The sequence below is a fragment of the Tachysurus vachellii genome, chromosome 21, assembly GCF_030014155.1.
Source record: "Tachysurus vachellii isolate PV-2020 chromosome 21, HZAU_Pvac_v1, whole genome shotgun sequence".
NCBI classification, from domain to species: domain Eukaryota; kingdom Metazoa; phylum Chordata; class Actinopteri; order Siluriformes; family Bagridae; genus Tachysurus; species Tachysurus vachellii.
The window spans coordinates 9,026,507-9,098,595 of record NC_083480.1 but is presented as its reverse complement, the minus strand read 5'-3'; the positions used below and the strand labels follow the sequence as shown (position 1 = coordinate 9,098,595).

Genomic DNA, 72,089 nt, shown 5'->3' with positions numbered 1-72,089 from the left:
ACTATCAAGCCTTTTCACTCACTTCCATACCCTGTACACACTATCAAGCCCTTTCACTCACTTCCATACCCTGTACACACTATCAAGCCCTTTCACTCACTTCCATACCCTGTACACACTATCAAACCCTTTCACACTCTTCCATACCCTGTACACACTATCAAACCTGTTCACACACTAAAAATACCCCATCAAACATAATCTCAAACCTGTAACACACAATATTAAGTTTTTCACACACAAACATTTTATTTATGACATATTCATAACACATTATCAGCAGCAATTAAGAAGATACAAAGAAAATAAACTTTCTGATGAATGTGAGTGAAGTGGATTATGTATTCATGTCATCCTTTCCCCTCCTTTAGAGGAGGAGCTTAATGTAGATGGACTAAAAACACATTGTCCAGTCAAAGTACTAGTTACACCAAACAATGACAGAATGTTTTTTAGTTTTAATGAAAGATTTTATTATTCACAGACAACATGGCATGAACACTATAGACCATAACAGACTTGAAACTATTGAAAAGTAAATAAATACACCTGCATATCTAGTTTTATGCATGTGTGTTGCTTAGGGAAAGGCTGCCAGACTGATGCCTCTGCCAGAAGCAACAACTCCTTGCTTAGCTTTAGGCCTTAAAGCCAACACAAAGCAAGATATATAGAAAACAACCCATCCATAATGATCAAAATAAAATCAGTTTAAGTTTACTAGCATACCATCACAGTAGTAGCAATCTGTTCATTTAAATGACACTTTTTTAAATTTTAGTTTTGCGAACACTTACAAAATAATATTATTTAATACATTATGTTAATAAAATATTCAGTTTGGGTTTTAGTCGCATATTTAGGAATAATTTAGAGTAGAACTTAAATCAATTGTAATTCTAATTTTTTTTGTGTGTGTAAATATATATATTGAACCACTGAACTATTTTCTTTTCATTGTACAGGAAACCTCTCGGTGTAATTGCACAGCCCTGTCATTGTCATGCTATTGACAGAGGTCAGTTTTTGCACTATAAATATTAGAGTTCACCTTTGTCATTTGATATTACAGCTTTTACTAATTTATTGGGGTTGCAAACATCTAGAGGAAATGAACAATTTTTAGCATGTTTTGTAACTTTATTTACACAGAGTCATCTCTCCCACTCATGATGAACTTTTTATTTTTTTCATGTTTATCAAGCTTTAGCTTCTGAAGCCAGCCATGAGACTGATTTCAATATGTTCTTCTTTTGTCAAAGTCATTCTTCAAGGCTATCTATAACATATCAAGTTGTCATGTTCACTTTTTGGATCTTACATGAAAATCGAAATGATGCCCTGAAGCTAAAAATATTGTTTTCTGTACATGCAAATGTACAAATATTGTATAATGTGTAGAATATTGTACATTTGATATATTTAAATCATATTCAAATAACTGCTTCACACATGAAAATATTATGTTTTTGAGGCCAGTGTCAAATAAACTTGCATGCAGACTTTAGTCTGTTAAAGTTAAAAACATCTAAAAGGATGATCATAAGGTAGAGTAAAAACCAGGCATGGGTTAAGCAATTAACAAAAAAAACTTTCAAGGACAAAACTGGAAAATAAAAAAAATAAATAAATAAAAACAGAAGCAAGGGACTGCTGACATGATGGCATGAATGAATATTTGAATATACTCTCTCACTCACTCATTTTCTACCCCTTATCCGAACTACCTCGGGTCACTTGATTTGAATATACATGAATATATTTTTTCTTACCTTAAGTGAGGAACATTGCCCTGAAAGCCACAATATTTTTTTTTCTTATTTGGGTTGCAGGTATGAATCAAAACCTAAAAAAAAAATTTATCCAAGAGGTTGTTATTGGTTCTGCCAAGGACCAAAATTCTAGGATAAAAGACTTTTTACTGACAATTACTGTTATTGTTTTGCATAGCAAAGATTCAATAGCAGGACAAATAGCAAAAAAACTCAACCACCAGATCATGTTTTGTTGGTTTAAATTTCTTAGCTTTTGTTACTGTTTTGTTTCCATGCTCTGTTCTTTCTGCAGTGCCTATTATTGTAAAGTTGAATTTGTGCGTGCAGCTGCAAACAATTTCTGTCCTCTCCTAGCACACAGACTTGAGCATATAAATTTGTGCATTCATCTGTATTTGCAGACGTCTTTCGACACTTTCACTGGTCAATGGAATACCAGCTACACTTCAGGCCCTCTCCAGACTAGGTGTTATTTAGTGCACATATAGCCTTGATTCTTAACTAAATTCATATACAGCATATACATATACCATTAAAAGCCTGGAGTGTACGAGTTTTTCTTTTACCAGGGAAAGGATAGAAAGACGTTTGCACATACACATGAATGAGCAAATCTATATGCTCAGGTATACGAAATGCATGTAGAAGATCCTCGACAAAGATCCGGCTACGTCTATCCAAACACGTACGATTAATTGGATTCTCGAACAATGAAGGAAATAAAGAAAAACCCTCAACGCTGATCAATGTAAGTGGCAAATATCAATACTAATTTATGTGACTTTTTATCATTAGCTAGTACAAGAATTTTGCTTACTTTATTGAATATAAAACAGTTTTTATATATAAGACCTATCAAAATGTGTATCAGAAATATCAAATGAATATATCTATTAGCAGAATATGGAGTTAATGTTATAAATGTTATAGCATTATATGCTGCTTCTATGCCGGTTTTATTTGAAGAGTACATTAGGCTTTTATAACACATTCATAATCATGCATGAGCCCCAATGTTTCTTATTGAAGAAATAAGCATTACTTAGGGCTAATCAGAATTACCCTACTGGCAAACCTATGAGATAACAAACATTTTTATAACGTACACTGCTTTGTCATTAAATGAAACAGAAAGAGACTGTTGTATCTGTAAATATGCTTTAAATCTTATCTTGGAAATTACTGTTTCATTTTTACTGTTACTACAGTACATTCATGAAGTATTCATTTCTTAATGTTCTTTTGAAATGATTGCTCTTAGAATCCGTCCATTTTGACAAAAGGGTAAGACATGCTTCTATAGAATATGAGAGAAAGATTTTTTCTTCACATAAAAAATATTCAAAACTTTGCAGGTTCCAGTAATGTATCGTATGTTTATGTGTTTTGTTTCAGTAATGACAAGCTTTGAAAAGATGTATTTTGAATTAAAATTCAAAAGACTGTACCACTGTGATGGGTTGGCACTCCGTCCAGGGTGTATCCTGCCTTGATGCCCGATGACGCCTGAGATAGGCACAGGCTCCCCGTGACCCGAGGTAGTTCGGATAAGCGGTAGAAAATGAATGAATGAATGAAGACTGTACCAAATAGATCAACCTATATTCAAACGATTAAATCAACCTATATTCAAAAGATTTTGCTGGTGAAAAGGTATCCACATTACTGTAGTTTTCTTGGTTTTAAGGAATTGGCCATGTGCTTCTTAAGGCATGAGTAAGTGTTTTGTCTATGCATCAACTTAAATATATGGCTTAATCAATGACAGGGTTAGCAACAACTGATTTGTGGTCATTACATGTATGTCTTTTACACAGCGACTTTGATTTGGTCCTTCTCTAAAGCAGTCTTTGGCAGAGCAGAGTTGGGGCAATTGAATTAATCTCACTCTGTGAAAGTGAGTAACACCTTGGAGCTTTTCTATTCAATAAAAGCCCTTTCATTTACTCATCATGCTCTCTTTATCATTCATTCTTCAGTTAACCTTTTTTATTTTCTCACTTAAACTGAAGGAGGAGGAATGACTGAAGGAATGTTGAAGAGGGTAGCAAAAAACGTGCCTTCATCATGAATTAGTTTGAAAACATGTTGAATTTTCTTAATTATACCTGTATAGCAGTATTACTGAAATTCAAATAAATAATGCTGTGAATTTTAAGCATATATGTCCATATATTGTTGCACTGGCTTATACATTTAATAAGCCCAACATCTTAGGTTTCTGCAAAATGAAGATCTGAGACTTTGTTTTTCATGGGAAAAAAATTGTCCAGTTTTGTAACGAGTGGTGCCTAATTCTGGATAAGAAGAAAAGCTAAGGTCTTGCCAGATCAGGCTAAGAGACAGGCGGCTCTAGTCCTATGGAGGTAATGAAGATCAATAGTACCGAGGATGAGAGCAGGCTGTGATCCAGGAACTGTCTCACAGTCACGGGCCAAGGCACTATTGATTTTACCTGCACTTCCACCATCTGATAAAGAGGCTTTCAAGATTCCTGCGTAAAAAATGCACAAAACAGGACCAAAGCTGAATCTTTTTTCTTAATGCTGATCTCTGTTTATAAAAAGATAAATCAATTATTTAATATTCATCTTAAAACATTATGCCACATGTTTACATTTATCATCACTACTCATTAGCTCATGCATGTCACATGAGCTTGTCACATACATGCCTCACTAATCACATCACCTGAGACTTATTATGCTTTGTTAATCACCCTGTTAAGTTCTGTTGGTTGTGAGTTTCGTTGAGAGCATCTCAGTCAGCTCCTTAGTTGAGTAGTCAGGGTCAGGGAGTTGGCCAGTTGGCTTTCATAATCCCAATATCCTTCCAGTTCATGGAATGTTTGCTCAGCAAACACTGCAAAAAAAAATAAATAAATAAATAAAAAAAAAGTACCTTTTGTTTCATGTTATATATACAATTTGTTTGAGCACACACCATACAACTGACTTGAAACACAAAAAGAGGGTAAACCCAGGATAAGAGATCTTAAAGCTAATACAACACAAAAAATATAACCCAAACAGCTTATTCATAACCAATATGTTAAATTGTAACCCAGTAAAATAATAAAAAAAAATACTTATTTTTCTATTTTATCTGCATGTTTTCATGAATTATGTTCAGTAATGAATTAAATATATATCTTTTTTTTTGTACATTTTTCTTCTTCATATGTTTTGAACCACTGAGTCATTTGTTCCAGTGTGTACAGATTGGCCCAGAAAGAGGCCTGTGGCTTGCCTACTGTGAGGCGTCTTCTTCACGGTTGCAGGAACAGAGAAATAGAAGAGTGAAAGTGGCACATTTGCTGCACTGCTGGGATCAGAGTGTGAAAATTTTTGGTAATGATTTGCCTTTAAGCATGGGCTAGCAGCCATGAAACTCTTCATGCACTGTGCAAGGTGAGCAGGCTGGTGATGCAGTTACTGTAAATGGAAAGTGAAACTTTCCCTCTGTCTCACCTTTGAAGTCATTAAGAAGTCAAAGTGCCCCCAAAGTGCAGAACAATGTAAATGTAGAGAAAAGTAACATGGCACTACATGTGGACTGGGACTGGACATCTCCAGGGCCTGGGGTTTGATCCTGAACTTGGGTTACAGGTGTCTCCTCTGGAATTATTTCTGGTTTTATCCAAAAAAAATCTTGTATTTTGGTTTGTTCTCTCTTAGGCATGATTTAGAGTGTAGATATACTGTATGTGTGTGAGAAAGATGACATTCAGTGGATTGAGGTTAATTCAAAAGACATTTCAAAAATATGATTTGTTCAAAATACAACCATTACACTTGTATGTTACACCAGATCTGGTGTTCAGAATTGTATTAAACTTATCAAAAGTACAATTCATAGCAAAAATGTTTTTTTTACATTAGCCATACAGAAAACTACTGTAATCTCTGCCTAAAGTATTTTAAATCTTTTTGATTAATCACACTAATTAATGTACTCAGGATTGCTTTCAAGCTTCTTACTTTTTGGCTTTCTCGTAAAAAAAAAAAAAAAAAAATGGAGGGAGAACATTATTGCTGGGCAGAACAAGGGATATTATCCACTGTGCCAGAGCATCAGAGCCACATGGCACATTGCTCCCACTAATCCTCTTTAGAGGAGACGCAGAACAAGAGCTTATGGCAACAGTCACATTCTCTATTTCTCCTTTATCTCAGTCTCTGAATGACACCCTTGAGGGAAGTGATGTTGCCCCAATGAGGAAAGATAAAACATTTGACAGGACATGATGTCTGGCATCTCAAGTCTGTCTGACTCCCACAATAAGTACATGATTCATCTGCTCTGAAGTTCAGTCTTTATATCCTGGAGCAAGAGTCTGAGAATTAATTTCCAAATTGACTGTGATCAACAAAATACACCAAGATACAAAAATTCTAGAAGTTTTAACATTTTTACAACAGAACAAAAATTAGTACAGACTGATATGAAAGCAAACAAAATGTTTAACAGAGCAAATGTTGTATTTTAGTTAATATTAGTTAACGATAAGCACTGCTGTTTGATCAGAACATTTTTGATGAATTTTCTATAACACATCTTACCATTTTGACAGTTTTACATTTAAAACATAATCATTTCTACGGTACCTCATTCGCATGGGTTTGAATGGTAGATGCTCGATTTACATTAAAGCAGATACATTGAATAAAAAAAGGTGGCTTTTAAAAATTATTGATTTGGTTCAACTTTCTGGAAAGGGGAATTTATTTAGCATTTATTTAGCATTTATTTAGAGTTTTTTATGTCGTTCCTTCCATCCTTCTGTCATGGGAAGGTCTTCAGGGCTGAGATTGAAATTTTGAGCTTTCTTGTTTCTCAGTAACATGGTATAGTGGTGGTTTGCGTGTTTAGTTTTTTTTCTTTTCTTTTGCGTGTGTGTTGATAGAGAGAAACAGAGGCTTGTTAGAGAATGACAGCTTATAGCCAAATTTAACAAGAATAATTACATACAGTATAAAGAGCTAAAACACAATGTGTCATTTATTAATACATTAACATGTAACATATGGCAGTTAACTGTATATGAAAGTTACTGCACACAATCAGTTAGTAGCTGATACAAGTCAATACAATATTTTGTCTTAACCTCTAGAATATATATCTCTATTATCTCTATATATATCTGTATCTCGCTGTAAAATCTGAGCACATTTATTAAAAACGGTTTCTATCATACTGTTGAAGTTCTGATTCTTATTAACAAAGAATCCATGAGAGATTTATAGCTGTTTTGGGCTTTGAATTCATTCATTCATTCATCTTCTACCGCTTATCCGAACTACCTCAGGTCATGGGGAGCCTGTGCCTATCTCAGGCGTCATTGGGCATCAAGGCAGGATACACCCTGGATGGAGTGCCAACCCATCACAGGGCACACACACACACTCTCATTCACTCACGCAATCACACACTAGGGACAATTTTCCAGAAATGCCAATCAACCTACCATGCATGTCTTTGGACTGGGGGAGGAAACCGGGGGAGGAAACCCCCGAGGCATGGGGAGAACATGCAAACTCCACACACACAAGGTGGAGGCGGGAATCGAACCCCCAACCCTGGAGGTGTGAGGCGAACGTGCTAACCACTAAGCCACCGTGTCCCGCTTTGAATTCAATTAAATTTTATTTATATAGCATTTATACCAATGAATGTTGTCACAAAGCAGCTTTACAGAAATAAATAAATTCAGGATATACATTTTAAATGTATATTTTCATTATATAATGAGAAAACCTGAGGCTACAGTGTTAGCAAAAAACTCTGTAAGATAATATGAGGAAGAAACTTTGAGAAAAGTGTGATTATAAATAATTCTCTTATATAACTGTGTACTAGATGGTCAAAAAGTGAAATTGTGTATTGCACTCAAAAACACTGCATTTTCTATCAAAATATGTTTCTTTTTTGTTTTTTCTTCAGGATTAAAGGCAAGTGTTTGTGTTTAAAGGAACTCACCCCTAGACAAATCAGGCAGCCTTGAACCTTTTAACTTCTAACGTCTATGACTTCTATGACATCCTCTTAATGTAACCACAGAATTGATTGTTTATCCTAAGTGTTCAGTTATCACCTGACCAGACCAGATCTATTTTAAAAACTGATTTACTTATAGCAAAGAAATGGGCTTGTTTGTTATCTATTGCCAAACTATATGATTAATAAAATGACTATTTTAGATAGTCTCACTAACGTAGTTGTATCAGGTTATTATGACCTGTTACAGTATATGCTTACTTCCTTGTTTCTTTTCCTCACAATGAAATATACACTAATCTCAGAAAGGCAATGGGATGTACATTTCTTAAGACTCCACCTTAGCTTCACTCTAAATGGGGGTGCCATGGATGTTGGGCTCTGTAACCTCACACTATATTGTTCCAGTGCCTGAAAATGGCTTTTATTCTGGGCTGAAGATGAGATAAGCCAGTGTCAAGAATGCAGCAGTTCAGCTCTGACATTCACTCGGGGGTTGTTATAAAGGAATAGATTCACATTCCCTAGCTCTCCTATGTTCATTTCCTTGGTGCAAAATCTTAACCTTTCTTTTTCATCTTCTCTGCCTTGGTCTCTTTCTCGTTTTCATTATGTTTATCCCATATCTCTCTACCCTTTACAATTTTCATGTTTCACAAAATCTCATCACATCTTTTGCCATTCATTCTGTTCCCATTGCTCTCCTACTATCTCATCCCAAACGTTCCCATTCACTTTTCATTTTTTTTTGCCAGTCCTTCTGCTACTGTGCCAACTTTGTGAATGCTGCTGTCATTAGGATAAAGTATGACAACCTTTGGGAATCTCTTCTTCTTCTTCTTCTTCTCATTCTTCTTCTTCTTCTTCTGAAAAACAGCAGTGCTCAAAGACGGAGGTCTCCGAGCAGATCGGGTTATATAAAAAACATTCTGCAGTTTAATTCTTAACCTCACACACTCTATCCCAGCCTGTGTGCATATGTGTATCTGTTGTGTAGAAGCATAGGCAACAAAAATCCCAGTCAGTGACTCATCCTATGTACTATGAACTATGAGTCCTCTTGGTGTTTGCCCATTGTACAGTGTGTGGGACAACACTGACACCTCAGTGCTATCAGGCTCATTTCATCCCACAGCCTGTCACGTTCCCTCTGCATCTTACTTCTCTGGGGTCAGAAGCCCATAAATATAACTTGGATATATATGGTCACAGCTGTTAAGCAGCTCTGACACTTTACCTCCAAATGTCTCCAGCACTGTCCTGGATGCCTATAAATTCTAAAGGCTAAAGAACACTGGACATGTTCAATACAAGTCAGGAAGCAATAGCTATGTTTTACTGGGATTGCTTTTATCCAGTCTTTCTTTTCTTTTACTTTTCAATCATTTTTGCTTCCACCCAAATAAAAAATAAATATAAATAGACTACTCTCCAATTTTCCTAAAATCTTATACAGTATATCAAATAAATGCAGTATATATTATTGTGTGTTAAGAAATGTCTGAGGACATAAAAGTCATCTGAGGTGAACATTTGACAGGAAGGAATTTATGTTAAAACTATAACAAATTTGGAAAAATTATTAAAAAACAAAAAAATACTCCCGGTTACATAATTGCATTTGACTATATAGTGTAAATTAATACAAGGAATAAAAGGAATAAAAGGAAATTATTTAGACTCAAACTCTTCAGTGTCCAGATCCTGATGGTTTCTCTTTTAAGTCTGCATCCTCTCCAAGATTTCTAACTAATATTGTCTCAGGGAGTTTTTCTTCACCACCAATTCATCTGGCTTGTTCATTACAGAGCAAAACAAATTCATTCATTCATTCATTTTCTATCACTTATCCAAACTACCTCGGGTCACGGGGAACCTGTGCCTGGTCATTGGTCATCTCAGGCGTCATTGGGCATCAAGGCAGGATACACCCTGGACGGAGTGCCAACCCATCACAGGGCACACACACACACATTTACTCACGCAATCACATACTACAGACAATTTTCCAGCGATGCCAATCAACCTACCATGCATGTCTTCGGACCGGGGGAGGAAACCGGAGCACCCAGAGGAGACCCCCGAGGCACGGGGAGAACATGCAAACTCCACACACACAAGGCGGAGGCGGGAATCGAACCACAACCCTGGAGGTGTGAGGTGAACGTGCTAACCACTAAGCCTCCGTGCTCCCCATCAATACGAATTGAAATTGAAAACTTTTTTTCATTTCGAATATTTATATTCCTGGAAAGCTACTTTATGACAATGCAGAAATAGAATAGAATTAAATAATAATAAAAATAAATAAATAAATAAACTTTTTAACATATATAAATTGATGCAATGACCAATAATTTGAAACCAATCCCAGAGACATTCACATCTAGCCAACATACGATAACATTTCTAAACGACACGTACAAATGACATCTTAATGACACTTCACGCAGCTTGTTTGCTAGATTGTTTTTATATCTTTAGGGAAGAAGAAATATTTATTCAGCAGCTGACTGTAACCATTCATTCTGAAATCCAGCAAATTGGCAGTTTACATTTAATAATCATGGATAGTTATTGGACAGGATTGAAATCACACACTATGTGAGGTGTGTGAGGTGATGATGTGCTAATGTGTGCAAACAGTGGTGCTGATGATAGGTAGCTTATTTTGACCTCAATTTATTTTGTTTAGGTCTTAATCAGTGACATAATCAGTGATTTTTTTTCTTTTACAAAAGCTGGTAAGAATAACTTTTCCCCCTTTGTTAATTTGAGATAATTGTACCTATGGTAATAAAGCTTGTGTGTTAAGTTATTGGACCGCTTATCCATGCCGAACATTTATTTTATATTCATGGAATTATGAATGTGAACAATTCAGACAAATGGTTTTCAGTAGGGTTCAGAGGCAGCCAGGTTTGGATCAAATATCCTCATACTTATAAGAATTCATGGTTTTATGATCTTTACAAGAGCTTCTGGACCACCAGCCACAGTACAGTCCAAAATCATAAATATTTTAAATATTTTTCATACATATTTTATTCATACAGACTCTCAATCTATTTCATGGGGACTCTAAGCAGCAAACCAGGAAAAGCCCATTATTGTTGAGGCACCCTTCAAGAAAATGGAAAGCATTTTCTTAACATCAATTCTAATTCACAGTGAAAAGAAATACAGAGGATTTGAGATTAAATTTAGCAAATGAAGAACATAAATGGCCTTTGGCTTTTCTTTTTAGTTAGAAATGCTCATTTTAATATCCTGCTCCATAAATATTCTGCAGCTAAATTAAACATATGTTAGATCATAATGGAGGTAGAGAACAGGACTGTCTAGCTACACCTTCACTATTTCTCAGCAATGTCTGCCATCTTTTATCCAACATTCAGAAAAAAATTCTACAAGAGCACTGGGGCTGAAGTGTCATTGTCTTCATTAGCTTCAGAGCATTTCCCAAAATGAATGAATCTACCCTTTTAAAGAACAGCCCTGTTAATTATGTGGCAGGAAAATGGTTTCCATTATGATATAAATTATGTCCCATTTTCTAATTTATTCTGTGAAGCATGATCAAACTTTGAGAGAGGGATGAGGGCTACAAAAGGTTAGGCAAGGCTTAGACTGATCAAATAAAGCCATCTATTGTACAAATCAACTTTCTTTTGAGAGTCAGAAATTGAACTCTTCATTTGTAATTGCCCAGCAGGAAGGCAGTGTAGTTTAGCTACTTACTCATCCTGATCCACACATGGTGTCACGGTGGTTAAGTTCAGGGTTATTTTTTGACAATTTTGTACATATTAAATGTAACTTTTCTTGATGAATCATATTACCTGGATTTGATTTTTTACACTGTTTTAGAAAATAATACAAAGCTGAATGGAAGCTGAAGCTGAAATAATACTAATTTATTCAATACTACTTAAGTCCTCATAAAAGTATAATGTCTGACTTTACTAAAGGGAGGCTCAGTGGCTTAGTAGTTACAATGATTTCCTCGGATCTCAGAGGTTGAGGGTTTGGTTCCCGTCTCTGCCTTATCTGAAAACTGAGTTTGCATGTTCTCACTGTTCTTCAGGGGTTTCCTCTGGAAACTCAGGTTTAAATTGATTGCAGGATGTTCACTTGTGCCTTGTGATGGTTTGGCACCCTGTCCATTATGTCCTGTACCCTGAAACCACAGGAACAGGCTACAGAAAAAGGATGATGGGGTTTTACTAACTACATTTCTTTACAAAATGAATAAATTAAACAGTGAGGTGATAGTTTGATCAAATAGTATTGGATTATTTGACTCTTTATCTGCACTGCAGATGCTGTAGGCCAGACTACTTCTTCCTGTTCTTTCACAGAAAATTGGTGGACATGGTAATTTGCTTACATTTATTTAAGTCCTATTGACTTTCATGTCATTTGTTTAAGGCTATTATTATTATTATTATTATTATTATTATTATTATTATTGTTATTGTTGTTTATATGCTTTTTTTAATGTCTTCTTTATTTTCTTTATTGACTCCTCCAGGCCAGTAAGCTTCATATTATGAAGCATTTGGGATTAAAGTGGCTAATTTAATAAAGAATATATCATTAGAATTGGAAAGAAGACTATCTTCTTAGGATAATCACACATATAGTAAATGGTAGCACATCCAGATATAAAAAGAATCTGCATTCTACAAGAGAACAGTATAAATTCAGTGTGTGCACTAAGATCCAGTTCATCTTCAAAACTTCAGGATTTTCTAGCCTGTGGAAACATATCTGCTTCTTTCAGTGTTTGGTCTCCAGAACTGTGTCTTTTTTCTGTGTACGACCATGTCTGGAGAACAGAAAGCTGTCAAGAGTGCACCCTTGGGAAAATGCTTGGGTGTTAGCACAGAGCTGTTAGAGGGAGATGTCAAAGTGTCTTTTTAAATCTTGGATTGCTTGTGCATTCTTTTATCAAAATGGCTGGGGCAAATATACTGCTAATGAACTGAGATCTCTGAAGCCATTGTGCAGCTGAGAACATGCCTGAGAAGAAAGAAACTTTATTTTCTATATAGGGTCATTACATTTTAACATTGACTCACTATATGCGTTAACTCGGTATGATTAAGATTGTTAAAATACATACATATATGTATATATCACATATTTATGGATCTGATTTGTATATGGTTGTAGAAAGCTTGGCCTTTCTTTGACACCAAGAATCTTTTCTTTTTCTTTTCCAACTGCCTCTGTTGCCATGATACAATGTCACATGTCTAGAGCTCACTCTCCCTCCTGCAACACTCAGCCCCACCACTTCCTTTATCATTCCCATCTCAGAAATAAATCCCTCCTATTCTGTTTAGAAACTGTATACCTTATATAATCATTATATATCACATGGGCCCTGTTACCAACACAACACAACAGAGCATAACCAAACAGCTTAATTACCAACCATGGAACAGGTGATAACATTAGAATAATTAGCCAATATACTTATTCATGATCATATTGTACATTTTATGTGGCCACAACCCTCTGAATCATGACTATCCACACCTCTGTGTTTTGTACAATGCTGACACTGAAATAATCTTAATCAGATAATTGATCATTATAAATTATTACTTTTATCTTTAAACTTTTTTTCAGTCAAATGTATGAAAGAACAGGTAGAATTTCAGTGTTTGTTTTCTCTTAATGCACACATACACTTGTGATGTGTTGTAATTGTGTGTATATTGAAATAGTGTGTGTGAGAGAGAGAGAAAGAGAGAGAGAGAAAGAGAGAGAGAGAAAGAGAGAGAGAGAGAGAGAGAGAGAGAGAGAGAGAGAGAGAGAGAGAGAGACCTTGAGATTTTAATTCAGAAATGTTACAGTACTGGCCATGGGTGAATATTTCAGGGATGTTAACAGGTATTATCAATTATCTTAGAGGTGGGGATAGTCACTTAGATGAATCAGAGGGCTGTGCCTGAATAAATTTACAGTATTTTCAGTAAGACGAATAGAACATACTGTATATACAGCATCCTAAAATAATAACGAGATAAATAAAGAATTAATTAGAATTATTGTGGTTTCTGTGCTCTGTACACGCTCAGCTCTTGTTTCAGCTCTTGTCTGTAAATGTTACTTCTTTTTAGCAAGATTGTGAAAAAGCATTGTTGTCACCTGCTCTGCAACTGTAAATATTTGTACAGCATTCTTCTTCTGCCACGCAACTTTAGGAAATATGGTTGTTGTTATTATTATGACTAATATCTCAACCATCATTTTACCACAGTTACTGCAATATAATGGGGAAAAAGACACAGGTTGTGCATCACCAATCTATTACAATATATCTTATTGAGTACAAAATTAGCAGTGAATCTTATCTGTCTCAGTGTTTTTCACACAGTACATCATCCGATATGCCGCAGCAGTTATTGCCTTTCAATTGTTTTATACACGAAGTGCAAATATTCTCCATGTGCTTTTCTGCATGTGCATTATTGGTATCTAATGCTCTCTTGTAATGATTTGATATTATACAACCTACCCTTTTAGGTATATCACACAGTACTCGCTGAAGATATGTATAATCTTGCATTGATAAAGAAGTAAACTTTTACATGAAAAGTTTGAAATCTGTTATTTAAAATCATCCCTAAGTAACAAACTAGAAGATGGATGGATGGATGGATGGAAGTAACAAACTATTCCCACTCTCCATCTACATCACAAATTCTGAGTACATTTACTTAAGTAACACAAAAGCTGTTTCAAAATCATTCTACAGAAACGCCAACAAGATTGTAATACTCTGTTAATGTTCGTGTTTATTTATTTCCTCCGTGGTGTGTCTAGCTTTGCAGAGTCCTTGTCTTTTGTTTATCTGTGTTAGTTTGTAACCTGTTTGTTTAGCCGTGTCGTATTTCTTGTTTTTGTGTTTTGTTATTCCTGCAGTTGGGTCAGGTTTTTATCCTCGCCGTGGTCGCTGTGAGTGTTGACAAATACTGACTTTTAGTAAGGAGCACCAGGAGCACATAAATACCAAAATAAATTAACATCAAATGAAACAGGGGGGCACGGTGGCTTAGTAGTTAGCACATTGCCTCACACCTCCAGGGTTGGGGGTTCGATTCCCGCCTCTGCCTTGTGTGTATGGAGTTTGCATGTTCTTCCCGTGCCTCGGGGGTTTCCTTCGGGTACTCCGGTTTCCTCCCCTGGTCCAAAGACATGCATGGTAGGTTGATTGGCATCTCTGGAAAAATTGTCCGTAGTGTGTGATTGCGTGAGTGAATGAGAGTGTGTGTGTGCCCTGTGATGGGTTGGCACTCCGTCCAGGGTGTATCCTGCCTTGAGATGACGCCTGAGATAGGCACAGGCTCCCCGTGACCCGAGGTAGTTCGGATAAGCGGTAGAAAATGAGTGAGAGAGAGTGAAACTGCATAAGTAAGCAAGCCCAATAAAAGTGTGAGTGTAGCGCATCTAAGGTGTCTGTTACTACTACAGTTATTAAATATCGCTGTGTCCTTGACGTCATTCAACTGGAACACAAACAAAACAGCAATATTCCTATTAAAAGTGATTTAAGCCAAGAATCAGCCTCTGTTAATGTGCTGATGTGCAACCTCAACCATTAAATGACCGAAAAGCTATGGCTATCAGTGGAAGAGGAGGTCATTTCCCTCCGTAGGTCACAGGAGCCCTGAAATAACGAGTGGATGTTGCTCAACATGGCGTGAAATGACTTTATTGCATTTTCACATTAAAAGCATTGATAGAGTACATTTCTAATAAAGGTTTGTAGTGCCGGAGGGAGAATCATTCAGAGGCTGGTAGTCATGCGCAAGGGCAGAAAGAGAAATGCGTGGAAAAATATCAGCCACACCTGTCTAATTCAGTAATACACACATGGCTGCAGTAAATATGAGAAAGTCAAATAATCAAATGTGTTAACTGTACACATGTGGCAGCGTACCAAATGATGAATGGATTATGGGAGCAGCATTAGGAATTTAAAGATGGGGAAATAAACCTCGCGAATGGAAAAGCTGTAAAGATGGCCAGATTGATAGTCATCATATGTTTGTTATTTTCACAAAGAAACTCTGCTAGTACAATTTTCTTTGTATTTTTGGACATTTTATTTGGTAGAAAAGAGGTTTGTGTTCACAGTTGACTACATAATTTAACTGCACTGTTCTCCAAAAATCTATACTATTACTGGTATCTAGTTTTTCCTCATCCAGCGTCCTAATGGAGCAGAAAAATCATAAGCTTAGTTGACAGAAAAAGCACACGCATAGCTGACAGTTAATGACAGATAACAGCATGGATATTTTAACGAGTTAAACTGCAGAAAAACTGAGATAGAGGTGAACAGGAGATTTACTTGAATACACAGTGACAGCACAAATTCACTGGCCATTAATCATCTACAGTGGTCCAGCCAACATGCATAATTACCAGTGTTCAATTGTACTAATTTTCTTCTTTCCAGTCTTGTTGTCACTCTCAGGTCAGGCCAACAGCAGGGAAGGAGAAGTTTGAGGGTCATTTGAGCATAGGTGAGTGCTGTTCTCAGCATGCTATGATGAGCTTTCTTAGAACACAATGGTGCCTGTTTGTCTTTCTTTTACCCCTACTGGCCCTAATTAGCAGTGTTGAATTTTTTTTCCTCTCTCAATTGTTTTCTTATATCACAGTCAGCTTTCAAAGTCTAACATTCCTAGGGCTACTGGCATTGTTCTACATAAGAAAAGTCACAAAAAATCATGTTATGACTCTAAGTATAGCCTTCATGGCTTAAAATAGTCCATTACTAAGCAGATTTGAGGTCATATTTCATGTAACAGTCGCATTTATCATTCTTGCTGTCGTTTGAACTGGCCAACCTTGATTTTATAAAAGAAGTCATGTCACAAGCTTGTCGCAAAAATTTCAAATTGACAAAAGTGCCCCACTGTGATAATGACTGGATAATGAGCTGCACCACAGCTGTGCATTTGTGAGCAGGACCAGCGTTCTATAATATAAATGCAAGGACAGCTCGGAGATGTCCCTCTGTCTCACTGTAACACATGCCATTAATTGGGACATAAACCAGTTGAAACCACTGATGTAATTTCTTTAAACATTTTCTCTACTTTCTTACCCATTACCCCATAGAGTTTGACTGCCCCCTGGTGTATCACATTACACATGCAATTTTGCCATTTAATTAAACAAATGTGTAGTTGTTCTTACTTGCTTGTGCAGCTTTCCATCATGAAAGGTCTCATAAAAACTAAACTTTTACATGTTCTTGACCAGCAAACTTCCTAACACAGGATTATCAACTAAAGCAACTTAGACACTGTTGCCAGGCAACATGCAGTGTCATTTTATTCCTTAAATCTTGATAATCTAGTGGTAAGTTAACATCAAGACTGGAGTAAGCACTAAAGAAAAGAAAAAAAAAACACATCATTTCATATAATAGACCTTCTTGTGTTTCAGACGTATATGTAAGCACTCAGGAAAATAAAAGGAAATTCACAAAGGGAGTGTTTAAAAGCTGTAGTTACTCATCACATTAAATACGAGCTTATTGAAAGTATGAGAGGCTTTAAAACAATAGCAGGGGTGTAATGCCATGCCACTGCATCTGTATCTTTATCTTTATCTGTCTATTGCTTCGAATATCGGTATGTGCATTTGGATATAAATTTGAATGAGTATTTCCTAAACTCGAAGGTTTCATTTGTTTGTCATTGTTTTGTTTTGTTGTGTCTAATACATGTGAACCTTATCACTATGTCCATGAAAACACTGAAAAAAAGGCAGAAATCACATCACTCTCAACCTGAACTTCTGGCTCTGACAGTTCTTCAGTCTCTGCTAATGATGGGTGAAGGATATTTTAAAATCCTCCTCATACTGTTTATTTTTGTTTGTATCTCTTGTTATATATTCCAATAAATTTAGCTGGCTCAAAAAAAAAAAAAAAAAAAAAAAAACGGATTAATTTACACTACTGCAATCCTTACCAGGCTGTTACTAAAGGCCATTTTTTGAACTATAGCATGTTTTCTAAACTTGTGCCAAATACACACACTTCCAATATATATCCATCAATCTGTTTACATGCTGTTTAGCACACTTTTTGCTCTTTGCACATGCTGTCTCACATTTCAGTCTTTTGCTGTTTTGCACAATACTTTACAATATCTCAGTTGCTTCTATAACAGTTTTGTTGAACATAGAGTATTTACACTGGTCGGCGCTGTTTCTGTTTACTGTCTTTTGTGTATTGCCTTTTTTTGTATTGTCTTGTCATTTTTTGTAATCTATAATGGTTTACAGATAGCATTCTACTTGTTAGTCTTAGTTAACATTGGCAGAGATGGAGGTAGCAGAGATTAGGATGTTGAGGTTCTCTTTAGAAGCGACGAGGATGGACAGGATTAGGAACGAGCACATCAGAGGGACAGCTCAGGTTGGCTCAGAGAGGCTAAATTGAGATGGTTTGGACATGTACAGAGGAGGGAGATGGTTATATTGGTACAAGGATGTTGGAGATGGAGCTGCCAGGTAAGCGGAAGAGGAAGAGAAGATATATGTATGTGTTAAGAGAGGACATGAAGTTAATAGGTGCGAGAGTAGAGGATGCCAATGACAGAGTTAGGTGGAAACAGATGATTCACTGTGGTGACCCCTAACAGAAAAAGAAAGAAAGAAAGATATAAAGAAATATAGTGGCTTTTTTTCTAGCTGAATTAGGGACTTTTCTTGTTTAATAAACCACAAATGAGACACTTGTAAAGGGTTTACTCACTATGAATTAGACTTAATTCTTCAACAGTTCAACAGAAACTGGTTCATAGCAAGTCTAATCATTGCATCATTGTGATCATGTGCAATAAATACTTTCTTAAAGCTCTGTAATAGAAATTGTTGTGCTTGAATTAATCATTTAATTTCATCTATTAGTTTTCAAACTGGTACATAGTACCTGTAGATTCTAGGTAGCATCGAGTAACCTGCAGTTTGTTTTAATGTTTTGTATAAAAGTGAATAAATCACAAATACTATGTGTGATATGTGTTCTATAGCCTAAAGAAATGGTTTAGCTATCAGCAAGTAAAATCACTAAACAAGTTTTTTGTGACTATTTTTAGTCATTAAAAACAATATCCCCAAGTAAAGTTTTAACAAATAAAGTCGAACTCATATTGAATATACCAATTAAAAAGATCTAATAAAGGACAAGGCTTTAATTTACCCAAAATATGTGTTCCTTAAAATAAAGTGGTTCCATTTTTTTACTTATTTTATTTATCCAGGGAATTGTTCATTCATTTGTTCGTTCATTTGTTCGTTTATTCATTTATTCATTTTTAGTAACACTTTATCCCAGCAGATTTTTGTGAAATGAAGTCTCTTCAGAAACAGAAGACACGAGGTGCGAATACATTCTGGATGAGTGTAGGTATATTGCAATGCACACTCTCATTACCACAGACAATTTAGTGTAACCAGGCATTTTGAGAGGAGGTAAGAAACCGGAGAAGCTGGAGGACACCCACATGGATATAAGGGGAATATTTCCAGAAATTAGTCACAATCAAAATATCTGTTGCATGTCCATTTGTGAAAATCAATTGCTATAAAATGAGTTACAGCTGATCTTATTAGGAAGCTCTCTTTCCATTGCCTTTTAAGAAAATCTCAGTCCTAAAGTGGCAGTAATGTTTATATATTGTAGTAGGAGTGGTGTCTCCTTCAAATTGGATGTTGTATGCACAGGGATGCCAGTCAAGCATGGTCATTAAAATATTAGTCCATACTTGCATAGCTCTCTATTTGTTTTGATGAGTGCATTCAAATGGGTTTTTAGAATTTGATCATATCTCTGTCTTGTTTTATTTTAATTCAAACTGTTTCTAAAGAAACAATATCTGACAGTTGTTGCCTCACAGCACAGGATTCCTAAAAAAAATAACATATCATATTTGAATAGCAATAAGTATTTAAAGCAAGGGAAATAAGCTGTTGCATATTCAATCTGCCTGGCTCTGAATATCTTTTGGCTGTCCTGGGAGATCTCAGAATGTCTGATAAAAAATTCTGTATAATGGCTGCCAAGAGTAATTTAACACAAAAATACTATACAAGACATGGTGAATTGTTAGTATACACACAACATGTAAACATCTAACAGGTCGTGTGGTGTCAAACATTGCAAACAACACCGGTTAAACATAATGTTAGTATGTTTATAATATTAACATTATGACCTATAATAAAGTATTAAACCCATAATATTTCCACAATGCCAACCAACATAACATTATTAATGATATATGCTTACAATAAATTTAGGCTTAGTCACTCCATACCAATATAATTAACAAGAGAAAGAATATACAGAATGTCCAACCTTCTTCATTCTGTTCCATTCTCTTGGGTTGCTGTTTTCTTGTCATCTCCTTCCTTTCCTTCCTATCCTCCTCCTATAAACATGCTGTTGTGTGCATTATCTCTAGGTGTGAATGTGTGACATTTCATCCAGGGTATATTATCGCCTCACAGACTTATTTTACTTTCTGAATTATTCTGGGAATTGTTCGTTCATTCATTTATCTTCAGTAGTCCTTTATCCCAGTCAGTTTTTTTGTGAATCTGGAGTCTGGAATTTAGAAACAGAGTGCATGAGGTGGGAATATCGCATGGATGGGTGCCAGTACATTGCACAGCACTATGCACACACACCTTTACACTGTCACTGACACCTATGGACAAGTTAGTGTAGTCAGGCATTTTGGGAGATGGATGTTGACCCAAGAACCTCGAGTATCCTCACATTGACATGTGGAAAACAATTCCAGCAATTAGTCTCAATCCAAATATCCATACGTGCAAGTACGGAAAATCTCTTTGCATGAAGCTTTATTGCAACAATCTCTTTCAGTTAGCAAACACCTCACGTAAAAATGAATTCTTTTTCTAATGAAATGCTGAAGGTGTCCAAGTTATTCAGGAAGGGTGAAATAAAACCACAGTTCTATTTTGATTGATTGGTGTCAAATTTTTAGCATTAATGTGATGATAATAGCTTCACCATGATTCAGAGTTAATTAAATATTGAGTTTCTGTCAACAACCAATAACCAACGCAGATGAACATAAATCAATGTTGAAGCTTTCAAGGGGTGTCTGACAATTAAAAAAAAAATAGTGATTTCACCTTGAAACACAGTTTGAACCGTTTAAATACACTCAGTAAAAGTTGAATGCCAGTTGAAGGCATAATAAAATGATGAAATGATGTAGATATGACATTATGGATCAATTAAATGTATGAATAATCCTTGTGAAGGCCACAAATCCTTTAGTTTGCATTAGTGTCCAAACTATGTGGTGTGCGTGGAAAAGATCAGAGAAGACAGCATCTCAATAAGGATGGAATTTTATATGGCATTATACTTACAAATACTCTTAAATTGGGAATTTTACCTCAAAGTGAACTGTAACAACAGTGGATGACTGCTTGCGCAACTTAACCTGGTTATGGGTTTGTTAGTGTGGTTGTTTGTTTTTCAGGAGAGTACATAACCACCCACATTATGATTTCATCACCACAGCTTTGCCTTAGAATATAAAGGAGAAAGACATTTATTAGATTTCACTTCCTATAGTCTAATTTGTCGATGCAATGTATAATACATCTGCAGTTCCTTTCAATAACTAGGACCTATTTCTGTAAACAAATATCTAAATGTATCTGGATCAGAACTCTGAACATTATTTATTGTCTGTTGCAGACATCTGAAAAGCTTTAAACCGATAATACATGGCATGACTTGGTACGATTTATTTGTGTTTAAATACCCATAAAAGATTATATAGTATATGAATGTCTGTATCAAGACAGGCCCATAATCTCATTCTCTAGCTAAATGACTGAATCACTAAAAGAGAATCACACAACTTTTTTATATTGAGAATACATATTATTTGTGGCAGTTATTCAGTGAACATTCCATATTTTGTCATTTTAAATAAAAGAGATGTCTTGTGGAAAAATAGTGCAGAATGAAAGTAAAAACCATTTAATCTCTGTGGTGAATCTAAATATCAAGTGTACATTATAGTATGATCTGGCTAGCTAGTCATATTCCTTTGTTCCTTTGTGTTTATTTAGTATAGTGGATTTAGCAATGTAAAAAATTCTGCATAATCAGTCATCATGCTTCAGGAAATCTAACGTTTGTTTATTCACAGATTACAGCCAACTATTTTAAGGGTTCCCATGTTGAGAAAGAAAACTATAATCATATAATATTTGTTTTTGTTTACTCTTGCTTAGGCAGTAATTAAATGACTGGGATGGAGATGCAGATAGAGGCTGTAGTACGGTGCAACCATGCACCAGTGAGAAAGTAAAAGTAGAACTGAATGGCTTGTGATCATAAATGAAGATAGAGTGGGTGCTTCTTTTGTTGTATCTAAAAGCTTAATAAACTTCATTCATAATGTAAAATTCATTAAATCGGTCAGTTAAGAGCCAACATAATAATACCAGTCCATATTTTCTATCCCCATTTTTTTTCCTGTATTAAAGGAAAGTGCTTCTCTTCAAAGGCTGTCGTCTTGATACACGCAAAAAAAAAAAACTGTTGTTCTGAAAACTCTACATCAACAGAAATATTGTTTTGTTCATTATGATTTCTGTCACTTATTTGATGATCTTTGACATACTGAAAGTAGAATGCAAAAAACCCATGTGTTGTATATAATGTGAAGCCTGTAGTGATTATCACTGAGTTGACTCAGGAGCTGCAATTCTCACTCACTCACATCTTCTACCACTTATCCGAACTACCTCGGGTCACAGGGAGCCTGTGCCTATCTCAGGCGTCATCGGGCATCAAGGCAGGATACACCCTGGACGGAGTGCCAACCCATCACAGGGCACACACACTCTCATTCACTCACACACTCACACACTACGGACAATTTTCCAGAGATGCCAATCAACCTACCATGCATGTCTTTGGATCGGTGGAGGAAACCGGAGTACCCAGAGGAAACCCCCGAGGCACGGGGAGAACATGCAAACTCCACACACACAAGGCGGAGGCGGGAATCGAACCCCGAGCCTGGAGGTGTGAGGCAAACGTGCTAACCACTAACCACCGTGCCCCCCTGGAGCTGCAATTATTAAACCAAAAACAGTTGGAAAAAAAACAGAACAATACACCATTCCTTATTCCCAATGCTAAATTCTTTGCATCTTATTTGCATAAAGTTATGATTTTTTTTTACATTGTTTGCCCATTTCACAATGCTAATTATTACTCGGCGTATCAGAAGTCTCCAGCGATCATTAAATGACTTCTGGCTGCGTCTTCTTATTGCATCTGCAGTTTGTTTCAATACAGTACTTAACACAGCTTTTCAAATTAAGCAAAATATGGAATAAGACACAGTTATATTGAAGTTCTACACACCTAAACACAGCACATCAATGATGGAGTAAATAGAATTGAGTAGTAATTCTTACTATATTTTTTTATATATATATATATATATATTACTCGATTCTGTAGTACACAAAGCAAACAAAAAGTTCTTTTGATAAAGAGTACATATAAACACAGCATGCCATGCCATAGAAAGTTTTTTAAAAGAGATTTTGTCAGAAGAATTTAGCAGTGACCCTTCAAGCTGCTGCCATTTAGGTTGCCAGGTATGACAACTGGATCTCTGCCCCCTCCTTCTGTGTCATCCACCAAGCAGCACACATCTGCACTGCCAAGCAGCCAGGCATATCCGCTAGCTGACATCTCTCCTTTTATCTCTCCCTTGCTACAATCCAAACCTCCCACTGACATTGAGAAGTGCAAGTCTCGACTCTTAAATCTTCTCTCTTTTTGACTAAACCTCCCATGCCAGAGTAAAGTTTCTAGGGATTCTTCATCCCCATCACTCACTCACACTTACCACTGGGGTCCCAAGCTTTTCCTAGTATGGACTCTGTTTCATGCATTTTGCATGAGGTGTGTTTTTTTTCTCCTTCTCCCCACTTGGCACAGGCGGTTAATAGTGACCTTAGGGAATAAGGTTTTTCAAGGGAAAATCAATTTTGCCTTCTAAAAAGAGGCATTAAACAATGGACTATCTCCCCACAGGTTGCTTACAAAGGTGGTAAATGTAGACCTATTCAGCAGAGTTGGACTTTTAGCCCCTGAACAGTCCTTCTCCATCACAACTGCATCAAGAACAACTTCTTTGCAGTGACAACACCAATGGTTGTGACGTTCACCGATTAATTGAAATGTTCTTACTTTCTCACAGCAGATCATATCAAAAACAAGGTAAGGTTGAACGTAAGGTAAGTTTAATACTAATCAGTTTTTCAAAATCCTAATTCCAATGGAATGCTTTTTTTAGCAATGGGGATCAAAGAAAGACTAAAAGATTAATGAACAGTGTGGAAAAATGTATTTATTCATTCATCCATTCAGACAGTCAAACAGTCTGAAGACCTTCAGTATCCTAGTCACAGTAGATCAAGATCCTATCCCACAAACACTGCCCATGAGAGAATGAGGTAGAATTTTACCCTGGATGATATGTTCTATCACAGGGCACAATGCAGGTGCACATACACTCATTCATTCACTCCTTCCGCAATTTTGCATACCCAATCATATAAAACCTATCAAGATTTGAACTTATACATGCTCCACCAAGGGCTATTACATTTTTACAGCCAGAGATCTCCTCCTGTGTAAGAAAAAAATAAAAATAAAAAAATAAAAATCCCTGCCCTGTTCACACAACAGATTTATTTCATTAACACAATTTAATTATTCCAATATCATGCACACTAGTCAAATTGAGTATGTATAATCATATTAGTTGCAAAACATTTGAGCGAGAGAAACCAAATACAGTAGAATTATACAATAATGTTACAAATTAAAAAATTATGCTGTGATGTACTGTGTGTGTGTGTGTGTGTGTGTGTGTGTGTGTGTGTGTGTGTGTGTGTGTGTGTGTGTGTGTGTAAAGCTACAGAAGTCCAGAACATGCTGGAAATGCTTTATGTTTGCTTACAGATTCACGTGTGAGAGTGCCAAGTGGTATTATAAAAAAAGTAATAAAAGTTCAAAACCTGCTGTGTTTTTTGAGTAGCATCCTGGGTTTGAACCACAAGGAGTATTTGAGCATCATTTATCTAATTATTGTCCAAAAGTAGATAATCCCCAGGTTTTATAATTCATAATGTTTCATGCTGTAACCATGGCTCAACCAGACTAAAGTAAAGAACTAAAGGAGCAAAGGGCAGTGGTACACAGGCATGGTTTGTGCTAGGTTCTTCTTCTATAGTCTTATAGCAGAGGGCAAGTCATATTTAAGACTGAATGTCTCTCTCTCTATCTCTCTTACCATCCTTATGTTGTTGCTATTGCTGCTGTGGTTTGATAATTGACATGGTTTGGTTAGTCAATTATACTGGCAATAACAAACCGGTAAGGCTGCCTGCACATGAACATTTTGGTAAACATCACCTGTAGATTTTAACAAGGAGGAGAAAACCGTCCCCACTGATGTCACATTCAGAGCTACAAAAGCCAACACTCAATATCTAAATGTAATTTATTTCATGGAGGAAAATAAGAAGCACAGCCTTTTAACTTAGCTTTATATCGAGCTGGGCTAAAAATAATCATGCTTAAAGAAGCTAGTCAGTGTGCTAGCAAACATGATGAATGTTGCTGTTCTTTTTTATATAATGGAACAAAATGTTTTACAAACAAGAACAGTGTGTTCTGTTCATGTTTCACCTAAAAAAAAGTTTTTTATGTTTCAGCCAACAAAAAAGTTTTCTCCCCAAAAACACATAAAAAACTAGCAACAGATGTCATTTGTCTGACAGGTACCAAAATGTGCTTTTTTGAAAGACCCCCCAATGTTCTGCAAATGGAGGTGATTTGTGAACCATTTAAATGCTTTAAATGTCAACAGCAAAATATAATATTACAGTTTATTACTACAAATATGAAACTATATTGGATTTTAATGATACAATGGGCAACGTTTTTGCTTCTTTTTTTTTCAAAGAACATTTTTTACTGGAAGTTGCAACGAATCGAAAATATAATAAGGTTTTGATTACAGCCAATGAAGAGGGTGTGTCTTTTGGAAACCACAAGTATGGGCTGAACCCATTTCAGCAATGAACACAGTACATTACAATACAAGCCAGCAGGATTTTGGCAACTATTAAATTGACCTAAAATTACCTTTTACTCTATATATAATATATATTTCTGGCCACAAACTACACAGAAAGGAGTCCACAGTCACTAAACAGTGGAATACCAACAACCTAGTATTGGGACATGACACAGGGCCAGTTTATCCAGCATTCTCCAAAGCATTTATGACCTTTAAACATTGATTGCATGTGACTTTTTCCGTTCAAAACTGACCAGTGAAGTAATCAATAATATAGTATTATAATATAATATAATACAGTATAGCATTAAAATGACATTGGCTTATCTGAGAGCTACAATGTCTTTGGTTTCTGTGTTTCGCTTGGCTCAGAAACCTGTTTGACTAGGCCATAAACATGTAGCTGATGTAATATCACCTGTTCTTTTTATCTTTGAGAAAATATTTAAAATATAAATGATATATATATATATATATACAAATACAGCGGACCACATGGTCCGCATATTAGATTTTGGCACAAGTTTTATGCTGTATGCCCCCCTGACACAACCCTCCCATTTTTATCAGGGCTTGCGACTGGCACTGAGAGTTAACTCTTCAATGGCTAGGTTAGCTCTCTGCCTGTGCCGCGCTAATGAGAATGCAGGATCCTGCCGCTGGACCACCTGGGGGCTCGTCAGTGATATACGTTGTAAAATAAATAAATACTGCAATATTTATAAGAAGACTTAAACATCTTTAAGCACCGTTTGTGCTTCTGTCACTGTAGAACAGAAGAATGAATGCTTAATAGAAACAGACAGGCATTCCTGTGAAGGACTCCACACTCACTCACTTATCAGAATCAGGTTTATTGGCAAAGTGTGTTGACACACACATAAGGAATTTGGTTCCAGCTTTTTGTGACTCTCATAAGTACAGACATATATAACACTACACTATACAAGACAAGATAATACAGACTATACAAGACCATGCAGAAGATGTGATAGAGTATAGACAGTACTAGTATTAAATATGAATACAGAATATATGACTGGTCAGTTATGTACATAAAGTGTGAGAAGTGCATGGTAGTGCAAATAACAATATTGTGCAATATTATGCTTTTGTACAATATACAGCAGCAGTAGTGTGTGTAATATATACAGATGATGTATAGGTTATATTATTATTTGTCAGTTGAAATTTCAGTATCATTTTCCAACCGACATTCCAAATTGCATTAATCATCATAATGCTCAATTAGTCAGTCGAGAAGCAACAGTGAACCCAAGTTACCTGTTAATGTGTCATGACACCAGCGCTGTCTACATTTAATCTTTAAATTTAGTCTGGTTTACCTTTTGGAAATGAAATAATTCAGTTCTGAATTAAATATTGTCCATGGAAGAGTAGTTAGTTTCCATGGAAATGTAATGTATGAAGTGCAAAATAATCTGCCAAGAAAAAAGTCCATCACTTCCTGTAAACTAGAACTTACAGCATTTTGTTGTGTCACAAGAATGTCTGTGTTAAATAAACAGCGGTGACAGAATCTCCCCTGGGACGCTGTGTTAGGACTTGACTTATGTATTTTTTATTTTTTTATTTTGTATTTTTTTGGATTCCATTAGACTGGTGTGCTTTCCGATTGACCCATACGCAAGCCTAATGGTTTGAGACTGAAGTGAGTCTTGATGATACAGTAAGTAGTTTGACCACTGGCCTTTAGTCACCAAGTCATATTGATTCAAGAGAAATACAGAAAACACATCCGAGTAAAAGTAAGAGTAAGAGAACCTGTAATAAATGTTAAATAAATGCTTATCATCTGAGGGCGATCAGCATAGCAAACCTATGCCAGAATGAATTCTTGTCAGAATTGGCATAACTCTTTATAAAATCACTTCCATTTACAGTGCGCCATTTTGGTTTCTAGACAATATCTTATCTAGTAAACAATTCTACAGTATTACTATTTTCAGGTTGTCTAACAGGCTGCTCAAACATCCACCCACATGTACATAAGCAACAGGGTGTTACTACATCCAGGAAGCATTTACATGTATCATGTTAGTCTTCAAACATACAAAGAAGTGACTCAGCCACTTTCAGATTTCTGCCGTATGATATCTTTACAATATCAAACAGGTAGGAATTGGTCACCACAGATCAAGATAAGTAACTTGTATATTTTCAAACTAGGTGCTTTGCTTTTTGGATGGGGAAAATGTTTGCTAGCTTTTTTGGTGATTGTTATAGTTGTTGAGGTTTGTCCAGGCATTAAGACAGTGCTGTATCTAAGCAAACACTGAGGTAGTGTAAGAGGAGGAAATGGATTATTTACACCCCCTGGCTTGTTGAAGGAATCTTTGTGCTGTACTGTAGCAGGTTGAAAGAGTGAAAGAGAGTGTTGTGAAAGAAAATGGGTATTGTAAACATTTCAGCAATGCAGCAATGCCTTTATTTCTCTGTGTAAATTTTGTGGCCTTCATTACAGTTTTTATATAAAAATATATGTTTACTATGCTGGCGGATATGAATAATCTATTTTCTCCTCTCCTGTTAATATTGCCAGTAAATATGTGTCTGTGTGCGTATGTGTATGCTCATTAACTGGGTGTGTATCTGGTTCTATGACATCAAGTGACATCTGACATTCTTTTGACGATTAAATGCGATTTATTATTCAAGTCGTAGGTTTCAATTATCTAAGTTCCACCGAGAAAACTGTACTTGTGTAAGTCTCAGATCCCTGAAAATATTTTACCACAAAAGCTTTATGCCACAGTGTGTTAAATACATACATATGACAGAATAAGTCTTTAAATAATAATCCATGGTTTGTTTGTTATTTTATCACTGAAGACTGCTGGATAACTATGTCTCACAATGAACTAATAAGCACTCATCTAGACACAGACTCACTGTTGTGAATAACAAACCCGGACCTGTTGTTGAACAGATACAACGTATAAACAAGGAGAAACAGATCCTGCTTGCATCCAGGCTTTCTGGTAAAGATTTTGTGCCCTGCCCCAGCCTCTGGGAAATCATCAGGCGATACGAAGCAGAGACAGCAAAACAGAAACCGAGAACCTTCAGAACCTGACATGCATTTGCGTTTGAGAGGAAATTTTAATTGAATCGGGCAGCAGTGATTTGTGTAAAAGTAAATAAATAAATATATATATATATAAATAAAAATATTGCAATATTTAGCAGAAGACAGAGACGGAAAACTTTTAACCATCTTATGGCACAGCATGTAGTTCTGTGCAGTTCAGTTGGTGATTGTTTGGGAAAGTTAAAATTCCAAATTAAACAGCACAAGTCAATATCATCAAAATGTAGCTAAGTGGCGATCCATCCATCTATCCCTTGTCTGAATTGATTTTCCTACACAGGTCACAGGGAGACTCCCTGGACGGGAGTGCTAATCTATCATAGGTAGTTAGTGCTAGCTTAAATTAAATCAGAAAGCAAATGTTTAGCATTTAACTTATCCTGGTCCACTTTTGTAAAGTGCTTAACATTTTTAATAAATAAAAAAGATGAAAAAAGGAATATTCTTGTAAAGGATTCCACTCATGTCATTTGCAATGAACACATTACAAGAGTCGATCAAGACAAAAGTGCAGATATTTCAGCATTTATTTAATTACAGTCATTATCCTAATGTTCTAAAAAATAGGCCAAAGGGAATTCCAGGTGACCTAAATGTGGTGTGACACCAACTGTGTCTTCTACTTTGGGTGTATGCTTAAATACTAAATAATACTTTCTGCATGTTCTCTCATTGCCTAAATAGCAATGTGTTACATAGTGAATGATACACACTGTATGATTTACCTTTTGTGTTGCTCTCTGTTCAGGAGCTGTCTCTAGACCTCAGTGGTGATTAAGCTGCCAACCTCCAGCTGAAGAGATGAACTGGTTATCCCTGCAGGTCGTGCTCAGTGGTGTGAGCAAATACTCTACCGTCATTGGTCGTGTCTGGCTCTCCATGGTCTTTATCTTCCGTATGTTGGTGTTTGTGGTGGCCGTGCAGCCAGTTTGGGGAGACGATTTGAAAGACTTTGTGTGCAACACAGCTCAGCCTGGTTGCACACACGTGTGCTATGACCAAACTTTCCCCATCTCTCATATCCGTTTGTGGGCCCTTCAGCTCATCTTAATAACCTGCCCGTCTCTTTTAGTCCTGGGCCATGTCAAGCTCCGTGAAAAGAAGAATCAAGATAACAGCAACACTCAGCAAGGCAAAAAACTGTATGCCGTCCCAGGAAGGAGGCGTGGTGGCCTCTGGTGGACCTATTTGTTTAGTCTAATATTTAAAACGGTCATTGACGCTGGCTTCCTCTACATCCTGTACTACATCTACAAAGGATTTGGCTTGCCTTCTATGATTAAATGTAGTCTCTATCCTTGCCCTAATGTGGTGGACTGCTATTTGTCACGTCCAACAGAAAAGAAGATCTTCACTATTTTCATGGTTGTCTCCTCTGTTCTGTGTATCCTCATGTGTATCACTGAGATATGCTACCTGGTGTTTAAGCGCTGTAAAAAGACGTTTCATGAACACATGGAGCAAGAGCACAAGCGATATGTGGATCAGTGTGAACAGAGGGCTCTTTCTCAATCAAGGTACAAATGTGAAGTGGATCCTAGAGCATCCACATACAGCCTCAGCAAACTGAAAAAAGATGTGACTGTTAGTGAAATCAGTTAGTATCACTGCTGCGCCTGGGATTCTTTACACATAAGAGACAGTGATTTCAGGAGGTGTAAATATACCCTTGACTCCATGTGAAAAACATCAGAGGTGTTACTTGCTTTGAACTGCAAAATAATCCTGAACAATAACAAAGAAGGTGTTATACTGAAAAATACTGGCTTCTTAGTTTTGCCACAGTTTATAAACTGTGATTAAAAGGCCTAAGGATCATTAAGGCCACCATTTTAGCATGTCTTTGTTGAGACATCTTCTGTTGCCATATATGTAAATAAAAACAAGTATTTTATCATTTTTATGTTTTGGTGTTTATGAGCTGTGTTGGCGTTTGAAGAATGGTATTGTTTGATATTAAAGCCAAATACTGCCCCCTGGTGGAAAAACACAAATATTGCAGAATTTCAAAAAAATTCAGAAGTGTGCATTGATTCAACACTATGGCATTATAATGACTGCAATACAATACAACAATTATTTGCATTTTCCAGATTATTGATGTCTTGCAAGATAAAATATTAGAATAAACACAATCCCTCCTCTCTCCGCAGCTGTTTCATCTGTTTGCTCAATTCCCAAATTCATACACCATCTCTTATTCAACCAAAATGTGCTGGTGAAATTAAATAGAGATAGCAAAAAATATAGTGGAAAAGCCAAAACAAACAAACAAACAAACAAACAAATAAAATTATTGTAACAGACAGAAAGAAATCTAATCAAAAGCTTACTCAGCATCTGGCACAATCATCTGGCACTTGGAGAAGAAGGCTTATGCGAATGGTCTTGTAGCCATTTGTTTCAGCCAAAAAATCCTTTGTTTATTTACATTTCCAGAAAGGCAAATTAAAAGATATTTCAACACATGAAAAGTATAAGATGTGATTGAAAGTGACATAAAATCTTATGTCTTATGGAATTAAATATAACTTGATCCAGGCGGGAAAAAAGAATAACTTGTAGATGAACCCGATGCCTGATGGAAGATTTCTCTGAAGCCTTTTTTTGTAAATGCCTACATTATTTCTACGGTTTATTATAGACGGATATGACTCATTAAATTCCCTTTTGGCATGAAGACAGCACCAGAGGTCTTGCTGTATCTTTTTCAACCAGATGTTCTTCCACATAAGGTATTTAATGAGCCTATTCTAAAGACACTAGTAAACACTCATGTTGTGTTTTATGCTTGATGTTCACATTTTCACTGTCTTCTCTGTAAACCATATTGAATTAGTGAATTATGGTTATTTATAAGATAAGATAAGATAGATAAGATAAGATATACCTTTATTCGTCCCACAATGGGGAAATTTCTCTGTTACTGCAGCAAAGAGAAAGAATTGCATATATATATATATATATATATATATATATATATATATATATATATATATATATATATATATATATATATATATATATGTGTGTGTGTGTGTGTGTGTGTATAAATAAAATAGACATAATATAATATACAGTATATACACAACACAAAAAGAAGAAGAAAATAATAATAAAAATAAATTAATAAAAAACTGCTGCCTTCAGATATGACTTTCTAGTTTTATTTACTTTAAAAAAAATTTTTTTACTTTAAAAAACTTTTTAGTTTTGTTTACTTTAACTGTTCACATCATTAACATTGATTATGTTGATTTGTGAATTTGTTTTTCAATTGAAAATGAACTCAAATCTGAAACTACTCAAAATTATTAATATAGTGAAAATAAATGTCAAACTTGGGGGGAAAAATGTTCATAAAACTGCTCCAGAGTACAATTGCATTACCTATTCTGTATTTAAACTATATTAACCCTAATTGTTGGACCATGACAAGGATAAAGCTGTAACCCTAAAGAGAGAGAAAAATAATAATAATAATAATATGCTTGTCAACATGACAACTTTCCACTGAGGTGTGTCTACTGTATGAGTCATAGTTCCGGGCTTTTAGACCTTTTTCTCTGCTTTTAACCAATGAAAATATTACAAATAAGTTACGTTTAATGACAAACACTAAAATAGACCAATCAGCTTTCGGAGGCGGGACTAAGAAATCAAACGTTCGCACTCAACTCTAAGTTCTTTCACAGAGCGAAATGAGTTTTTACACACAGGTAATGTAGCTTCCGGGTTTTAAACTGTTTATTATTAGGATTCTTCTCTCGTCCGTGTAAATGTTAGTACTGCTTGTTGTCTCAGAGAGAGTTATATATGTGTTTAAAACAATCCCGGAAATAGACTAAAGCTAATGTTTAGTGTATTCACAGCTTTCTGTGTTTATGCTAATGTTCATGCTAATGTAGCATCAGATACTTAGCATCACAAACCATATAAAGTGGTCCTGTGTGTACACGAGTTATTTACAGCTAATATATATATATATATATATATATATATATATATATATATATATATATATATATATATATAATTAGTATGTTTTAATATTTTATTAAATGGTTCATAAATAACGACTTAATCAGTGACAATCAGGGAATGTTGCATAAATTCAGCTCCTCTATAGTATACATTGAAAGCAATGCTGCATAAGAGAGTGAATGAGATTTTATTTCCCTTTTATTCACCCAGGGCTACTCAGGAGCAGGGAGTAACATTCCCAGACAGAATCCTCCTCCAGGTAACCCGTATGGAGGTGGTGCACCCCCAGGTGGGCCTGTAAGAGGTCCATACGGTGGTTCTCAGTATGGTGGGGTTCCTGGAGGACAATACGGAGGACCTTACGGTGGTTACGGTGGAGGTGCCGGGGCTCCTGGAGCTCCTTATGGAGGACAACAAGCCCCAGGAGCCCCTTACGGAGGATATGGGCAGCCACAAGGTGGACCATATGGCCAGCAGATTCCTGGAGGTGAGAAAACTATATATGCTCAGTTTTTTATTGTATAATCACACTCATGGTGTTATGAAGAGTTCTCCGGTGATTAGGGATTTGTCAAGTCAAGTTAAGAAGCTTTTATTGTCATTTCAACCATATATAGCCCTACAAAGTGAAATGAGACAATGTTTCTCCAGGATCATGGTGCTATATAAAGCAAAGACAGAGCTAAGGACTTAGTAAGTTAGTCCTAGATACACAAAGTGCAACTGTGCCACCTGGTGCAAACAGTGCAAGGCAATACACAAAAGATAATGGTTAGAGAGTTTGACTCCTAACCCTAAGGTTGTGGGTTCGAGTCTCGAGCCGGCCACGAACGAGGTGCCCTTGAGCAAGGCACCGAACCCCCCAACTGCTCCCCGGGCGCCGCAGCATAAATGGCTGGCCACTACTCTGGGTGTTTGTTCCCGGTGTGTGTGTGTTCACTGCTGTGTGTCTGCACTTTGGCTGGGTTAAATGCAGAGAACAAATTCTGAGTATGGGTCACCAAACTTAGCCGTAAGTCACGCCACTTTCACAATACGCAAAGGACAATAAACAGAAACAGCGCAGATTTGCAGTGGATCTGCTTTGATTTGGCTGATGCTGACAATTGGTAAAAGTGCAAATTCATACAAAAACTGCTGCAGCCTCTTCACCAGGTAGGTGTGTGTTGCTTCAGGACTGTGAATAAAACACTAGAACATGAGGTTCTGTCAGCAAGTTGGTTTATTTTGCTTACTGAAGCTGTGTCTTATATCTCTCACTCCTGACTGACTGCAGTCAAAATACACAGACTGTGCAGTTTATAAAGATGAAGTACAGGTTGTACATGTGGGAGTTACAACACTGGATGTAATAAAGTCAAGTGATTGTGTGTGTGCATCATAGTGATTTTATTTAGTTGTGAAGTGCATAATAATGTTCCCCACAGGGCCAAAATCACTTTATGTCTCCAGTGGAGTAATTATTCCCAATGGGCTATGGGAAAATTAGGTTTCATCCCAGACTTATCTATTACATCAGGACATTGATAGAGGCTATTAATTTCCTCCCAGTATCTGCGTTTGTCATCGACACAATTACCTTCTACTTCACCAAAAGGCAAACCTGTTGTAGAGTTGTTATTTGTCTTTATTCTGTAATGTTTCTTCAGCTATGGAGCTGCTTCAGTTATGTCTGAGACTTTAATATACCACTAGAGAGCCTATTGATTTTCAGTGCTATGTGACAATGTTTCAAATAGTTTTTATTTCCTAGGTAACATCCCACCAGGGGTTAACCCCGAGGCATATCAGTGGTTTCAGACTGTTGACAACGATCGCAGCGGCTACATCAACCTGAAGGAGCTAAAACAGGCCCTGCTCAACTCCAACAACTCCGCATTCAGTGATGAAACCTGCATGATGATGATCAGTCAGTACCTTTAACACCGCTTCAGTCTTGATTTCTACTGATCAGGCATTTCTGTTGTTGAATGAATGACATTTATTAAGCACATTAATGGTGAATGTGGACGAATGAGCAAGTTAAGTGACAACATAGATTCCAGATATTGAAACACCATTAAGAGTCTGTATGTTTTACAGACATGTTCGACAAGACCAAAACTGGACGCATTGATGTATACGGATTCTCGGCTCTCTGGTTGTTTTTGCAGCAGTGGAGGGTGATATTCCAGCAGTTTGACCGTGACCGCTCAGGTTCCATCAACAGCAGCGAGTTGCATCAAGGTTATTCTATTCATGTTCTTGTATTTGCTGGGATGAAATATCCGACAGTACACGTTCTCCAAACTCAGTAAAACGTTCTTACTAAAACATATAAATGCAGTCCTTAGATCTGCCAAACTTTACACATTTTGTGTAGTAACTTTTCGGAGTATGCTGCTGTCACTCAAAAATACAACAAAGGTGTCTCCTTTCAAAGTCTTCCCAGAAAAGTGGAGGGAAATCTAACAGAAACGGGGGTAAACTCTTGAATGAGATTTTGAAGAATAGGTGTCCACATACATTTGGCTCTAAGGTGTATTATGTATATGAAGCTCAGACCAGTAACTGTAAGCTTCAGAATGGAGCACTGGGAATCTGCAGAAGCAGTGTAGAACCTTGGTGTGTGAGAGTGTAGAGGAAGACTCAAGAGACAGGCAGAATGTCTACTGAGCTCCGGAGCCCGCGTTTATTTGGTCTGTGTTTTAGGCACACTTTAAAAACCCTCAATTTAAATCCTTCAACAAAAAGACACTTGCAGCTTTCATTCCATCAAGTTCAAATTCTCTCTTTTTTCATGTGTGTGCACATTCATCTTTCTCTCTCTGCAGACTATGAAAGTACACACAGACACAACTAATTAAACTCACAATAATAAGACACAGGTGAGAACACTGTGCAAAATTTAGCATCCCGAACTCATGAATGAATTTCGGAGCTAGCCGAAGGATGCTTTTAGGCTTTATGAAAATTATCACGTTTTCTGACTCAAGTAAGTATATAGCTGGAATTATTATTATATGAATGCATTATTATCTGTTTGCTAATTTCCTACCACTAACGTAGCCTACCTTTCTAAAATAATCACTTTGATAAAGCCAGACCGCATTACCTTCCAGGCTGTAATAGTAAAAATGCATAATGGATGCCACTTATCTCTCTCGTCTTTCTCTTCATTTTGTGATCCTGACAGGTTGTTTCCGATTAATCAGCTACTTTATTTTACTTTAATACTTTTAAGATTGTGATCTTCCTGTCATAAAAAAGTGTATTAAGTCTCTTATAAAGTCATAGTAAAGCTTCTAACATGTCTTCTGAGTGCTGTTTGTTAAAGAGAAGACAATATGAGATCATCTGTATAGCATTAATAAATTTGGCTTTTTCATTTTACCACCTTTTATAGGATCCATAGTTTAAAGCCATCTTTCTTTATGCCTACTGCTTGTGATTGGTTTTGTAGTGCACTATTTATGCTTTCTTTCTTTCTTTCTTTCTTTCTTTGCTCACAGAAACATCTGGTGTCTCGTAGTGCTCTTTTGCATAGTGCCGGCTTTCAGTATGAATTTCTAATGTGTAGAACTGCTATAACTCTGAACAAACAATATACATTAAGGCTGCATAATAATGATAAAATGGCAGTAAAGATAATCTCTTTTTCTCTGTCAAAATGTTCCTTCTGTGCAATAATGATCATTTGACATTTGCAGAACTGAGTCTTTATGAACCTTACAGTGCTCTGTATTTTCAACTTCATTTATTATTCATTTTTATATGATGATCATCCTATGAATCTCATTTCTTCCCTCAGCACTCTCTCAGCTGGGTTATAACCTGAGTCCGCAGTTCATTCAAAACCTGGTGAGCCGTTACTGCGTGCGTGGCATGAGTAATGCCCTTCAGCTCGATTCCTTTATCCAGGTGTGCACTCAACTGCAAAGCATGACCCAGGCCTTCCGTGAGAAGGACAGCGGAATGACCGGCAATGTACGTATGAGCTATGAGGACTTTCTCTCCTGCACCATCACGAAGCTCATGTGAAGATTTACATTCCATCAGATGCCAGTTTGATCCTTTCACTGGTAAAGGATGACTGCTTTTCCATGCCAAAGTCCATGGGGCACTCCGTTCCCTCCTAACTGTGCCTTTCATTGCAAAGTACCTCCCCTTGCCCTAAATGCCCTGTACACATGCTCTTACTGCTTGCTTTACTTGTTATTTGTTTGTTTTAATGTGCAAGTTGAATGAACAACTTAACAAGTAGTGTTTAGTTATCAGTGCCATAACTGTGTGTGTAATGCCTAAAAACTAGATCACTCAGGGAGTGAAGTTGCATTATTAAATCTGATCCCTGAAATCTGAAATTATTTTATTAACTGTATCATTTTATATCGGAAGTCCATTCAGCTAAAACTATTTTGTTGCTATATTACTGATGTATATTAAATTATATCATTCAACCAAATTGATATGGTGCAGTGTAAGAATGATGTACTGAAATAGTTTCAAATCCAGATGTTTGCATTTAACCAACTGAAATAAATGCGTTTTAGTAGTAGAATCCTTTTCAAATTAATCTGAAAATGTACAATTTTAAGAAATCAGATGAAAAAGTCTATCTTTTTAAAAAAATATCTTTTTGAGCATTGTACCAGACGTTATGTAGATTAAACCTGTTTTTTTTTCTCCCAGATTAAAGCAAATGCTGTTTTATGTGCTGTTTTTTTTTTTTAAATTATTTTGTATTTTTTATAGATGAAAGGAAAATCATTTTTATTGTGATTATAAAGTTATCTGATAAATGAAAAGTAATTTTTTTTACACTGAGGTCTTTATAGCCCCTTTTGACTGGTCACTTTAATTGAATAGGTTTAACCCAAACATTGAAAACAAGCTTTTGCTGTGTCACCTGAAATAAAATGTCCTGGAATAGAAAGTAAGTTATTAAAGCATTAATGCTAATTAAGGAGATTAGATTTTATTTTTACACTAATAATTAAAAGTAGATTTGTAAAGTTCGTCACGACAAACTTTGATGTTGGATTTGACGAGGCAAGTATTCGCAAAGGCCGGTGCTTTTTGGAGGCGAGTGGACATAAGGGTCAGTGTTACTTTTGGACGCAAGTGGACAGAAAGATAGGGTGCCAAAACATTTGGAGGCAAGTGGAGACGAGCATGTGACATCATCCGAATTCTCCTGAGGAAGTTCCCCTCATTGGGCTGAGTGTTTTGATCTGTCACATGCCCATGTTGTGCAAAATTTTTTATTTTCACGTGATGTCACGTGACATCAGAATACACGTGAGGAAGTTCCCCTCATTGTTCTGAGTGTTTTGATATGTCACATGTCCATGTTGTAAAAAGTTTTTTGATTTTGCATATTTTGGGGCGGGGCTGCAGCACAACCGAAAGGCCAGTCAGTACACCAATATAAAAGTTTGTTCAGAGTATCACCCTAAAGGAGCTGGCCGAGTTTGGTGTAGATAGTTCGAAAGCTTGCAGAGTTATAAACCTCCAAAGTTTATAATGGGAGTCTATGGGAAAAAAGGCCACTTTGAGACCCGGTACCAGAAGTACCGGTACTCGGATCGCTTAGAAAAGTAATAGCGACAAACTTCAGACCAGCGTATACAACATATCCGAATTTGGTGCATGTGGCTCGAAAGCCCTAGGCCACATTAAATTTTATACATTTTTGTCTAAGCTGAAATAGGAAAACAGAATGTTGGCTTCTACAAAGTCAACATAATAACCGAACAAAGGCAATAAAAAGGTTAAATCTTGAAAGGTTGTTGTTGAATACGAACGCTAGGTGGCGCCCGTACACCGTGTACTGGCGTCATAGCAACGCGGTGAAACTGACGGTATTTTAAACCAATAACAATACGAAACGTCACAGAACGTCCACAAAGAGGAGGAGGCGGTACGTAGAAACAGGAAGTGGGCTTTCGACGTCACTACCTGAATGAATGGAAGAATTGCTGTGAAGTGCCACCAGAAGGTAAAATACTTCATGGTGTGTTTGTTTTTTTTTATAAATAAACCCTTAGTTATCGTGTTACTTGTGCTTGTGCCTTAACTGAACACAATGAAATCAGTTAGATGAGGTATATTTGCGCAGTCGTGCTGTTTTAAACGTTAAAGAACGTTAAAGAACGTTAAAGAGCAGAAGCTAATTGTAGTTAGCATTATTTTACTGACTCCAACCTTTGGACCTTTTAAACCAAGTAAGTTTCTGTATAAAGTGTATTAAACCTCAGTATAATGAGGAGCAGTATAATGTAAAGCTTTGCTTTATATGTTAGCAAGTCGTTAAGGATAATTAACATGAAATGAACCCATGAGTAAGTTTGTGTAACTGAATTGAATAACCTTCTCTTTTTGTTTGTTTATTTATTCAGACCATTTTGAATTCAGGTTGTTTGTGCCACCATGTGGCCGGTGGTGTGGGCAGCAATGCGCACTTACGCACCCTATGTGACCTTCCCTGTGGCCTTCGTAGTAGGAGCAGTGGGGTATCACCTGGAGTGGTACATCAGGGGACCTCCAAAAGCCACAGGAGAAGACAGAGGCATCTCAGAGCTTCGTGAGGACCGGAAACTCGAGGAGTTGGTGGGCCGAGACAGCACGGAAGTTGTCAGTCTGAAGGACAGATTAGAGTTTGCCCCCAGGGCAGTACTGGAAAAGAACCGTCCTGAGAAAAGCTAGCTAGAGTCCTGTCAGCTTTCCCAAAGAGATGATCGTTCTAGCTAATATGCCGTATGTAAGGACATTTCATTGTGTACAACGTTGTTGTTAATAATAATAATACAATCCATTACATTTGCAGATTTTTTTTTTCTGGTCTTGCACATGAGTTTTTCCACTGATCCAGTAATCAACTACATAACAACCCTTCCTGAATTAAAGTGGGTGTGTTAGAGCAGGAAAAACACTCCAGGACAAGGACTGAGAACCTGTGCATGGAGTGATTGTCTTGTTTGCTCCATGGAAAAGACTCAAGAATGTGTTTGGCTTTTGTTCATTTGTGGCTTAATGCACCTTTAACACCCCCAGGCACATGGACACATGGTTGTTTATAGCACATTGGAGAAAAACCTTCAGAAGCTTCTATATACATCTCTTTTCAGTGATTATCATAAGGCTGAGCAGGAAAGAAAGACTTCTAGTTTTATGTATGACTGGATGAAGGTGTGGAAGTGATGCAGAACTAAAACATAAGCAAACAATAAAACACCACTTTGCCACATTCATCACTTCTTTTCATGCAAGTATATAATCCATCAGCTCATTCTTGAAGTTGTGTGTGAAAGATTAATCTAATGTTCTTAAACTGTCAAAGTTATTCTAATGTTTACATATTGGACCAAAGGAAACACGTGTGTCCCCTTAGACATTATTAATGTGTTTAGTGGTTCTGGTGCTATTCTGCTGGTTTCTCCGACACTGTGAGTAATGTTATAAACCATTAAGCATAGACAAACATTGACGAAAGAACTAAAAAAAAAATTGCAAGCTAAACCTCAGTAGAAATTGAAGATCACATGCTAATAATCAGAATCAGCACCAGAAAGAGCTTTATTGCCAAGTATGTTTACGCATACAAGGAATTTGTTTGTGTCATATGCTCCCAGTACACAGACAACAAGATGAGATTACAGAGGGCAGAGGAACACCAATAATCCTTTCAGCAGTCCGAACCGTTCTCTGTATTCTTCTGATGTCTGATTTTGTTTCTGAGCCAAGACAGTTATTGATTGTGCACAGAACAGACTTGATGATAGCTGAGTAGAACTGTTTCAGCAGCTCCAGTGGCATGTTAAACTTCCTCAACTGGCTAAGGAAGTCCATCCTTTGTTGGGCTTTTTTTTAACAGTCGTGTCAATGTGAGGGTCCCACTTCAGGTCCTGGGAGAGGGTTGAGCCAGGGAACTTGAATTACCTTCATTGCAGATACATTGATGTCCATGATGGTGAGTGGGGAGAGTGCAGGGGGTTTCTCCTGAAGTCCACAATCATCTCCACTGTTTTGACTCCCAAGTTGCTGTGTATGTGCCAGATAGCGAGCTCTTTAATCTTCTGTCTCTAGGCAGACTCGTCCGCAAACTTCAGGAGCTGAATTTTCTGGTTCTGCGTGACGACCCGCTCTGAACAGCTGCAAGTTGATGGCAGTTATAGCACTCTGTCCTGCGTGGCCTAGTTAAGCCAGGTTTCCATAAAACACAGTGCGTCAGAGTGTGAAAAGTCCTTATTTTTTCAGGAGTGCAGAAGGAGTTTGTCCGTTTTGTTGGGAAGAGAGCTGAGGTTTGCCAGGTGGATGCTAGGCAGCGTCATTTTAAATCCTCCCCGGCTCGCTTCCCCCATCTGCGCGTCTTTAAGTGTTTGATCTGCGTCGCTGCTCCGCCAACTACAATGTTTAGCAGAACGACAACCGGAGAGCTAAGCACCGTGGCTGCCATGTGCGGCGCACATTTTTCCTAACATTATTCAAGCATCTTTGAAGTTCAGTTTGTTTGTTTTGGTCATGTTAGTATAAACATGTACTAGTCACACTTCAGACATTGCTCCTGAATATTACAGAAGTAAATAAACATCCACTTAAAAATGTATCCACAGTTCATAGTGTTTCTAAGATATATGGCACTGCTCATGGTTATAGTGCAGGACACAGGTTACGAGGGAAATACGTAATGGCCATGTGAGTCTCACTAGCCTTGTGTACACACAATAATGGGAAGCTTTACCTATTTACCAGTGAATGTTTCACTGTTACAAAGAAGTCAGTATAAGTATTGGCAATGATGCATCATTGTCCAAGTATTTATTCAGTGCTCCATAACAATGAAATCAGCCACAAAAACAGGCAACCTTTTCTTTCTGGAAACAATCCCGAACATGTTGCGTTTACAGCAAACTAATTACTGATCCTTTAAACAGTGTTGGAGCCCCAATCCAGCAGCATTACATAACAGCAGTCGTTTCTGGTTGTTACAGCTGACATAAATATTATCGCAAACAGGATTGTAGTTAAAAAAAAAATCTGAAAATCAATGTTGGGATGAAAAGAAAAACAAGTAAACACATCAAAGGTACCATGATTTATTTATATTTTATAGTGCCAACAGTCTTTTATTAGAGAGTTCATTGAGAAGCCAAAAAAAAAAAAGTAATGCCAAAAGCTCAAAATAGAGCCGAATCTTTTTTTTTTTTTTTAAAGTGTTCAGTGTTCAGTGATGTCCACACCCTCCATGGAGGCCCGTTTAGAGGTCGCAGTACAAAACAGTCGTTGAACTTTGAGCATGTTTATATATTTTTTCTTTTTTATAATTAGATAATTATTAATGATAGAAAAAACACTTCTGTGCTTGTTTTTAACCTCACAATTAAAAACATTCATAATAAACATCAATTTAAAAGACATGCTTTTGTTTAAAAAAGAAAATAAAACAGTCTTCGTTCCTATGAAACATGCACATTTTTGAGCATGTAACTGCTGAAATGAGTTATTTCAGAGGAGTGTATAGTAGCAGGAGATTGTGTGTGTGTGTGTGCGTGTGTACGGTGTGTATGTGTGGGGGGGAAAGTACAGGTAATTCTCGGTATCTTCTCAACAGGCACACGGCTCCATTGTTTCTTGAGAAATGGGAAGAGGGAGCGCCGCCACCAGCCTTCTCTGGCCGCTTTAACCAGGATGTGTACAGACCCACTGCACAATGCCGGCACTATTATTTAATTCCAAGATTCTCATCAGCCACACAGAAAAAAAAAACAAAAAACAATTGAGCAGCACTTTAAATCCTTCCCTTTCCCATGGGTCACATGGTTCAGTTCCCACAACTTTCTGCTCTGAACTAGCTGCAGGGAGGAATGACTTCCACTTCTCATGAATTCTTAAATCCCTGGGGTTCCATCACTGTCCCTTTGACCCTGTAATGTTGTCGATCTAGATTATGTAGACGTCCAATATGTCTGAACATGTGCATATAATGGAATAATTTTCAATTTATTCAACAGATGATGTTTACATTGATTCGTACTTTAAGGTTCAGGATATTCTTTTGATTGTAGACTAAAAATAATAGCTTCTAACAGATATTAGTGTGTCGTGAATTTGGACAATTTTGAAAAAATGTCACCTGTGCTTCTTTTCTTAAACTGAAGAAGAAGCCTTTATTTTTGTCACATGCAGTGCTCAGAATAAATGAGTACACCCCGACAGATGTCTCAGAAAATGCTCCATCTTGCTTTAAAATGAATAATTTCTGTGGGATTATTATTCCATGCAATGGAATTGGAATTATTATTCCATGCAATGAGCTATTTGTGCAAATCTGCAAATCTGGTTAATTTGTTTTAAATGAGATTAGGGGATACCAAAGTCAAAATTGGAACTGTTCTAACAAAATAGTTTAAGATAATGAGTACACCCCAATAAATGTTTTAGGAGAAAGCATTAAATTTATTTGTAATTAACAGGAATTCACCATGGCTTAGTGGTTAGCACGTTCCCCTCACACCTCTAGGGTTGGGGGCTCGATTCCCACCTCTGCCTTGTGTGTGTGGAGTTTGCATGTTCTCCCTGTGCCTTGGGGGTTTCCTCCGGGTACTCCGGTTTCCTCCCCCGGTCCAAAGACATGCATGGTAGGTTGATTGGCATCTCTGGAAAATTGTCCGTAGTGTGTGAGTGCGTGAGTGAATGAGAGTGTGTGTGTGCCCTGCGATGGGTTGGCACTCCGTCCAGGGTGTATTCTGCCTTGATGCCCGATGATGCCTGAGCACAGGCTCCCCGTGACCCGAGGTAGTTCGGATAAGCGGTAGAAAATGAGTGAGTGAGGAATTCACCATCAAATGAGTCTAATCCATCAACATACAGGAGGCAACAGAATAATTGACAATACAGTGGTATTTAAGAGAAAATCCACTCCCATATAATGCTGACAAAATGGCAGCACATGGAGAAGAACTGTCTCAAAAAAAAAAGTAAAGGCTATAATTATTAAAGCATTACTAATAAGCTTGAATCCTGTTGAAAAAGTAATCCACAAATTTAAAAAGGACGGACTTGTAGGAAGCTCCCTGAGACTTCCAGGCCGTCCCTGCAGGTTAACACCTCGTCAAGCGCATTTCATGATTAAAAAAAGTTGAAGAAAATCGCTGTGCAAGTTCAGCAGAGTTGGCTAAAGCATTAGAAAGTCAAACTGGGGTGAGTGTTTCCTGTGACACCATAGAACATACACTGCAGAGGAGTGGCATGCATGGCTGTGGGCCACAAAGGAAGCCACTGCTGAAGCCCATGCACAAAACAGGCCATCTAGAATTAGAAGGGGAAGACTACTGTGACTATATTTTGGAGTGATGACACAAAGGTAATTGTCTTTGGCTCTGATGGGTTCTAAACCGTATGGTGTCACAAGGTAATTAGTACAATGTAAAATGCATGGTACCAACAGTAAAGCATGGGGGTGGCAGTGTTCTCGTGTGGGGTTGCATGAGTGCTGCAGGTGTCGGGCCGTTGCATTTCATAGATGGCGTCATGAATTCACAGAAATACTGAGAAATACTGAAAGAGAAGATGCAAACATTATTCCATGTCCTAGGTCACTGGGCACTCTTTCAACATGATAATGACCCAAAACATACATCTAAGATCAGTGGTTCATTTCTGAGGAGGAACAGGGTAAAAAGTGAGTCAGTGACCAAACATGTCACCAGACCTCAACCCAATAGAATAGAAAATGATAGATGTAGCTGTATGTCGTCAACTTGTTCATTCAATGTCTAGGAGAATTATTTTTCTTCTTCTAAAGATGTTAGGTGACCACACTTATGTTAATAAAACTGTTTTTGTAAAAATGCAGCAAATTGCTCTCATATTCACTGAGAATTTGATAAAAATCTTAATTTTCAAAGGGTGTGCCGAGCATTTATGCCGAGCATTGTATGTATATATTACAGCAGAGTGGAATCCTTTGGAAGTTGAGGGCAGGGGCAGCTATGATACAGTGTCACTTAAGCAGCATGAGTTAAGGGCCTCGCTCAAGAGCCCGAAAGTTACAGCTCAGTGGTGCCAGTGCTTGAACTCCTCGGGCTGATCCTGATCAATAAGCCAGAGCCTTAGCCACTTGGGTCACCACTGTCCAGTTTTATTGACTGTCAGAGTCACTGAGCTCATTTTTTCTCCATTACTGAAGTTTGATGTGAAGGTTCAGTGAAGCTCTTGAATTGTATCCACCTGCTACCACCTAACTGGCTGACTGGATAGTTGCATGAATGAACAGGTATACAGGTGTAACAATTAAAGTGGCAAAACTATGATATTAAACGTTTCATAAAACATTGAACGATATCAGGGGTAGCATCAGACTACTACAATTATTGAAGAAAAAAAGAAATAAAACATTTGCTGGAAAAAAGTGTCATTTGCATTTTAATGGATTTCATATACAATGTTATTTATCCTCTTTCCTACAGCCTCATCCATTCAAACCTTTTGATGAGGTGGCTGTGACATCTGTATAGTGTTGGTGGGGCTTCATTATAAACAATGTAACAATGCCCACTGCTGCGCCATTGTCAGACTGAACAATCCTCTGTACCAATCCCTAGAGAGAGCCACGGTGGAATCAGGAAGCAGACACAAACTCATTTCCTTTTTGCTGTCTAAATTAAGGACCAAATAGTTATGTTAATCTCCGGCAAATGCACTAGAATCCTGTACATTTGATTACTTAGTTTAGGTGCTATGGGAGAAAACAATCTTTTTACTATGTTTCTGATTCAGGAAGTTTATTTTAGTTGGTTGATATTGTCTAAGTAAGCAAAGCTGATGTGATGTGAAAATGTCTGATTGGCCTTGCTAACATTTTTTTTTTTTTCAGGTAAAAGGTCCCTATTTTTTTTAGGCTTCTGCTTCTGCTCATTGATGGTATTGTGTTTTTGTTCTGTTATGGCTACAGCTGTGGAAAAGAAGTCCTTTCATCACTTGAGCTGGCAGGAAGTTTCAGTGTTCTGCCCCCGCTCCTTGGTGGTCCCAAATCATCCCGGGTTTTAGCATTTTTCAGTATTTTTACTCTAATGTGGAAAAGAATACAATATGCAGTATTAAACTAGCTGGATAAAATTTTTCAATAGAGAAAATTTTATAATGAAGATAGAGTTGATCTGACCAACCGTGTAAAACAAATAAAAAGTCATTTCAGAGCATTCATTCATTCATTCGTTCACTCATTTTCTACCGCTTATTCAAACTACCTCGGGTCACGGGGAGCCTGTGCCTATCTCAGGCGTCATTGGGCATCAAGGCAGGATACACCCTGGACGGAGTGCCAACCCATCGCAGGGCACACACACTCTCATTCACTCTTGCAATCACACACTACGGACAATTTTCCAGAGATGCCAATCAACCTACCATGCATGTCTTTGGACCGGGGGAGGAAACCGGAGTACCCAGAGGAAACCCCCGAGGCACAGGGAGAACATGCAAACTCCACACACACAAGGTGGAGGCGGGAATCGAACCCCCAACTCTGGAGGTGGGAGGCAAACGTGCTAACCACTAAGCCACCGTGTCCCCCATTTCAGAGCATTTGATTTAAAATGATATAAACATGGTATAGTCAATTGGAAAATAGGCACGTAATGCAGAAATGATTTGATAACAATATAAAATATCTTTATAGCAAGGTATAAAAAATAGAGTAAAAACCCAGTTATAGCACAAAAGTAATGTTTAGTAATAAATGTAATAAATATAAAGGCATAAATATAAAATCTAGTTTAAATGCTAAAGTAAAATATGTTTCAGTGATCGACAGAAACTGAAGAATGTACAGGATGTTTATGTGTGGACTCTGGAGAATACTAGCACTATATGATCCTATAACAGGTTATTTGGGACACAGTCTGTCAGGCATTTAGATTTTTTTTGTTGATTCAGTTCCATTAAGAGATTTAAAAACAATTCATACAATTTGCAGTCCATTCTAAATGTTCTAACTCCAGTCAGTGGAGTGATATAAAAACTGGTCCTATACTGTATAAGGCTCCATTCCCCCCCCAAAAAAAGTAACAGTCAAAGAAATATGGGTTGTTTATAGCACATTTTTAGAACATTTAAAACTCCTTACTCCTGAGTGCTTACTGTTGGCAAGTATATTCCCTCTACTGGTAGCTGTGGAAAGATCTGCAATTCTCTGTGGCTACGAGACCACCACATGAGTTACTGGTGCACAAATCCTCAGGGAAAGCACCAGTGAGAGCCACCTGATTAAGACCGAAACTCAACACGGGTTTGAAGGTTTCACTTTGTATGGTAGGTTAAGTCATTGCTTGTGTCTATTAGCTGTCTGTAAGTGTACAGGAGGAAATGAATCAGTAATCAGTACAACAAAGTCAGGACAGAGGAAACAACATGACACAAGGGTGACTCACTCATACTGATATGAGTATGCAAGTGACGAAAGAGCCAAGAATCATTGTGGTTTCTGGGTATAGGATGACCTCAAAACGACGATTTTTAAATCTGATTTAATTCACCCACTACACAGCCAAATGCAAATGGGTTTGGGTTCCTTAGAACAAACTAAATAAGACGAAGAAATGTATTACAATGATATGTTAGGTTTTAGATATTTTTGTTTGCTTTATCATTTAGATAAGACATGGTGAGAGGTTTACATCATCTTTGTTTAAAGAAAGATAATACCCTCACTCACTCACTCATTCATTTTCTACCGCTTATCCGAACTATGTCGGGTCACGGGGAGCCTGTGCCTATCTCAGGCGTCATCAGGCATCAAAGCAGGATACACCCTGGATGGAGTGCCAACCCATCGCAGGGCACACACACACACTCTCATACACACTCTCATACACTACGGACAATTTTCCAGAGATGCCAATCAACCTACCATGCATGTCTTTGGACTGGGGGAGGAAACCGGAGTACCCGGAGGAAACCCCCGAGGCACGGGGAGAACATGCAAGCTCCACACACACAAGGTGGAGGCGGGATTCGAACCCCCAACCCTGGAGGTGTGAGGCGAACTTGCTAACCACTAAGCCACCGTGCCCCCCAGAAAGATAATAGTTTTGTGTAAAGATAGGGAAAGACATTAGACTTATATGACTAGAGACAGAAAGAGAGAGATATAAAACTAGAGACAGAAAGAGAGAGAGAGAGAGAATCACATCAGGCAGCTCAAGACCCTTTGTTTGGCAGCAAAGGGAGCTAAAGGGTCACCATTTACCCGCTGTTTGCAGACCTGATCTTAAGAGACAATGTTTTGGCCAGAGATGACAAGATGAACTCTGCTCCAGGACAACTGCTGCAGTGTGCACTGGGCTAGCGGTGTGCACAAAGTCTGTGTTATGCTTGGCAGTATCACAGCACGTAGCTCATTAATTTCACAAAGGTTAAAGCAGCAATGTAGGCTACTCCCCTAAAAAAAAAAAAAAAAAAGAAAAAAAACATTCTTTCTGCCATCAAAACACATCTTGGGTGGTGGCACAGTGATGTTACCTCAGAGCTCCAAGGTCCATGGTTGAAGCCATGTCCTCTGTTTCCATGTAGGTTTCCTCTGGATTTATTAGTTTTATCCCAGCCCAAAAAAGCTGCAGCTGGTTCAACCGATTATCTAAATTGTGCCTAGTGGTGTGTGTGTGTCTGTGTTTGTGTGTGTGTGTGGTCCTCAAATGGACTGCCATCCCATCCATGATATTTTCCCACATCACACCCAATATTCTCGAGATTTACCACAAAATGTACCTCCAACTTTACCAGGGTAAATTTAAGACTACACGTTTGTGTGCACTCTCTGTACTTTTCCTATAATATCCCATAACGAGACTTGACTTAAATCATTGTTTTAGGTGAGAACATATGGTGCTTGGCTGTTTGCGTTTTACTGCTTCAGATCCCATTAAAACGATCTCATGCATTAAAAGGACTTATTAAATTGGCAGCTGGTGAATTGCCTACAGTTTTATAGAGAGGTGGCTGAACAAACACAGTTTCCTTCTGGGGATTAATGCAGATTTACATTTGTGCAATCTGCAGTATGAAGTCGTTGGAGAGATAACTTCCTACTGTAACTCAGTAGGAATGTAGAAATACTAAGTAATGTGGGATTTCATACAGTTTACACAGAAACAGGACAAATAGAAGTCCTACCATTTATCTTCAAGGAAAGTTCTTCTGTAGCAGCAGGGATGTAAATCTGTTTTTTTGTTTTTTTTTTACATAATTTTAAATAATTATGCAGTGTTTATTTCCACCAAAAAATATCAAAAACGTTGTCGTGATGTCTATCAGAAACGGCATGGTGGTGTGTCGGGTAGCATTGGTTCCTCACAGCTCCATGGTTTGATCCTGAGCTTGAGTTCTTGTGGAGTTTTGTTCTCTAAGGGCATGATTCCTCTGGGTTCTCCATTTCCTCTCAACTCCTTTAAGCATAGGTGGATTGTGACTCCTTTAAATTGCCATGGTGTGAATGAGTGTGTGCAGTGTAAACTATAAAATACTGCTCTCCCATATTCTAGAACATATTCTTGTGACTAATGGGATCCTGGGATGAGATCGTGATCCCTGTTTTTTTACTGAAGACGAATAAACGAAAGCACATAAAACTGAGTAACACTGTGTGGAAGTCTGCACAGAATGTAAGAATTCTACAAGCTTTTTTAAGTTAATTTAATCAATTTAGTGCAACATACTGAAGTTCTAGCTAAGAAACAGTAGTGGATGATAGAGCTTTGACTGTGGGCCTTTTTACACCTGGTCACTTCATGTGTTTTCTCGATAGCTACTGTATCTGATTTGTTAAAACTGTTCCATTTACATTAGGCCACATAACTGCATCTTGGCGAATCAGATATCAATCCGATCTTTCTACTCCTGCCCAAAATGCAAATATATTTTACCTCATTTCCGGGGTAATTGAAATGGAATACGTTTTGGTGTATGCGGTTTTCAGAATGCAATCAAAAAGAAGACAAAAAACTTGTTACGACAGTTATGCTACAAAAAACAGCATTTACAGTTTGCTGCATTTTCGCTGGCGGCAGCAGCGCATTTTAAGACCCAACGAGATGCCTGGGTGAAAGATCACCTGTGAGTGACGTACTTCCATTTGGGAGGAGTATAGCGCTGACGTATGTGGCTTGAACAACCACATTCATTTACACCTGTCCAGTTTCATCTGAAATGCATCTCAGACCACCTCCTGAAGTGGTTTGAACGAAAATGTTTCAGAGGGCATTTAGACCTGGTCTTTTTACGATCGAATAGCTATCCGATCAAGAAAACGTGACCAGGTGTAAAAAGCCCCTGTTACAAAAGGAACTGAAAACAGTTCTGCAGAAGCGACCTATGTTTAAGCCATAATCCCAGTTTTCTAATCCATCACAGCTGATTAAAAATCTACATATCACTTAAGCTCTAACCCCTACCAGGCACTGCCATGCCTATGCATTTATGAGATTAAGACTGACAACTCTTGATTTTAGCATATTGATCTCCAATAATGCTGTTTCACTCAAACTGGCTTGTTCTTGTCGAGCAAGCTAAACCGTTCACATATAAATAATACATATACATGTACACTAGTGTCTTGTAAATTAGAAAGTCTGGCTTAGAGAAGGTCTGAAATGTTTTTGCTCCCTTTGGCCTTCAATGCCTTCTTTGATTTCTTCACCCCTTATTCTTTTCATGTGGAATGCTGGAGATGTAATGAGGCGCACACAAGGATATTTGGACCTTCTAGCTTTCAGATGCCATAGCACAACCACGTAAGATAATATTCACACAGGGCGTTTTTAAAGCTGCTTCTTGTCTATGCTTGTGAAAAAGAAAGAGAAATAAATGTATTTATGCAGTGCTCTGTGCATGATCCCATTCTGTTCAACAAAGCGTTTAATGATTCTGAATGAACTATTCAGCAAGAGGTGATATCATAAGGAACGGGTAATATCATAAGGAAGCGGTTACATCAAAAGGAAGCAGTGACATCAAAAGGAAGCCATGACATCAGAAGGAAGCGGTGACATCAGAAGGAAGCGGTGACATCAGAAGGAAGCGGTGACATCAATAGGAAGCGGTGACATCAAAAGGAAGCAGTGACATCAGAAGGAAGCTGTGACATCAGAAGGAAGCTGTGACATCAAAAGGAAGTGTTGACATCAGAAGGAAGCGGTGATATCAGAAGGAAGCGGTGACATCAGAAGGAAGCGGTGATATCAGAAGGAAGAGGTGACATCAGAAGGAAGCGGTGACATCAGAAGGAAGCGGTGACATCAGAAGGAAGGTCCTTTGAACAGCATGTATCATGTTGCATTATAAAATATCCATCTACAAATCTAGCCATTTGTACAACGCAGTGGTCAGGATCACAAATTCATTCATTCATTCATCTTCTACCACTTATCCGAACTACCTCGGGTCACGGGGAGCCTGTGCCTATCTCAGGCGTCATTGGGCATCAAGGCAGGATACACCCTGGACGGCGTGCCAACCCATCGCAGGGCACACACACACTCTCATTCACTCACGCACTCACACACTACGGACAATTTTCCAGAGATGCCAATCAACCTACCATGCATGTCTTTGGACTGGGGGAGGAAACCGGAGTACCCGGAGGAAACCCCCGAGGCACGGGGAGAACATGCAAACTGCCACACCACAAACACCACAAGGTGGAGGCGGGAATCGAACCCCGACCCTGGAGGTGTGAGGCGAACGTGCTAACCACTAAGCCACCGTGCCCCCTAGGATCACACATTTGAAAATATAATTAAATAAAGACCAGAAATAGTGCAGAATCACACCACAGTGTTTCACATTATTACTCTGTTACTGTTACGCTACCTTAGAAATATATAGCCAGCACATAAACAAGGAAAACAAACAATTTTTATTAAAAGCAAATAGAATAGATGTAAAATATAATTAATATTCATATATTTGACTTGAATGTTTTTGTCTAATACAAGTAGAAATACACTTCTTTGTTAACAGTGTGGGTGACTCTAATATGCCTGTGACTGCCTGAGAGACTTGATTAGACTTTTTAAAGCCTGTTTAATTCCATAGATAGTTACATTGATTTGATGTGCTAATTTAAATCCTCCTTTTTCTAGAAAAATATAAAAATACAAAAAAAAAAAAAAGCAGAGACAAAAGGCAGTTGAAGTAAAGCATGCTAGCTGCTAAAGTCAGCTAGCTTCCTATTAGACATTTGGCACATAGTGTTAAGTTGTGCATGTATATGTGTGTATATGTATATGTGTACAAATTGTGCATGTATATGTGTGTGAAATATGCGTGACCATCCATCACACTAAGAATTTCTTTTTTTTGTACAGACAATTCTCACTGTTGGTTCACTCCGGTAACAATAATTAGCATGGACAGTTCATTCTAGCTACAAATGGCTATTCTGATTGATTCTGTTTTGACTCTGCTACAAAATAAATTGAAAATGGCTTTGCCGAAACAACATTATCTCAGTTTTCTAGCTACTAGCTAGGTTAGGTAACATTATCTCTATTGACTACATGTTGGAATTTTGTTATTACTTACAATACTGTGCTTATGAAAAGTATAAACATTAAATACATTTAAATATACACAGATACAGTAAGAGTTTAAGTAGGTTTTCAGGAATGAAGGTTTACTACTCCAATTCTCAGCAAAAAAAATTGGTCCTACAAACATGTTTACCCAGGAATACACTCCTCAAACATTCCTCTGCTCTCAGTCGCCCAGGCGCTGGTGTTCAATCAAACACACACATATACACACACACACACACACACACACACACACACACACACACACACACACAAACTGTTCAAAAGGACTTTCTTTCAGAATCATTTAATTAATTTAATTTTGTTGTAAAACATTACCAAGCCTTTGAAGCCTTTCTGATTTCACAATTTGACCCTTAAACCATTCTTACATTGCTGATTTTGCTTTGCTTTGCTAATCACCTGACCATAGCCTGCCTAATGTTTTTGATACTATGTGCTGATTTTGACGGTTTGCCTGAGTTTATTATTTAACTGAATTTTACCTGCAACTGCATCTGATTCTTTGGCGCCTGCTAGCTAGCTAGTACTAATTCGAAAATCAATTCACTTGTAAGCAAACATGCAATGCTGTTATCCAACATTATTTGCAGGTATCAGCTGTGGATTTATAGAAACAGAGTGAAAAAGGAAACAAAAACGTCTTAGTGATTAGGCCTAGAATGTAGCTACCTTATGCATCTTAAATGTTAAATACTATAATTAAAGAAACTGTGTTGTGGCTATTCAGTGCCCACTAATGTTAAAACCTAAATCCTGCATCTTTACTACACTGTTCATTAATATGTTATTTATATATGTAGCTACATATAGAAGACACATGTATACAGTATGAACATGTATAATCAAACACATTAACATATACAACATACACTTTGGCTCATTAGCAGGCATTAGGTTGAGCAAAAATTTTAACACTCTACAGTAGACTATTCCTTAAATTATGATGTTTCACTGTACCTTATTTACTGATGCTAATGCTAATAACTAATGCTTGACAATCAGTGTTACCCTTTCTCTCTTTCCCATCCTTAAATGTTCAGTCTACAAGAAAGTACATTCCACTTTATCCAAACAGGAAATGGAGGAAATGGCATCTGTCTCACAGAAGTGCTTTGGGAACAGAAAGTGGAATTTCATCCCACCCTCTGATTTTCCAAAACACACGAACATATACTGATCGTCTGAGCTCATACATAATGTTGATCATTGGAGTGTTTCTCTTTAGCAGCACTTTTATTGGGTTTGGTGCGAACATCCTCTTTGTAGTGACCTCTATTTGTGGTGCCACTGATACAGATTAAGTATGTTGGAAGCATATTCTCTGATGGGCGCGGAATACTCTCAGTCCAGTCCATGACAGACTCAGCATAGCTGCTGTTTTCTGCTGGAAGACAGAGATGGCCTTTTTCCTGGTAAGTTCGATCCCGATCTTTGGTTGACCTCAGTTTTGTTGGAGTTTTCTCTATTACTCGTGGCACTCCTATCTGCTGACATTGGTACTTCTTCTCCATGTAATGTGTAATGGACAGTTGAAGAAGGTGGAAAAGCTCTACAACATTGAGCAACACAGAGACCGATGCGATGGCCTGAATATATATAGTGAAAATGGTCTTCTCAGTGGGCCGAGAGACAAAACAGTCCACCGTGTGGGGGCAGGGACTTCTCTGACATTCATACTTGGGTTGAATTACAAATCCATAGAGGAACCACAACCCAACAATAAAGCCAACCTCAATTAGGACTTTGAGGATGATGCTGACAGTGTATGCACCCAGTAGCTTCCCCCTGAGCAAAGGAAGCTTCTTTTCCTTTAGTGGAGGTTTCCCATCTTCATTCTCTTCCTGTATCACATCTAGCTTGAATTCTTTGCCTTTTTGGTCCTTCTGTCTCCCATGCTGCTTCTCTTTCTCCTCTTCTAGCACCTTGTTTTTCTTTAGTGCCACGTAACCAAAATATAAAATGGTGGGTGTAGAGACAAAGATGACCTGCAGAATAAAGTAACGGAAATGAGAGACAGGAAAAGCCTTGTCGTAGCACACAGCCTCACAGCCGGGCTGTTTGGTGTTGCAAACAAAATCGGCCTGTTCGTCATCCCATGCAGACTCAGCTGCAGTACACAAGACGAGGATACGGAAGAGAAAAAGAACAGTGAGCCACACACGTCCAACACCAGTTGAGTACTCCTGACTTTCCTCTAACAGGTTTTCTAGAAAACCCCAGTCACCTCTGGACATCCTCTGCACCTGCAGACACACAAAGAATATGCAGTTTACATAAAAAGAAATGTTCAAAGACTTATTTACAACATTGTAGTGATAGCATGTACTGTAGGATTAGCACTGGGTTACGTTCAGAGTCCCAAGGTACACAGAGAATAATGTTTCTTTGAAACGTGTTTCTCAAGGTTTATATGAATTTAATTCTGTACATGAATTTCAGGAATTATTATTTTATTAATAATTGTCAATAGTGCAAACCTAATCATTTGCATTATTTATTAGGACTTCAGATCGTGGTCTAATTTCCCGATGAGTTCAGGCTGCAATAGCGTCAAATAGAATGAATATTCAAACATCACTCTTGCACACATTCATGTATACTGTAAGTATATTAAAATGACATGACTCTAGACACAAATTCCATGTGAGTTCTAATGCAAATTTCATTTGAATCCTTTATCCTTCAGACATTCATTTAGGAAGGAATAACACACAATAGATAGTGGGTTAATCCATACCGGGTTTGTGTTATACACCGTGTTCTGAAGTGAAAGAGATTTTTCTCTAACAGCACAGTCTGGAGTATACAGTACTAGTCTATTTATACCACACCAATTTGGCAACAATTTCAAGGTTTCATTTATTAATGAATGCTAGATTGCACACTTTAACAGTTTAGAGTTATCTTTAATGTTGTAGAATGTCCCTGTTATCTCTCACATTACAACAATGATAAACAGTTGTTCCCTCAGCAAAATCTCTCCTCACTCATTCACTCATTAAAATCCAGTTAGTCACTTTTCTAAGAAACCAGAAAGTGTAGCCTTCACTGTCCTCCTGTGCTGGAAAGCTTTGGTGTTACACTGACAGCTGAAACTCAAAAACATCCTAACAAAAAACTTCACCACATACGTAATATATTTGTCTTTGTTAAACGTTTTTATATATTTATACTTTTGTGGAGTGTCTGTCATACAAGTTATTGTGTACAACTTTCACAAATGCTTGGTTCACATTATCGAGATTGTAAGGACAACATCTGGATTACAGCATGTGTACTGTAATAAATAAAATTATAAAAGTATAATTTGTTTGTAAAAACACAATGGGGTTTAAAGGTACAGTTTTAAAAAAAAATGTATTTACACATTCTAAGATTCAAACTCCTAGGTTCAGGATTATCTTTGTAATTTATAATATAATTACATTTTATTATTTAGAATATTGTAATTTTATTTATTTATTGATTATTATTATTATTATTTTATTTTATTTTATTTTATTTTATTTTATTCTTTAGAACAGGCCTATTATAAAACCACAGTAAGCTGATGATCCTATTTGGTTTAATATTGTTGCCATTTTAGGATTTCTAATAACCCAGTTGTTACAGCTTGCATATACTGTATGACCAATGAAACAAATATTTAAATCAGTGGCTCTTACCTGATTTGTTTTTTTAGTCTAATAGTTAATGAGCTATAGAGAAAATGTTGTTTGTTCTAAATCTCAACTCTACTGACTTGACTCTCCTTTCTAACACTACAACACACAGTTATTTTCTCATGCACTTTTGCTAGGCCCAGGGGACAAAACAGTTGGTATTTGCTATGATTTGCATCTGTGTAAACATCCTTTACAACAAAATGGTCTTTTCTGTGCTGTATTTTTTGCCCCAAAGGACTTTTTTTAATGTAAATACTAACACAAGCTAAAAGCCATTACAGACTTCAGTATCAGTGCTCCATCCTCCATAAATAATAATAATAATAATAATAATAATAATAATAATAATAATAATAATAATAATAATTGTTGTTGTTGTTATTATTATTATTATTGTCTATTGAGTTAGTAATTAATGGATCAATTTCAACTTAAGATATTCATTCATATGTAAAATATGTGATTTACAGGGGTGAATTGTACAGAAATACAGTAAACAGAACAGAAACTCTACAAAGTTTTCTCACTCTATCTCTCTCTTTCTCTCACTCACACACACACACAGACACACACTTTGTGACTAGACCAGATCTGTGACTCATTATCCCTACCTGTCTCTCTGTTTTTCCCGGCCTTTTGATAATCCCGCAACTCTGTCTGTTTAGCTGTAACCGAGCTTGTAATGATGCCTTGGTGTTCCTGTTATTGGCAGTAAGAGAGCAGAGGGAGAGGAACGTTCCCAGGCCCTCCCACAGGAACCTGGTCCAGGAAAAGGGATGGATGTGTTCAAAAATAGCCCGGTTTCGCTTCTGCCTTTAAACTGGCTAAATGTCATCACATAGATATTCAACCCTTAGGTCATAAAGCTACATGTTTATTATAAGACGTCTTCAGACTCTTAAATATTCTCTTTATGATCCTGAAGAAGTGTTCGACATTCAACTTAATTACTCATGTTTTTGTTTTGACAGAGTGCTGCAAAAAGCTGACCATAAATGTTCATTGGCCTTTAGTGACCAAAATGACAGTTGAGTTCATTTGCATCCTATACTTTATAGGTGATTTTTTTTTTTTTTTTTTTTTTTACAATTTATTAGAAAATTATTATCTTCATTATTAACATTTTAAAACATGCAGTATTTGACAAATGCATTATTTGACCAGTTAGATGTAATAATGATAGTGTTTTCATGCTAAACTTGCATCAAATTAATTTCTGTCTTTTCATTATGTTTTGTGAGAACTTCTGTACATCTGAACTCAAATGCTTGGATGTGGTAATAAACAAGAATAGCGTATACTAACAATAAAATATGATCGATTGAGCTGCATTTCCCTGTACCACCACAAGGTGTCACTTCAGCTTATTTAACAGGGCCTCTTGCGGTTCGTGAAGATGTCAAAATGAGCACACTGAAACAGTGAAAGGTAGATTTAACGCGTGAATTACATTTAAAATTTATATAAATTTTCGCTTGCTCATCAAGGGGGTATACGAGAGTAAATGGTATGCAGTCAGAAGAGTGCTTACACACTAAATGTGATTGGTCTTCCCTAAAGGCATTTTCCTAAATGAAATCAAAGCTGTATAGCCAGAAGTTTAATTGTAAACACAAAGACATGTATGCATGAATATTATATTATGCATCACCTGCTTTAATGCAATTGTTGTTTGAATTATTAAAATAAAAGTCGTGATTGTTTATTATTAAGTGTAATGTTATGTGTAATGTTGATTTTACTGTTGGTCAAACCAACACGACTGTTGGTTGTATTATATTCTCAGAACATTTGTCAGAATATGCATTGTACTCCGTTCATATTTTGAACAGTGTGTTTTTTGTGATTTCATGTAGAGAGCTGATTTATGGTCATGGTTTGCCTATATAGCCATGCCTAACAGTGATGGGTCATACAAAGTGTCAATATTTTAATTGCTTGGAAGAATAAAGGGCCTATTTGAGGCAACTGAAGAAAGCAAGCATTTTCTAAAGTCTGTTCAATTGGCAATGAATCATTCTGACAAATGCTTCCCTCTCTGGCGTATCATTATGAAACCATTTTGATTGCAGGGAACTAGAGGTTGTGCTTCTGTGAAAAAGGCAATTTCTAAATAATGATGTGATGTAACAGCAAGTCCATGTTCATAAATCAAAACCATATTTGAGTGTAAGCTGTAAATGCCCTATCTCTGATACAGAACTAAATATTAAAAGAATAGAGGAAGTTAATATTGAGAGGTTGTTCTGTAGTCCACAAGGCTACATCTGGGAGGGACAGGCCATGACTGCGCACTAAATTCAGAACTGACCTTTAACTGTGATTGGACACAGGCCCCTGAGGGTGTTGGCTTTTTTTTCTTTTTCAATTATGAAGCTGACAAAGTAGGCTCTGGTGTCATGATTTTTGTGGACTATACAAGCGTGAGAGGGAGACATGACGGTGTGGCAACACAATGTTTTAGTGCAGGGAATAAACTTCTGTGTTAATCCTATTATAAATAGTTATTTCTCCCAGATGTGTTCATTATCTTTGCTTCTCCTGCAGTAATATTCATACTTTATCTTTTCCCTTTGCAAAATGACTCTGTGGTGAAACTGATCTACTGTCACGAGAGAGTTTGAGGTTGCTGGCCAAGGTGCTGAATTCACTCAAGCCATTTTACTGTTGTTCACACTCAAGCCAACTTCACTGTATTTAAAATAGCTTTAAAGGCATCTCCGTTCTGAATAATGGATGAATAAAGATGAAACACTATAGACTTGAATCATAAATAAAGAACTCTGGGTGCGTGTGTGTTGTGCGTGTGTGTTGTGCGTGTGCATGTGCGTGACATTGCTTTGCATTCATTCACACAACATCTGAGATTTTTTGTTGCTGGAGGCGGTGAATGTCGCTTGCGAAAATTGCATGCCAATCCTGTCAGAAGGCCTACAGCCTGGTGGAAAAATAAAGACACTTAATGAATCATTGAGCTTTTTAGTTTTCTTCAGTTTGTTCTCCAGAAAGCCAGGTCTCTTCACATAATGACAGAGAACATTAGGCTGTAATGGTTTTGTTGCTTTGTGTGATGACATATTCTCCTTTTTTTATTTTCTATCATACATTTAGTGTTCTTAATTATTTCTGGTTATTTTTGAAGATTATATTTCTATCTGAATACTGCTCTGTGTCTGTGAGTAATATTAGTGGTGATTTTGATGCCATTGTTTAAGAACATTGAAAAGTTATTTGGCAGCTGTTATCTTTTAGCACTATATCTGTAACTGCTTTCTTCTATGGATTTAAAGTGCTAGATATTCTTTCAAAGGGACTAGTTCAGTATGCCAGGATTCCAGGTAACGCTTTTAATCTTACTGCTCTACTTCTTAGAGACATTTGAGTGAAATTTTCAGCTTTAAGCTTATCATTTATTCAATTTTCCTGGTTAATTTGATGTTTGAGAATAGGCTGTGCCTGGGGATGAGAGAGCCAGCTGTGTTCAGAAATACTGGACGTGTGTCTCAGGAGGCAACTGGCACTGAGCCTGAATTAGGTTACAGCTTTGAAGCTGAAAATGTACAGATCATAAAAAAAACACTGACATGTCAGATTTTCCTTTGGCATTCATGCATAGTAAATATGAATCTCATGGCTATGAAAGAGACCTCAGAAAATGTCACAATGTAACAATACTCAGTCTACTAAGACCAGAGCCTTGTATATTAATAGACTGAGATATAGTGTTTCAGCAAGGACATTATGGTTAGTGATTATATGATAAAGACAGACACGGTTGCCTTGATGTCATCAACCTGTTATTATTATACACTCATAACAACCCCCACATCAAATTAAAATGATAGCTCCAGTCATGGCCTTGTACTGATGAAGATGATCTTAACATCTGCTCTGTGGTACCCAACCCACTTCAATCCCTTACAGCAATTATTTACCTCAAAGCTCTCCTGAAAGTTGGGAAGGTCATGTCCATGAGGTGGGGAAAGTAATTATTATAAACTAACCTAATTATGAACAATGCAAGGTTGCATTTGCAAAATTGAATGAGAGAATTGTTCCTTACATAATTGCATCATCTGACATTACAGCTAGTTGCTCTGTAATCAAGCACTCTCAGAAAAATAAGGCATTGAAATACCCTTTCCTAGTTGTAGTGGTACCTTCAAATGCCTTTTTTTTTACCTTTAGTGTGCATCTTTTACCTAAATAGGTGCAGTGAGTGGTATAAAGCTTTAAAGCTTAAAGGTATATACAGTCCAATTATGTACATTAAATGTGTTTAATGGTACACTCTAAAATATACAAAGTACAAAAGATAGGAGTTCCAAGGTACCGGCTTTAAGGTTCCTTCTTTTCCTTGGAGTAAGGGATTTGTTCAAAACACAACCAGGATTATTTAGATCATCATGAGGTAGATAGAAATTAGGCCTATTATGTCTGCGTGAATTGTAATTACAATAATAGACTTTTCAAAGATGTGATTTAAGGTGTGAGTGAGTTGGGGTGATAATTGGGATGTCATGGCCTACATTGAGAGAGAGAGAGAGAGAGAGAGAGAGAGAGAGAGAGAGAGAGAGAGAGAGAGAGAGAGAGGGGAATGAATATGACTCAGCCCTTTGTACTTTTTTCTAAGAAGCCATGTTGATTTATTCTTTTACTATACTTTGGCAAGCTCATTTTATTTCTCTGAGCCTGTAGAGTGTAGCATCATCTAGTGTGCACACTTCTCTTAGCCTCTCCTCTTAGCCACGCCCCTCCTCTGGGTACCGGGCCGCTTTGGACCAATAAGATTTGAGCAGCGCCGGGACGGAAGGGAATCCTGAGCGCGCGGAACATCACAACCAGCGGCACATAACAGACCTGCAGCGAGCTTTGCTCCTCTCACCGGATTTCTGTACTGCTGAAAAGGAGAGCCTGCTGCATACAGGAATATTGACTGAACCGTTCCACAGAAAGAGGAAAATTCAAGGCTATCCTCTGAACTCCAAAGTAAGGTAAGTCTCTTTCAGAGGGATGCTCTCCATGCCAGTGTCGGTGTTCAGTAGGCTACTGCATGTTATAATGGGAAACCGGAGCACAGGTAGATTTTCTATACTGTATATTGAGTATTTTTTTTCTATGCACCCAGTGCGCATACGCTGTGCGCAATCACTTGGAAGTTCAGTCATGACCCGTACAATACAACCCGGGCAAGCGATCTGCACTTTACACATTCCAGCTATCTGCTGAAAATCCTGGTGCGCATGTGTAGTAGAGCCGTGATCGCTCGGAAACACTCCCAAAGCAGGGATACGGACACAGTTGTAACGGAAAATCAGTCCGTAGTTACTGCCCTACTCCTCCACCCTCCGGCCCAATACAGATTATGATATTTATTGGTTAACTACCTACAGATCAGCTGATCAGAATGATTTTTGGTGTTTTTGTTTTTTGGTTCTCAGCAGGGTCACTTTTTTCTATAACTGCTATTTTTTTTTTAACTCAAGATACAGAAACCTTACTGGGTTTAAATTGGTAATTACAGTGTATAAGTCAATTATAAACTTACATTTTGAATTGACCATTTCCAGGTTGTAAAACACTTACAGTTCAAATTTATTTTCAATTCTAATTAAATCTGTTTAGATTTATTGGTAAATTTGATGACCTGTAAAAAATAAACTGTAAAATGTAAACCAAAAATATGTTGCACCATAGAAGACAAAGTGTTTCTTCTTCTTCTTTTTCTTCTTCTTCTTCTTCTTCTTCTTCTTCTTCTTCTTCTTCTTCTTTCCACAGTACTGAGGAAAATTAATTTCTGTAGAACAGAATATCACTGAAAGTGCATATAGACAAACTGCAAATTTAAATGTTCAGTCGTAAAGTAACTGCCTCACGTCACTTGTCTTTTCTCCAAGATCCGGACATACAAGTCAGTAACAAATCTAAAGGAAACAGGCATATTTTATTTAAACAGTGTATGCCAGAGGTAAAAGTGCTGCAAGAGATAATGCTCTGGCAAATATTCTTCAAACAAATGTTCAGTCAAAGCTTTCCTACTATTCACACGCTACTACCCGGTTTCTATTGCACATTTCAGACCTCTGGCTTAATGTTACTGGGGTCAAATTTGAAAGATCTCTAATAGTTATAGAATATCACAAATGTGATGTAACACGAATGTAAGCTATCTTAGTACACCGGCGCAGCCGTAGTCACCTATGCTTACAAAAGAACACGTCTTTTCCTTGAACTCAGATTACACTGATGATGTGCATATTTTTGAACAGTGCAGTGGTAAGTATAACAATTATTTTCTGTTTCACACACGTAAACAATGATACACGTTTCCAGGCAAAATTGCTGCTGCACAGAGATACACATGGGTGCACTTGAACACACATGGTATGAGTCATTCATACTGTAGTGAAGGACCCACACATAATATACCACACTTAAACTCACTCATTCACTCTCGTTCTCTCCATGCCCATTCTCTTTGTCTTTTATCTCCAGTTCCTATATCTCTTTTTCCTCTAAGGCTTTTCTTTTCTCTCTTTCTATCACATCATTTCTCTTTCTTTATCTCTTTTCCTCACTATACTGTACTCTGTCCCTTTCTACTTTCTCTTGCCTATGTTTCCTTTTTGTCCTATAGTCTGTCATTCTCTGTTCTCTCCATCCCAATCTATGTTATCTCTAGTGTTTAAAGGTGTTCAGTAAGGTGCTTAATACTATTAAAGGCCTTCCGTAATTACAAGTGTCATAGAAACAATTTAGATGAACAAATTTGCTATTCAGTGGTTCTGTCACTGGTTCTTTTTTCATTATTTCAAGAATTTTTTTTTAGTAAAAAAAAACAAAACATTTTAACGCATGCAGAATGTTAAAAGAGATTTTAGGGTTGGTTAAGGGGAGGAGGTATTGTGTTAATGTCTTCATTTTAATTTTGATTTATATTCCTTTAACACAATAACTTTGATATACATATAAAGCATATACGCATTAACTTTGATTGTGCTATCTCTTACACAACAATAGAATGAGCGAGCAGTCACACAGAAATAATGAGCTAGTTATTTTTTTTGTATGATTTGCAAATAAATAGATAGTCTAAATAACAGTATGTTGATGTTAATGGAACACAATCCAAACTAGGGAAAATCTCCTGCGGATACTAAAGATTGAAACAGTAATAAGCATCCAATACAGCAGCCTCTCCGGTGAGAGTATTGCTACAGTACACTGGTCCATCAGTACTCAGCCCTCAAAGTAGAGCATCTCAGTGATTGCTCTAATTAGCTTTTCTAAATCGTACACACCACCAGATTGAAAACAAAAAGAGACAAAAAGTTTGGACTGAAGATTTACAGACAACTTCTATAACAGCCTAAATTCCAAATGACATCATCACTGGAAGCATTAAGTGTAACTTACCCTGAACAATTAGCTGTGGGATGCTGAGCATGCAGTCACTCCTTATCACGTTAACAGCTGAGGCAGATGGCTGCAATAAACCCACAATCTAAAAGTAGAGAATAGACAACTACTTAAAAATTATTTTCAGCAAATATGACAATTTGTTTAGGGTATAAGTGTGCATATATTCATATGGGGCTACACACGTACATGGACTTCCTGGGTGGAAATTAACTGAAATAATTCTTGGAATATTAAGTGTTATAAAAAACCATTGTAAATTGTAAAAAATTGTAAATTGAAATTGTAGCTGTATATTGTTTGATTAAAAAAACTATAGGAAAATTTATATGCATTTTTATCATAGTGACTGTAACCACATATGCATAGCCTATAAAATGTCACCACTACGTCATGCTTTTCCATTGGCCATTATCGTTAACCCAACTCCCCCAGGTGGCATGTAAGTTCAAATCAATCGTAGAACCACTGCTATGAATATAACCTTCCTTTTATTGGGGACCACTAGGGTAAAACTAGTGGAGTATATCAATGCCATCACAAGGGTTCAGAGCACATCCCAGTAGCTGTGCTACTGAACAGTCTGTTAAGGGGTCGAGTGATGTTTTCATTAACCAATTGAGTTTTAGGTGTAGTGCATTTGCCTGCATTTCCTTGATTCAACTTGGGACTGTCTGCCCAGATAGTCATCTAGGTAAAGGAGTACAAACAGAGCCTGACACCAAAGTTCTAATGAACACATTCTCTAAACACACTAAGAGTTAGCTCTTCAGTGGCTGTGCTAGCTCCCTGCCTAGATATTGAACCCAGCCACAGCAATGAGAGTGTGGGATCCTGCCATGTGGGAGTTTTGGCCATTTAGATATGATCTTGTTATTTTGATTGTTTTGGGTTTATAGAGTAAAATTCCTGCTCTGCTGAAACATGTGAAAAGTGTGTTAGTTAGACATGATTAGATTACAAAAAATTTTTTGAGCAAGTTACTAAGGTAAAATAAATTAGTATTGGCCACTGCCATGATCAATGATTCCCATTCAGATTGGAATACCTGTGCAGGAACAGGCTGCTCATTTTGGCAGACTCTATACTGAACGAATCAATGTATGAACTCAAATGACTCGAGTCACTGCAAAGACTAAACAGCTTTTAACTAGTAATGTTACACAACAATGCCTAGTGACAGTCTGTTGATACAAAATGTCTTTCATTTGGCAAAAGCAGGTGACCATCAAATGCTTTCAGGGCATGCGTGCCAGGCCAGTTTAACATTTAGCTGCGGGATATAAAGTTTTTTTATTAGGCTTCTAGCAATTGCATTTTTCAATATCTCTTATCCCTTAACAATCACAGATATCTGCCGGATCTCACTGCTGTGTTTTAGATTACAGTACTTTGATATACATTGCTCGAACATTATAGGATTTGTGAAACAACGTGTCAGCTTCTTTATATTGTGAGGAATGACATCGGGATTGACCTGCAGAGCTTCATCAAAATGTACGACTAGCGAAACCATCATTGTATGTACCGGAAGTATTATTCTCAACATTAGCGCTTCTACATCTGAAGTTAAAGCCCCTTTCTAGGTCAATTATAATGCACTTCAGAGTGTGTATGAGGGCTCTTTAATGAAGTTTTTACCCCACAAGCATTACGGAATAGCCCGATCACTTGCTTGGTGACTAAAATCTTAAAGTAGTTAAGTGTGCATTTGATCATCTGTGTCGAATGGATGAACCAGTTTTTTCTCTGCACACTCCACCAGGGTAGGCTCATTATTCAAGAAAACGAAAAGCAGTCAAACAGAGTACTATATAGTCTCTGTATGTGAGGGAGCTGTACAAAGTTGCACTGAACAGCTGATTTTGAGTTCCATTTCAGTTCCTGCCACGACAATGTGGTGAAGGACCTTACCATTTTCTTCATGACAGCTCAGCAGCTACGTCCTCTTGTTCAGTACCTGCAGCATCAGAAGATGATTAGGTATAGTCAGCAGTATTTTTAGGCTGACAGTTTCATACATCACTTTTGGTGTTATGCTTCAGTTAAGTCAATGCTTGTTGAAGATCCTCAAAGGACAACATTTTGGGTATTGATCGTTGTCCACCATTTAACTTGGACTCGTCGTCCTGCACTGAAATATAAAAGTCTGGGAAAGTTCATTGATTCACAACATATTATGTATTTATAAAATTGTGAAATTAGTTCCCTGGTATCTGCAGTGCCCACTGCTTCACTAATGCAAACAATAGGCCATGTGTCAACTCTAAGAGCAGTCAACTGCGGCAAGAAGTGTAATGAGTCAAACACTAAAATGACCATCACCCAAGGTGTGTGCACTCTCATCTGCTTTAACTGTAACAAGAAACAAAGAATCAGAGCACTGTACAGTACTTAATGTTTTGAATCTAATTCTTGGCAAAATAAGAAAAGCATGAACATAGCCTTGTGGCTATTCTTTTACAGTCTACTCATGGTCATAGTCATGAGTTTGATGTTGGTGCTTTCACGTGACAGCTACCAACCAGGAAGCGTGGGATTGAACATGTGACTGTGAGCCATGTGATGCCAATCGCTGCATCTTTTTGCACTGCAGGTGATCAATTTTTCATGCATGCACTCACAAACCCCAACAACTAGCTAGTGTCAATCTGACTGACAGGTGAAAGAAAGTATGTCATCCCTCCCACCCAAAGAGTAGGACCATCTTTAGACCCCCAGTCTGTGGATGGCCATGGCATTGTAATGATTCAAACCTGCAATCTTCAGACAATAGGGCAAATCCTGTTTACAGTTTCCTAAATGTCTGGTGAATATCAAGTGCTGAGATGTTTTTTTGTGTTTTTCGAGATGAATTTGTGTCCTGCCTTTGGCCTCAAGATGCCCATCCAAACTCACACTTATTTTCAAATTGTTTAAGTTGTATATTGAGCTTTTAATCCCCACAGGACTATTTTACTCCATCTGTATTGATCAGTTCATTTCAGGACTTAAAGAAGCATGTTTCCAATTGTGAAAGTAATCAGATAAGAGTAGGCTTATGTGACAATTAGTAAATGAAATTTATTTATTAATTCAATTAGTAAAGATACCCACCTCATTTAATCAGGTACAGATTGTATTCACATTGGCTTGTTCAGTTTATTTTATTGTGGAAGAGGTGTTGAAACAGACCACATCAAACACAATTGTTAACGCTCCACATATAGGTATGTTCAATGTAGCAACAGGTATAAATGGTTAACCACAACCTGCACATTTTTTTCCTAATATATATATTAGATTGATTATATTTACAAAGTGCTAAAATAAAAGCTAACCTTAGCACTTACCTATTACATGACCCTGTGTTTTTTCAGCATTATATAGTTCAGTATCTAGAGTTTCACATTATATACACAGATAATAACATGATTATTAGAGCATTGTAAATAAATTTATCTTTATTCAGTACAAGAGCAAAACAGAAGAAATTATGTTTGGTCTGCAGATTTTCTTTTTTCCAATGGTAGATATATGACCTAAGGCAGAAAATACAACTGTTAAAACACACAAAGGTTTAATCTAAAAAACATTTAATTTGCTCCCACAGTTCCATTAACAGCTGTATCCATTTTGACTGCAATATTAAACATTTTGGTAATAACTAGTAAAAGTCTTCATTGCAGAAATGGCAAATTAGGCATGAACCATCTAATCAAGTCTTTGCACTAATCAAAACACAGATCTCTCCCTCTCAGACCTGATGGATGAAAATGACAGTTTAATATTTCATTTTGAACAACATTTTAATTATTTATGGTGACATTTATTTTACCACATTACACAATATATTTGATCGTTTATATATTTAATTATATACACTTGTGATTCCCCTTCCTTGAAGTCTTGGAGAGAGATCAGACATGTTCATCTGAATATTAGAATGACATCCATCAATCCAGACAAAAAATATATAAATCTGTGGAATTATAGTTTCTACAGAATCAGAATTTACTCACTAAATGCATAAACTAAATTCTGTAAGTGGTTTTGGTCGAGCTTTTGAGTTTGTCACAAAACCCTTTGCACTCAATGACAATCTGAAGATTTTTATTTTTTTTTTCAAAAGCCTTAAATGTTTTTGAGAGCTTAAATTCTGCCTGAAATAGTACACAGAGTACTTCCTATCTTCTCCTGATAGTTCTCCAACAGCATTCGGGTTATTGAACAGGGGTTCATATACTATGCTGAACACGCTGCATGTCATGTAATTAACATCAGACATTTCTATGCATAAACATTTCTCCCAAAAGTGACACAGCTACTTTTTTTTTTCAAAGCAGATCCTAAAGGATTTATAAGTTCAAAGTGTACAGAAAAGTGTAGCCAATGTGTCTAAGCAAAACATTATTCCCATGATCATATACATAATACAGTGATAATATTGACATAGCATGTCATAATGGCCATTTGGCCACTGTCTTCCTTTAATCAATAATAAACAACTATGCGCTATTATGTCTATGTAAATTGTTCCAAATGTACAAAATGTTCATTATTTTTGAAGTGAAGCTGCAAAAAATGTGAACACAAAACAGTGACACACCTTGTGCTACATGTTTATAAACAAGTTAAATAGATTAACCAGACAAATTAACAGGTTAAAATGTGGTATGGGTAGTTAGACGGATAATGAACAACTAGAGAAATGAGCTGGTTACAGGATGAGTAGCCTCACTTGAGAGATTTGAATGCTAAATATGGGACTAAGTAAGTTAACTCGTCATATTGGTTACCTGGCATGATTAGATACAGTATAAAGAGAATAAGGGAAACTAGCATTATCTAGACCAAAAAAAAAAAGGATTAGCTTGTAGACTAACAAGTGGGTTGATTAGACACTAACTAATGTAAGAGAAGTAACATGGCGTAAAAAGTTGAATGAGCAAGTCATAGGATTGTGTATGCTAGTGTGATGTTTAGCAAGGAAAAATAGTAAGCTACTATGCTAACGAGATAAACAGTTTTGATAAATAGCAGGATGGTTTAACTAACAGGATATTTAGGTTAACTATCATGATAAACAGGTTAATAATTATTGTTTTGATTTGGCAATAACTGTCTCTAACTGAGGAAAACCTTTTTAGCTTTGTTAGGCTGTGCCAAATAAAGAGGAATAGGCCTAACTGTAGCAAAAAGGATTAGAGGTAATTGCCTGTGGCTTTTCATCTACAGTGCTTTATTCTCTGTCAAATGTGTATAATTCTTTTCAATGATATGTAAAAAAAAACTGAAATAAAGAGTGTACTAATCAAAAAACACTGATGTGAGCACGATTAAGTATCTAAATTCATGGTGAAGTTTTGAGACGATGGCAGATGTGGGTGCATTCTGTTGTAAATAAAGCATCGCTGACGTAATCGGATTTTGTGGGTTACAGCTAAGCTCCTGCTTCTACTTGGAGTTTCAAGCATAATAAAACTGCTTCAAGACTTTTTTAGGCATGGGAATTAAAAAATAAATACAAAAAAATGGAATTCAAATGATCACAGAATGTTCATGTTTGGAGGCTGTATAATAGTTGTGGTCTTCAAGTGTATCGTGATGGTAGTACGTTCATTCTTAAACTAGATAGAACATTACAAAGGCAAAAGCCCTCAAATTCAATTCACATTAAAGTGTAATAAAAATACAGAGTTAAAGCATGCTTCTTCTTGTTATTAGTTGACCTGAACTCATAAAAACAGTTCCTTTAGAGATTTAAGAAGAATCTAAGTCATTTTGAACCATTATGCACCTAAGACAGGTGTGCTGCTGAGCAGATGTTAGGTATGTAACTGTAGTTTATTGTCATGTGCATAAAGAGTGATTTAGACATCGATATTCAATGAAGTTCTTGTGTCACATTTGTACACTCCATAGCCAGGACATGTGATACTTGCAAAAATACTAAATAAACTCTTATGTAGTACAAATAAAAAGCAAGTTGCAAACATTGAACACTGACAAGACTGTGCAAGATGTACTCTAAACAACCAAAATTATTTTTAATAAACTGTAAATAGTGTATGCAATTAAAAAGTGACAATGGTAAATATTGCACATAGAGTACCCCAAATTATTAGTGAATTCAAAGCGAGTAAAAAAGATACTCTTTAAATATTGTAAACATTGTGTACATTTAGAAAGTAACTTAATGTTATATACAGTACATACAGTACAAGGACAGTCAGGAGTCTGCTCTCAGTTTTATGCATCAGTCAGTGCAGTCCAGTGTATTGAATATGAAATATAGTGTTCAGAAAGAATAGCATTTTAAACAGATACAAATATAGATGTGAATAGGGGTCCCGCTATTTGTACATGGTTTGCTGTAGGATGCAGAAGGTATGATAAATCATTGTTATTAACTCTAAATATCAGAGCTAGGGAGAAACAAAACTAACTACAAGAGCAGGATTAATCAAACAAAAAATCTATTTTTTCAAAAAACACATGCTTTAAATTTAAATCTGACTACTGATACAGATATATTAGGAGCATTAAGTAGACACAGATATGCATTATACCCCTAGAAGTTCAGAGATGCTTAACATCACCTATGGTTAAATGCTTGCTGCCTTCTGCTCTGGTGCTCATAGTTATAGCCTGTTTATGACTAAGATTGCTTCCCCACATGGGCTTAACACACTCCAGTTGCAGCCCTAATTCTATCTTTACAGCCAGAATGTGTTTGTTTCATGCTGACAGGGAGATCATACAGGCTCTTTTTGATGAAACCATGGATTTACACACTGTGTTTGAAAGGAATGAGCTATCCCCAAAATGCCACATAAAACGCTCTCCTGCTGATGCCTGATAACTCACTCATAATATACTGCACTAAAGGCCCATTTTGCATATTGCATATCAATAAATGCACTTTATTGAGTGCTGTCTTTTACAAGGTCAAAGCAGGGAACTGTAAGCTTCCATTTAGCATTGACTCAAAAAGAATACAGTTCTAGAGTGAAAAGAAAATGAACTGATAAATGGAGAGATACTTGAATATAAGCTGGAATTGTGCCACTATATGCTGGGTGCAACAGTTCTGTTTTGTGTATGATAGGTCATGTAGTTCTGGTTCTGTTAGCAACCAAGTGCTGCCTTGAAACATTTGAGTGACAAGCAGTAAATGATATTCATATTTGATAGTCTGTTGTAAGGTCTATGAATGCTGGCAGGGAAATTCATTTACGTCTTCCAAAAAGCCTCTGAGCTACGATCTCAAGAGTATTAAAAACAGTAAACACCATGTATACAATACAGGGCGAAAGTCTTGGGCCTTGAGAGGAAATTCTGTCTGAAACAATTTATCTTGATAACTGTTTATTTGTCTGTAATACAAAGGTGTTCATATTTCTTAACATTATTCCACTGGCTTTATTCAAATCCCCTTCATCGCTGGCTGAAATTCATCCTCAGGCCATAAGTTTTTCCCCTCTGAGATTTACACAAATCTTCTGAAAAGCTTCCAGAAGATGTTTAACACAACTCATATTTTGATATACCGGTACCTTATTAAATTAAAATCACATTATGGAAGGTTTTTTTCAGTTGCACCCAATAATATAAGACCATTTTGCGTTTTCTGCATTTTTACTGCATTAATTTCTCACCCTGCTTTCACATTACCGGTTTGAATATTACATTGTGAAATTTCAGTGTGTTAGCATAAAACAGTACAGGCTGACAATCTGAGTTGAAATTGTGCTATTTGTGGTTATTTCTGGCTCGTTTCAATTGATCAGGGTTTGGATGTGTTGAATACATTTGATGAATTGAATTTTATTTTAGCTTTAAGCCAAACTGTAAATTTAACAGTATTTGTCAAAGGCAGGCATCATTTCCAGTTTTAGAATTGGATCAATTGGTTTTGATTTGCTATTGAGTGTGTTTTATAATGTAGACCTGGCAACCCTGTTCATGCGGTTACTCAATTGCAGTGATAGTATGTTGGAATTTTGACTAAATTACATGCTAGTGTTAGAAAAGTGGTGAATTACAACTAGTCCTTGCACATAGTGTTAAGTCCAAAGTTGTTTAGAATATTATGGCAAGATTTGGAAGGATGTCACAACAAATGTAATATTTTGTCAAACATATCAGAACATCTTGAAACAGAATAGAAAATCAGGTTATAAGGCCCTGTACTGTTCAAATAAATTTAATATGCAGAAGAGGATAATGCGATACACTGGAAGTCAAAACAAACTCCTAGTAAATTAATATTTGTTCACATTGCACATAAAAGCTAAACGACTGAAAGTCTAATCAACAGGCTCTTGGCCTGCATTCAGAAATATTATTCAGAATCATGCTAAAAGCTTTTA

General features: G+C 37.1%; 4 protein-coding genes across 8 annotated transcripts; 3 read left to right on the top strand and 1 right to left on the bottom strand.

Moving 5' to 3' along the window:
• Window positions 1-28,033: 28,033 nt before the first annotated feature.
• gjb9b (gap junction protein beta 9b) lies at window positions 28,034-30,987 on the top strand. Its single transcript, XM_060897642.1, has 2 exons — window positions 28,034-28,117; window positions 29,842-30,987. Exon 2 carries the CDS (start codon window positions 29,895-29,897, stop codon window positions 30,693-30,695), a length of 801 nt encoding a protein of 266 aa, XP_060753625.1. The 5' UTR covers window positions 28,034-28,117; window positions 29,842-29,894; the 3' UTR covers window positions 30,696-30,987.
• A 1,695-nt stretch (window positions 30,988-32,682) lies between these two features.
• Window positions 32,683-37,617, top strand: pef1 (penta-EF-hand domain containing 1). 2 transcript variants are annotated; one of them, XM_060897562.1, is made up of 5 exons: window positions 32,683-32,812; window positions 33,288-33,564; window positions 34,846-34,986; window positions 35,160-35,303; window positions 36,868-37,617. In XM_060897562.1, the coding sequence occupies exons 1-5, from the start codon at window positions 32,795-32,797 to the stop codon at window positions 37,095-37,097; spliced, it is 810 nt and encodes a 269-aa protein (XP_060753545.1). In that variant the 5' UTR covers window positions 32,683-32,794; the 3' UTR covers window positions 37,098-37,617. The 2 variants fall into 2 exon arrangements, with proteins under 2 accessions (XP_060753545.1, XP_060753544.1); XM_060897561.1 differs by having other exon boundaries at window positions 34,831-34,986.
• Window positions 37,618-38,942: 1,325 nt separating this feature from the next.
• Window positions 38,943-40,307, top strand: smim12 (small integral membrane protein 12). 4 transcript variants are annotated; one of them, XM_060897257.1, is made up of 2 exons: window positions 38,943-39,057; window positions 39,458-40,307. In XM_060897257.1, the coding sequence occupies exon 2, from the start codon at window positions 39,489-39,491 to the stop codon at window positions 39,762-39,764; it is 276 nt and encodes a 91-aa protein (XP_060753240.1). In that variant the 5' UTR covers window positions 38,943-39,057; window positions 39,458-39,488; the 3' UTR covers window positions 39,765-40,307. The 4 variants fall into 4 exon arrangements, with proteins under 4 accessions (XP_060753240.1, XP_060753239.1, XP_060753242.1 ...); XM_060897256.1 differs by having other exon boundaries at window positions 38,987-39,057; window positions 39,474-40,307; XM_060897259.1 differs by having other exon boundaries at window positions 39,003-39,072.
• A 12,611-nt stretch (window positions 40,308-52,918) lies between these two features.
• gja4 (gap junction protein alpha 4) lies at window positions 52,919-57,026 on the bottom strand. The gene is made up of 2 exons (XM_060857130.1): window positions 56,928-57,026; window positions 52,919-54,894 (listed from the first exon to the last, which is right to left on the bottom strand). The coding sequence occupies exon 2, from the start codon at window positions 54,883-54,885 to the stop codon at window positions 53,839-53,841; it is 1,047 nt and encodes a 348-aa protein (XP_060713113.1). The 5' UTR covers window positions 54,886-54,894; window positions 56,928-57,026; the 3' UTR covers window positions 52,919-53,838.
• Window positions 57,027-72,089: the final 15,063 nt, after the last annotated feature.

Coding starts and splice junctions, on each gene's coding strand:
- smim12 (XM_060897256.1), top strand. CDS start 39,022: ATGAATGGAAGAATTGCTGTGAAGTGCCACCAGAAG. Junction 39,058..39,473: donor CTGTGAAGTGCCACCAGAAG/GTAAAATACTTC, acceptor TTTTGAATTCAG/GTTGTTTGTGCCACCATGTG.
- pef1 (XM_060897561.1), top strand. Junction 34,987..35,159: donor AACCTGCATGATGATGATCA/GTCAGTACCTTT, acceptor TATGTTTTACAG/ACATGTTCGACAAGACCAAA. Junction 35,304..36,867: donor CAGCAGCGAGTTGCATCAAG/GTTATTCTATTC, acceptor TTCTTCCCTCAG/CACTCTCTCAGCTGGGTTAT.
- gja4 (XM_060857130.1), bottom strand. CDS start 54,885: ATGTCCAGAGGTGACTGGGGTTTTCTAGAAAACCTGTTAGAGGAAAGT.
- gjb9b (XM_060897642.1), top strand. CDS start 29,895: ATGAACTGGTTATCCCTGCAGGTCGTGCTCAGTGGTGTGAGCAAATAC.